We start from the raw sequence: 72,089 nt of genomic DNA, 5'->3' as shown, positions 1-72,089 counted from the left end.
TGCTGTCAGAGTCCTTTCCCTCGCTGGGAGTTGCAGGCCACCTCACCTCCCTAGGATGTCTTCCAACACTATGCTGGTTTCTGGACCTGCTGTGGGGGCATCTCAGATTCTAATCTGGTCCTACTCCTGTGTGTTCTTCTTGCCTGCAATGTCCACAGCTATCAGAACTAGTGTGTTTTCTTTTGTGGGAGCTCTCAATGTCTTTTCACATATTCCATAGACACAGAGTTTACCCAGTTGATCATGTAGTTTGTACAGCTGATGGGAAGGTTTTGGGTCTTCTTCCTTAGCCACACTGCCCCTGGGTTTCAATGGTGGTTTTATTTCCACCTCTGCATGTGGGCTGTCCACTGAGGTTTGCTCCTGATGCTGTCTTGGCAGACTTGGGTTTGCCTCAGTGAGGGCCAGATGCAGAGGTGGTGCAGCTGTGAGGTCACAGGGGTTCTGGCAGCACCAGGTACTCAGGGAAGTTGGTGGCTAGGGCAGCAGGAAATATAGTGCTCTAGAAGGGTATGGCAACCAGTATTGGTCAATACTCTCCTTTATTCTTGCCTGGAGAACCCCCTGACTGAGAAGTCTGGCAGGCCACATTCCACAAGGTTGCAAATATTTGGATATGACTGAAGCGACCCTGAGTGCATAGATGTAAGTTTTTTTTTTTTTTTTTTTTTTTTGCCTGAGGCAGCTCTGCCCCAGTGAGGGCTGAGTATGAAGGTGGTGCAGCTGCTTGGTTTGCGGGGACCCTGGTGGCACCAAGTGTGCAGGGACATGGACTGCCTCTGCAACAGGGAGTTATGGTCCTATCAGTTTCTTTTTTTAAGACTCTTATAGCTGTCGATCAGAAGCCTCCTTTGGCCAGTGTTTCTCCATAGCTCTGCCTATTCAGGCACTTAGAGGGCTCCCTTGCCTGGGGTCCTTCTCTGTTGTTTGGTGCATCAGGCACATAGAGGGGACCCCCTGGATGGGGTGTTACACTGTAGTTCAGTGTGTCAGGCATTTGATGGGCCAGCCTCTCTACTGTTCAGCCGCTGATGCTGGCCTGTGAGGAGAGAGAGGCTATGGTGACGGCTCCACCCCCTACAGTTTTGCCTTGCTTCCTTGGTTGCCTGGTTTTTCTCCACAGGCATTTCCCACCACAATCTACTCCCTAACCCCCCTTTGGTCCATCTCTCCACAGTCAAAAGCAGTCCTCACCCTGGGATTGCTCCACAGTCCCTCAACTCCAGCTCCCAGCTGCTGCACATTCTAGGGGACCTGCATCCCTGTCCAGGGTATGTATGGCTATGACAAGGACTGTCTGATTCTCATTCCATTTAGGCTGCTACAGATCAGTTGTTTCACTCTCAGCCTTCAATGTCTCTCCTCTGATTTAGACAGTTGGCCCAATGTGGGGATTAGACCCCTGCTTCAGTTCCCCCACCCACTGAGGGTAGGTCCATTCCTACTAACACTTCTGTTAGAAGGAACTAACATACCTCGTTCCTTCATCTTACTGAGTTTTCTATGGTTCTATATATTATTTTCCATTGGCCAGGTAATTGTGTCCTCTCTCAACTGATATTGTGCAGGCACTTCTGTGTCTGATGGTGTATTCCTAATGTATCCATGGAGAGATATATACTCCATGTCCACCTACTCCTCCATCATCTTGTTCTCTGAAATCAATTTTTTTTAAATCCACTAAATTTAATTTGTTTACTTTTAACTTCAAGCCTCAACAACTAGAAGATATAAAGAACCAGATTTTAAGATTACCTATACAATTTAACAACACAAGAGAAGACTCTACAAATGAACATCACCAGATGGTCAACACTGAAATCAGATTGATCAGATTGAGTATATCCTTTGCAGCCAAAGATGGAGAAGCTCTATACAGTCAGGAAAAAAAAAAAAAAAAAAAGATCGGGAGCTGACTGTGGCTCAGATCATGAACTCCTTATTGCCAAATTCAGACTTAAATTGAAGAAAATAGGGAAAACCACTAGACCATTCAAGTATGACCTAAATCAAATCCCTATGACTATACAGTGGAAGTGAGAAATAGATTTAAGGTACTATATCTGATAGACAGAATGCCTGATGAACAATGGACGGAGGTTCCTGACATTGTACAAGAGACAGGGATCAAGACCATCTCCATGGAAAAGAAATAAAAAAAAAGTTGTCTGAGGAGGCCTTACAAATAGCTGTGAAAAGAAGAAAAACAAAAATCAAAGGAGAAAAGGAAACATATTCCATTTGAATGCAGAGTTCCAAAGAATAGCAAGGAAAGATAAGAAAGCCTTCCTCAGGGATCAATACAAAGAAATAGAGGAAAACAACAGAATGGGAAAGACTAGAGATCTTTTCAAGAAAATTAGAGATACCAAGGGAACATTCCATGCAAAGATGTGTTCAATAAAGAACATAAATGATATGGACCTAACAGAAGCAGAAGATATTAAGAAGAGGTGGCAAGAATACACAGAAGGAATGTACAAAAAAGATCTTCACGATCCAGATAATCACGATGGTGTGAACACTCACCTAGAGCCAGACATCCAGGAATGTGAAGTCAAGTGGGCCTTAGGAAGCCCTACTACGAACAAAGCTAGTGGATGTGATGGAATTCCAGTTGAGCTATTTCAAATTCTAAAAGATAATGCTGTGAAAGTGCTGCACTCAATATGCCAGCAAATTTGGAAAACTCAGCAGTGGCCACAGGTCTGGAAAAGGTCAGTTTTCATTCCAATCCCAAAGAAAGGCAAACCCAAAGAATGCTCAAACTACCGCATGATTGCACTCATCTCACACGCTAGTAAAGTAATGCTCAAAATTCTGCAAAGCAGGCTTCAGCAATATGTGAACCGTGAGCTTCCAGATGTTCAAGCTGGTTTTAGAAAAGGCAGAGGAACCAGAGATCAAATTGCCAACATCTGCTGGATCATCCAAAAAGCAAAAGAGTTCCATAAAAACATCTATTTTTGCTTTATTGACTATGCCAAAGCCTTCAACTGTGTGGATCACAATAAACTGGAGATTTCTGAAAGAGTTGGGGATATCAGACCATCTGATCTGCCTCTTGAGAAACCTGTATGCAGGTTAGGAAGCAACAGTTAGAACTGGACATGGATAATTAGCCTCCAACTAATAAAAAATAAATGAAAAAAAATTAAAAAAAAGAACTGGACATGGAACAACAGACTTTTTCCAAATAGGAAAAGGAGTATGTCAAGGTTCTATATTGTCACCCTGCATATTTAACTTATATGCAGAGTACATCATGAGAAACGCTGGGCTGGAAGAAGCACAAGCTGGAATCAAGATTGCCCGGAGAAATATCAATAACCTCAGATATGCAGATGACACCACCCTTATGGCAGAAAATGAAGAGGAACTAAAAAGCCTCTTGATGAAAGTGAAAGAGGAGAGTGAAAAAATTGGTGTAAAGCTCAACATTCAAAAAACAAAGATCATGGCATCTGGTCCCATCACTTCATGGGAAATAGATGGTGAGACAGTGGAAACAGTGTCAGACTTTATTTTTTGGGGGGGGCTCCAAAATCACTGCAGATGGTGATTGCAGCCATGAAATTAAAAGATGTTTACTCCTTGGAAGGAAAGTTATGACCAACCTAGATAGCATATTAAAAGCAGAGACATTACATTGCCAACAAAATTCCGTCTGGTCAAGGCTATCGTTTTTCCAGTGATCATGTATGGATGTGAGAGTTAGACTGTGAAGAAAGCTGAGTGCCGAAAAGTTGATGCTTTTGAACTGTAGTGTTGGAGAAGACTCTTGAGAGTCCCTTGGATTGCAAGGAAATCCAACCAGTCCATCCTAAAGGAGATCAGTCCTGGGTGTTCATTGGAAAGACTGATGCTAAAGCTGAAACTCCAATACTTTGGCCACCTCATGCGAAGAGTTGACTCATTGGAAAAGACCCTGATGCTGGGAGGGATTGGGGCAGGAGGAGTAGGGGATGACAGAGGATGAGATGGCTGGATGGCATCACTGATTCGATGGACATGGGTTTGAGTAAACTCCAGGAGTTGGTGATGGACAGGGAGGCCTGGCATGCTGAGATTCATGGGGCTGCAAAAAGTCGGACACGACTGAGTGACTGAACTGAACTGAACTGATTCCATTTATATGTAATATTTGCTTATTCTAAAAAGAGAAATAATGACTAAAAAGATTAATATTGATAATTAGGAAGTTCAGAGCTGAATTTGTTGTTCATTTTAATTATTTTGTAGAACACAATAGCATGGATTTCTGCATATTAATTGTCTCTTTCCTTATGTATGCCATTATTTTTTATTCACTTTCATCTTTAAATTTTGTATCCTTTTAGACTCTATGCTATTTTGTAAAACACTAGTCTAAGTTAGTATTTGTATCATAGTTTCACAATCCATGTCAATTTTAATTTACATCCAGAGTTAGGTCTATAGTGGTATGTTTTACAATAATGTTGTGCATTTGCTTAATTTCATATTCAGAATTTGAAAAATATTGCTATAGAAAAGGATTGAATATATTCACTTGTTAAATCTTTTAAAAGCTCCTGGATATTTTCCTCTATGGCCATTAAAAAAAAAAAAAACTTTGCAACTTGAAATGTAAATCATATATATTCACCCAGAAATAAAATTCATTCCAGAAAATATTAAAAAATTATATTTCATCCTGTTGAATATTTAGAATATGTTGAATCAGTAGAATATGTTCAAATTATATTGCTTTATTTTATTAGACCACAGAAAAACACACTGGAACATCTTCAAACTCAATGTGTGTTGATATGTATCAATCTGGCTACCCACTCCAGTATTCAGTCCTAGAGAATTCCACAGACTCAATAGTGCATGGGGTTGCAAAGAGTCTGATACACTGAGCAACTTTCATTTTCACTTTCAGTTCTACAAATAGTGTTTTTTTGTTTTTGTTTTTTGTTTTTTTTTAGGTAGATGAAGCGAAAAAATTATTTTTTGTGTGGTATTCTGTAATTAAGTGTTGTATTTTCAAAATCATTTCAGAAATTATGTTGTCTGTGTCTGAATTGCTTGGATCTCACAAAATAATGACTAAATAATAGGAAAAAATAGTAAAATTTTTCTCTGTTAAATATTTCCATTGTAAATAACTGTAAACTATTTCTAAAATTTTGGTTTTATTCAATTTTAAATGATGTATACTGGAAATAACCACTCAATTGTTGGCCATTGTTACCTAATTATGCACTTTTTCCATGCTGAATTAACTCAGCTTGGCATAGAATTTCATTAAGTTATTTTCCAACATCTCCCTCTGGTATTATCAAACACTTCCTTTTGAAATTTCTTATGCTGTGGAGAGATGCATGTTGCTGACATGTGTTTTTCACAGGGGTATTCTGCAGAATTCCTTCCAGCACAGTGGAGGGGGTTTTCATCAGCTGAGGTCTCCAATCACAAGTCACAAGAATATATAACCCATGATGTATAAAGGCACTAGTAATATAGGGAAAGAAATTTTAATATCACAAGAGATGTTATTAGAGTACAGAATAAGTGGACTGCTCTTTGCACAGTGAAATCAAAGTGTTTTCTTTTATTACTAACCCCATACATCTCATTAATCACTATTATTAAGCCTCTTTCATTTCTGATACTCTTTACCCATGTCTTATTTCTATATTGCTGCTCCCAAGTACACTTTATATTTTTTATTGGTCTTATCATAATAAAAAGAGGAAAAAATGAAATTAAATACTTACACTGACCTCCTAGAAGGTTTCTGGATATATTATATTTGTCACATAACTGTACTGTTTAAAACCAGACACACTCACATCGATGTCTTGAAATTGAAAATAGTTTAAGAGGGAAAACACCACCTGAACAGTGAGTTGAAGTCAAGGAGGAGTGAGAAGATTCTAGTGAATTCTACAAGACAAGAAAACTTTCTTAACTGCTTCCACACAGCATCCCAACTGATGAAATAACATGTTTTTACAAGAGCAGCAAATCAAGTAGAAGTTTTAGTGTTATTCTCTGTAGTTCACTACTGCAGTTCTGCAAATATTTTTCACATAGTAAATGACATTGTGCCCTGAGAGCAACAATTTAGGTAATATATCTGTGAACACAGCAGTTTTCTGTAGTAGACAACTGAGCAAGGACTTCAGCAATGATCCTGAAATGAAGAGAGTATCTGATAATTCAACTAAGTGACTACTATTGATAGGTAACTATTTTTTCATTTGTAGAATTAAAGAAGTGGACTTGATTCTATCCATTTATTTAAAAAAGTAGATTCTTTAACAGTTCATGTATGCATTTATTTTCAGTAATACTTGTACTCGGAGATGTCAGCATTGTGCTGGCATGATTTATCTTCAAATATGATTATGATTATGTTAAAATTCCAAAAGTACAAAAGTGATATCAAAAAGGTAAGTCTCCTTCCTTCCCACCTCAATTCCTAGTCCCACTCTTGAGATGTATTTAAAATTAGTGTAGCATTATTTTTGAAATAGAAAGAAAATATATTTATACATATATATATTGGACATAAAATGGGGGGAAAGACTATGGTCGACTGTATTTTCCAGAAATTGTTATAGCAATCAGACTGGAGATCTGATCCCTCATGCACTACTAGAATCTTATTCTCCATCAGGGGATGAAGTCAATTTCCTTGCCCCTTTAACCAAGGCAGACCTTTGTTACTGCTTCAACAAATAGAAAGTGGTGTTAAGTCATACTTCCTGACTCCTGTGGCTATTGTAAAATGCACTGTGGCTTCTGAGTAGCTTTCTTTTTATTTGGGGATGATCAACCAAATGCAACTAATAGACATATGAGTGACAAAACTTTCAGATGATTCCAGCCCCATAACCTAGCCACTAAACTCTTCCACCTTATGCAGTTTAGAGAAAAATTAATCTCAGGGTATCACATGCTTCAGTTGTCTGAACAAAATAAATATTTTTTAAGACACTGAGTTTTGGGAGTTATTTGTTATACAGCCACAGTAATTGGAATACCTGCCAATTTTAACACGGTTAAAGTGATATTGCCTTAGTATAAAGAATTTCAAAATCAATAATTCCTCTTTTAGATAAGTGGCTGTCAGTAAATTAACTTCTCTCTTACTTGTAGGAGAATAATAAAACCATGTATCATATAGAACCGTGCTGTCCAATATAAATTTGTGCAGTGTTGGAAATGTTCTATATTTGCACTGTCCAACAATGGTAGTGAATAACAACATGTTGATTTTAAGTACTTGAAATGTATAAATGTGATTTATGAGGTATTTTTTAATATTATTTAATTTTAACTCAAATTTAAAAAGCCACATGTAGTTAATAACTAATGTACTGATGTGTGTGTGTGTGCTGTTACTCAATAGTGTCCATTTCTTTGCAATCTCATGGACTCTAGCCCACCAGGCTCCTTTGTCCATGGGGATTCTCTAGGCAAAAATACTGGAGTGAGTTACCATGCCCTCCTCCAGAGGATCTTCCCAACCCAGGGACTGAACCCACGTCTCTTATGTCTGCTTCATTGGCAGGTGGGTTCATTACCACTGAGCCACCTGAGAAGCCCAGTGTACTGATAGCACAGGTTAAAAAGTTATTTGTAATTCAGTTTTTTTTTTTTTCCTTTTGGATTTCAAAAGTTAGTCAAAAACACCACAATTAATTTTCTGGATGGACAGAAATTTATTAACTCTTCTTAGATCAAATCATATCAAGTAAATCAAATTATTTTGAATGATTTTAAATGTTTTTTGCATTTAGGTAGGGGCATCTTAACAAACCATTAAACACATTTCAATAATTCAGCTGAAATGTTGTGAAGTAATTAGCCTTCAACTAATAAAAAAAATAAAAATAATAAGTGAATATTATTAAAAAAATAATAATTCAGCTATCAGTTAAAGTAATAATCAAGAAAATAAGCATGCAGCTTTCCAGAGTTTCTAATGACTAGCTCTAAAACGATGTCTTTAAAAGTGTATATAAAGTTTGTAGAGCACTTTGTATTTTACAAATAACTTTCAAATGCATCATTACAATTAATTATCTTTTCATAGGAAAGTATGTAAAATGTTAGAGTAAAAAACATAAGAATATCAATTTATTGAATATGCATTGCTAATAAATTAAAATCAGTATATAAAGTAAAACTGAATGAAGAAATAAATAATTGACTTCTGGTTGCCACATTATATTCTGAGCTAACATGGACTCCTCACAACTACAGAACCATAAAAGTTCCAGAACAAAATATAATAAATGTTTTTAAATATTTAATTATGAAAATATGACAAACTAAAAAGTATATTTAATGCAAACCAGGATAAATATAAATTAATTTACACAAGATAGATGCTGTTAAAACTGTAACATTTTAGTAAATAGAAAACCAAATGATCAACCACATATAAAAGAGAAGTCATCTCCATTTGAAATATTCCGACTGACAGTTGATTTTCAGAAACATTAAAGGCCTGAAGGGCATGGACAAATGTCTTCAAAGGGCAAAGGTAAAATAATTACCAAACTGGAATTCTATACACAGCTTAGCTGTAGTTCAACAATGATAACTAAATAAAAATATTTTCAAACAAGTATCTGGAGAGCTTATCACTTATTGAACCTAACTGAAAGATCTAGTAGTTGGTATTGTTTACTCATATAAAGGATATAGAAAAGAGAAGTGGTTGAATGAAAGAAACGATGGTGAGCAAAGTAATTAGTAAGCAAGTTGGCTAAATTTAAATAAGCATTGATTGAGAAAAAATAAAGCTTAAACAATAAGTAATTGGGGGCTTCCCAGGTGGTGCCAGTGGTAAGGAATCTTCCTGCCAATGCAGGAGACACAAGAGATGTGGGTTTCTTCCCTGGGCCCAGAAGGTACCCTGGAGTAGGAACTGGCCAACCACTCCACTATTCTTGCCTGGAAAATCCTATGGACAGAGTCGCCTGGCAGGCTACAGTCCACGGAGTTGCAGAACTGAACATGACACACATACACAACTTGGGGTAACTTCAAAAGGGGAAACTTAAAAAACAGAATAATGACAAGAAAGTTTGTGATTGGGCTTCCCAGGTGGTCAGTGGTAAAGAATCCACCTGTGAATGCAGGAGATGCAAGAGACGTGGGTTCAATAAAATGTTTTAATATGTTTATATTGTTTTTCAGACTGAATGAAGCACAAACTGGAATCAAGATTGCTGGGAGAAATATCAATAATCTAAGATATGAAGATGACACCATCCTAATGGCAGAAAGTGAAGAGGAACTAAAGAGCCTCTTGATGAAAGTGAAAGAGGAGAGTGAAAAAGGTGACTTGAAACTCAACATTAAAAAAACAAAGATCATAGAATCTGGTCCCATGACTTCATGGCAAATAGATGGGGAAACAAAGGAAACAGTGACAGATTTTATTTTCTTGGTCTTCAAAATCACTGCAGATGGTGACTGCAGCTATGAAATTAAAAGGTGCTTGTTCCTTGGAAGAAAAGATATAATAAATATAGACAGCATATTAAAAAGCAGAGACTTTACTTTGCTGACAAAGGTCTAATCAAAGCTATGGATGACAAAAACCACTACAATATTGTAAAGCTATGGTTTTTCCAGTAGTCATGTATAGATGTGAGATTTGGACCATAAATGAAGCAGAGCAGTGAAGAATTAATGCTTTTGAACTTTGCTGTTGGAGAAGACTCTTGAGAGCCCCATGGACTGCAAGGACATCCAACCAGTCAATCCTAAAGGAAATTAATCGTGAATATTCATTGGAAGAACTGATGCTGAAGCTGAAACTCCGATACTTTGGCCATCTGATACGAAGAACTAACTCATTGGAAGAGACCCTGATTCTGGGAAAGACTGAAGGCAGGAGGAGAAGGGGATGACAGAGGATGAGATGGTTGGATGGCATCACCAACTCGATGGACATGAGTTTGAGCAAGCTCTAGGAGTTGGTGACAGACAGGGAAGCCTGGCATGCTTCAGTCCATGGGATGGCAAAGAGTCAGACAAGACTAATGACTGAACTGAACCAACTAATTAATGCCAGCCCAAATATTTACAGATTCTCTATAATAATAAACAGAGCTCCAACTTCCATTGTATACTTTATCTTCTCCTAAGATCATCTCAATTAAACTGACCTATATGATACAGAATGCAATATAGTTTCATATAGTTATAAAAGGCTCTGTTTCATGATTTTGGTCACCATTGTCCAAGCCTGTTTGAATTTCTTAGTTCCTGCAAAGGCTCTCCATGCATGTCAAGTCTGACGACACCCAGCCTAGCTACCAACCCCAGGTATAGAAGCTATCATAGTTCTTTGCTTGCATATCAAGGTCTCGTTTCCCTGTAAATATTCAATTCAGCAATACTTTTCTTGCATTCACTGCTATTGATTAATTATATTGTGTAAATTTTAGTTTGTTTTTGTGTGTGTGTGTGTGTGTGTGTGTCTGTCTGTCTGTCTTCCTGCAGCAGCAAAGATGTTTTTTGTTCCATCTACATTCTATCCATAACAGGAAGTTCTAAGAGTTCAGTTTAATAGTATGATATGTTTTTCAGTTGTAAGGATTTAATTTATTGGATTTTCTTTTTGTAAAGCACAATTAAAACCCAAGATAGGATAGAGTTCTATAACAGTTGCACAAGACCACATGTGACTTTAAGGAGTAATCTTTTGACTTGGAGCTTAATACAATGGCACTTCAAAAGATAGGTATGAGTGAAAAGTATAAATATACATCCTTCAAGGTCTTTGTGGTTCATTGTGGCTGCTAAGTCACTTCAGCTGTGTCCGACTCTGTATGACCACATAGACGGCAGCCTACCAGACTCCACCGTCCATGGAATTTTCCAGGCAAGAGTACTGGAGTGGGTTGCCATTGCCTTCTCCATTGTGTTTTGACTTAAATATAAATAACTTAATGCATATATATATTTTTTGGAGAAACATAGATGTTCTTAGAAAAAGTATAGAATCAAAATGACACATATATTTTCTCTTGTGACTGTCTATTGGTAACATCAAAGGGACTCACCAACAATCTGCTTTCTATCAGAGGTATTCTATTAATGACCAGGCAATTTTAGCATAAAAATTGACAAGCTACATGGATTTGAAATGCCTTGTAAGTAGGGAAACATTGGAAGTTCTGTCAAATAACCAGTACATAAAAGGCCAAGACATCTTACATCACAATTTCTTTTGTCCACGTGTTGCAGGAAAGTGATTATTGTGGCCTCTGTAAGTTGAAAGAAATTAAAACTTGTGAATATTGATGAAATGCAAAATTGCCAGTTAAGTGTCCAGTGTACCTGATGCTAGCATAGAAGTAATGAATATATGATCCCATATACATAAAAATATGAAATATTTTGAAGATTAGAAATCTATGATGTAAAATCTTTATGAAGTTTTTGCCTTTTCCATGGTATCAGTGATAAGTAAATAACAGAAAGCTTATGTTTTCAAGAGCAATTACTACTGAGAGTAAAATATTTATCAATATCAATTATCTTCTACTTGTCAAGGGACATACAACATGGATTTGAAGCACTTTTAAGCCACTGCTGTAATCCCCAGGTGTTTAAATATCTAAGGCATGCTACAGACCTTGGTGTGTGACAGAATTATACAAGAGGAAGAAACATAATAAATTTGTGACATAAAGTTCTCCTCTTTTATTATATGATTTGGTGGTTATTTCAAAGTAACCAAAGAGCTGGTGGTCTCCTAAAGTCCCTTATTTTTTTAAATAGATAGATACATTTACTGATTATAGTAGTGAGTATGGCGTGGTGCTTCACTGTTTTTTTTTTTTTTTGTTTTTTGTTTTTTTTTTTCATTTATTTTTATTAGTTGGAGACTAATTACTTTACAATATTGTAGTGGTTTTTGCCATATATTGACATGATTCAGCCATGGATTAACATGGGTTCCCCATCCTGAATCCCCCTCCCACCTCCCACCTCATCCTATCCCTCTGGGTCATCCCAGTGCACCAACCCTGAGCACTTGTCTCATGTATCCAACCTGGACTGGTGATCTGTTTCACACTTGATAATATACAAGTTTCGATGCTGTTCTCTCAGACCATCCCACCCTTGCCTTCTCCCACAGAATCCAAGAGTCTGTTCTGTACATCTGTGTCTCTTTTTCTGTCTCGAATATAGGGTTATCGTTACCATCTTTCTGAATTCTATATATATGTGTTAGTATACTGTATTGGTCTTTACCTTTCTGGCTTACTTCACTCTGTATAATGAGCTCCAGTTTTATCCATCTCATTAGAACTGATTCAAATGTATTGTTTTTAATGGCTGAGTAATATTCCACTGTGTATATGTACCATAGCTTTTTATCCATTCATCTGCTGATGGGCATCTAGGTTGCTTCCATGTCCTGGCTATTATAAACAGTGCTGCGATGAACTTTGGGGTACACGTGTCTCTTTCAGTTCTGGTTTCCTCAGTGTGTATGACCAGGAGTGGAATTGCTGGGTCATATGGCAGTTCTATTTCCAGTTTTTTAAGGAATCTCCACACTGTTTTCCATAGTGGCTGTACTATTTTGCATTCCCACCAACAGTGTAAGAGGGTTCCCTTTTCTCCACACCCTCTCCAGCATTTATTGCTTGTAGACTTTTGGATAGCAGCCATTCTGACTGGCATGTAATGGTACCTCATTATGGTTTTGATTTGCTTTTCTCTGATAATGAGTGATGTTGAGCGTATTTTCATGTGTTTGTTAGCCATCTGTACGTCTTATTTGGAGAAATGCCTGTTTAGATCTTTGGCCCATTTATTTTTCTGGAATTGAGCTGCAGGAGTTGCTTGTATATTTTTGAGATTAATTATTTGTTGAGGTATATTCCTTCTATTCCTGCTTTCTGAAGAGATATTATCATAAAAGGATGTTGAATTTTGTCAAAGTCTTTTACCATCTGAGATAATCATATGGTTTTTATCTTTCAACTTGTTAATGTGGTGTGCTAGATTAATTGATTTGTGGATATTAAAGAATCCTTGCATTCCTGGGATAAAGCTCACTTGGTCATGATGTATGATCTTTTTAATATGTTGTTGGATTCTGTTTGCTAGAATTTTGTTAAGGATTTTTGCATATATGTTCATCAATGATATTGGCCTGTAGTTTTCTTTTTTTTGTGACATTTTTGTTGGGTTTTGGAATTAGGGTGATGGTGGCCTCATAGAATGAGTTTGGAAGTTTACTTTCTGCAATTCTCTGGAAGAGTTTGAGTAAGATAGGTGTTAGCTCTTCTCTAAATTTTTGGTGGAATTCAGCTGTGAAGCCTTCTGGTCCTGGGCTTTTGTTTGCTGGAAGATTTCTGATTGCAGTTTCAATTTCCATGCTTGTGATGGGTCTGCTAAGATCTTCTATTTCTTTCTGGTTCAGTTTTGGAAAGTTATACTTTACTAAGAGTTTGTCCATCTCTTCTAAGTTGTCCATTTTGTTGGCAAAGAGCTGCTGGTCGTAGTCTCTTATGATCCTTTGTATTTCAGTGTTGTCTGTTGTGATGTCTCCATTTTCCTTTTTATTTTGTTGATTTGGTTTGTATCCCTTTGTTTCTTTATGAGTCTGGCTAACGGTTTGTCAATTTTGTTTCTCTTTTTGAAAAACCAGCTTTTAGCTTTTTTTTTTTTTTTGCTATGGTCTCTTTAGTTTCTTTTGCATTTATTTCTGTCCTAATTTTTAAGATTTCTTTCCTTCTACTAACCCTGGGGTTCTTCATTTCTTCCTTCTCTAGTTGCTTTAGGTGTAGAGTTAGGTTATTTATTTGACTTTTTTCTTGTTTCTTGAGGTAAGCCTGTAATGCTATGAACCTTCCCCTTAGCACTGCTTTTACAGTGTCCCATACGTTTTGGGTTGTTGTGTTTTCATTTTCATTCGTTTCTATGCATATTTTGATTTCTTTTTTGATTTCTTCTATGATTTGTTGGTTATTCAGAAGCGTGTTATTTAGCCTCCATATGTTTGAATTTTTAATAGTTTTTTTTTTTTTTTTCCTGTAATTGAGATCTAATCTTACTGCATTGTTGTCAGAAAAGATGACTGGAATGATTTCAATTTTTTTTGAATTTACCAAGGTTAGATTTATGGCCCAGGATGTGATCTTTTCTGGAGAAGGTTCTGTGTGCAATTGAGAAAAAGGTGACATTGATTGTTTTGGGGTGAAATGTCCTATAGATATCAATTAGGTCTAGCTGGTGCATTGTATCATTTAAAGTTTGTGTTTCCATGTTAATTTTCTGTTTAGTTGATCTATCCAGAGGTGTGAGTGGGGTAATAAAGTCTCCCACTGTTACTGTGGAATTGTTAATTTCCCCTTTCATAGTCATTAGCATTTTCCTTACATATTTTGGTGCTCCTATGTTGGGTGCATATATATTTATAATTGTTATATCTTCTTCTTGGATTTCTCCTTTTATCATTATGTAGTGTCCTTCTTTGTTTCTTTTCACAGCCTTTTTTTTTTTTTTCCCATAGCCTTTATTTTAAAGTCTATTTTATCTGATATGAGTATTGCGACTCCTGCATTCTTTTGGTCTCTGTTTGCATGAAATATTTTTTTTTTCCAGCCCTTCACTTTCAGTCTGTATGTGTCCCTTGTTTTGAGGTGGGTCTCTTGTAGACAGCATATATAGGGGTCTTGTTTTTGTATCCATTCAGTCAGTCTTTGTCTTTTGGTTGGGGCATTCAACCCATTTACATTTAAGGTAATTATTGATAGGCATGGTCCCATTGCCATTTGCTTTGTTGTTTTGGGTTCATGTTTATACAACCTTTCTGTGTTTCCTGTCTAGAGAAGATCCTTTAGCATTTGTTGAAGAGCTGATTTGGTGGTACTGAATTCTCTCAGCTTTTGCTTGTCTGTAAAGCTGTTGAATTCTCCTTAATGTTTGAATGAGATCCTTTCTGGGTACAGTAATCTGGGCTGTAGGTTATTTTCTTTCATGAGTTTAAGAATGTCATGCCATTCCCTTCTGGCCTGAAGAGTTTCTATTGATAGATCAGCTGTTATCCTTATGGGAATCCCCTTGTATGTTATTTGTTGTTTCTCCCTTGTTGCTTTTAATGTTTGTTCTTTGTGTTTGATCTTTGCTAATTTGATTAATATGTGTTTTGGGGTGTTGGGCCTTGGGTTTATCTTGTTTGGGACTCTCTGGGTTTCTTGGAATTGTGTGACTATTTCCTTCCCCATTTTAGGGAAGTTTTCAGCTATTATCTCCTCGAGTATTTTCTTATGGCCTTTCTTTTTGTCTTCTTCTTCTGGGACTCCTATGATTTGAATGTTTTGGTGTTTCACATTGTCCCGGATGTGCCTGAGGTTGTCCTCATTTCTTTTGATTCTTTTTTCTTTTTTCCTCTCTGCTTCATTTATTTCCACCATTTTATGCAGCACTGATAATAAAACTTGGAGGTTAATGGTGAAAATATTCTCCACAGTGAGGGACACCCAGAAAGTTTCACAGAGTAACATGAAGAAGAGGAGAGGGAGGAGGGAGATAGAGATGAACAGGAGGAGAAAAGGGCGGACTCAAGAGGAGACAGACAGATCTACACAGTTTTCTGTTCCCTAAGTGTTCTCTGTAGCCCAGAACACCAACAGAGATTCACAGAATTGGATTGAGAAGAGAAGGGGGAGGGAAGAAATAGAGGTGATCTGGGGGAGAAAAAGGAGAGTCAAAAGGGGGAGAGAGTAATCATCACATTCCTTAGTAAAAATGGGTACTGAATAAGAGACTACTACCAGCAGCTCTATGCCAATAAAATGGACAACATGGAAGAAATGGACAAATTCTTAGAAGAGTATAACTTTCCAAAACTGAACCAGAAAGAAATAGAAGATCTTAACAGACACATCATAAGCAAGGAAATCAAAACTGTAATCAGAAATCTTCCAGCAAACAAAAGCCCAGGACCAGATGGCTTCACAGCTGAATTCTACCAAAAATTTAGAGAAGAGCTAACACCTATCTTACTCAAACTCTTCCAGAAAATTGCAGAAGAAGGTAAACTTCCAAACTCATTCTATGAGGCCACCATCACCCTAATTCCAAAACCAGACAAAGATGCCATAAAAAAACAAAACTACAGGTCAATATCACTAATGAACATATATGCAAAAATCCTTAACAAAATTCTAGCAAACAGAATCCAACAACATATTAAAAAGATAATACATCATGACCAAGTGGGCTTTATCCCAGGAATACAAGGATTCTTTAATATCCACAAATCAATCAATCTAATACACCTCATTAACAAATTGAAAGATAAAAAACATATGATTATCTCAATAGATGCAGAAAAAGCCTTTGACAACATTCAACATCCATTTATGATTAAAACTCTCCAGAAAGCAGGAATAGAAGGAACATACCTCAACATAATAAAAGCTATATATGACAAACCCACAGCAAGCATTACCACCAATGGGGAAAAATTGAAAGTATTTCCCCTAAAAACAGGAACAAGACTAGGGTGACCGCTCTCACCACTACTATTAAACATAGTTTTGGAAGTTTTGGCCACACCAGTCAGAGAAGAAAAAGAAGTAAAAGGAATCCAGATAGGAAAGGAAGAAGTGAAACTCTCACTGTTTGCAGATGGCATGATCCTCTACATAGAAAACCCTAAAGACTCTTCCAGAAAATTACTAGAGCTAATCAATGAATATAGTAAAGTCACAGGGTATACAATTAACACACAAAAATCCCTTGCATTCCTATACACTAACAATGAGAAAACAGAAAGAGAAATTAAGAAAACAGTATCATTCACCATTGCAATACAAAGAATAGAATACTTAGGAGTATATATACCTAAAGAAACATAAGACCTATACATAGAAAACTATAAAACACTGATGAAAGAAATCAAAGAAGACATAAACAGATGGAGAAGTATACCGTGTTCATGGATTGGAAGACTCAGTATTGTCAAAATGACTATACCACCCAAAGCAATCTATAGATTCAATGCAATCCCTATCAAGCTATCAACGGTATTTTTCACAGAACTAGAACAAATAATTTCACAATTTGTATGGAAATACAAAAAAAACTCGAATAGCCAAAGTAATCTTGAGAAAGAAGAATGGAACTGGAGGAATCAACCTGCCTGACTTCCGACTATACTACAAAGCCACAGTCATCAACACAGTATGGTCCTGGAACAAAGACAGAAATAGAGATCAATGGAACAGAATAGAAAGCCCAGAGATAAATCCACGAACCTATGGACATCTTATCTTTGACAAAGCAGACAAGAATTCACAGTGGAAGAAAGACTGTGGTGCTGGGAAAACTTGTCAACTACTTGTAAAAGAATGAAACTAGAATACTTTCTAACACCATACACAAAAATAAACTCAAAATGGATTAAAGATCTAAATGTAAGACCAGAAACTATATAACAACTAGAGGAGAACATAGGCAAAACACTCTCCAACATAAATCACAGCAAAATCCTCTATGACCCACCTCCCAGAATATTGGAAATAAAAGCAAAAATAAACAAATGGGACCTAATGAAACTTAAAAGCTTTTGCACAACAAAGGAAACTGTAAGCAAGGTGAAAAGACAGCCCTCAGATTGGGAGAAAATAAGAGCAAACGAAGCAACAGACAAAGGATTAATCTCAAAAATATACAAGCAACTCCTGAAGCTCAATTCCAGAAAAATAAATGACCCAATCAAAAAATGGGCCAAAGAACTAAACAGACATTTCTCCAAAGAAGACATACAGATGGCTAACAAACATATGAAAAGATGCTCAACATCATTCATTATCAGAGAAAAGCAAATCAAAGCCAGAATGAGGTACCATTACACAACAGTCAGGATGGCTGCTATCCAAAAGTCTACAAGCAATAAATGCTGGAGAGGGTGTGGAGAATGGGAACCCTCTTACACTGTTGGTGGGAATGCAAGCTAGTACAGCCACTATGGAGGAGAGTGTGGAGATTCCTTAAAAAACTGGAAATAGAACTGCCATATGACCCAGCAATCCCACTTCTGGGCATACACACTGAGGAAACCAGATCTGAAAGAGACACGTGCACCCCAGTGTTCATCGCAGCACTGTTTATAATAGCCAGGACATGGAAGCAACCTAGATGCCCATCAGCAGACAAATGGAAAAGGAAGCTGTGGTACATATACACCATGAAATATTACTCAGCCCCTAAAAATAATTCATTCGAATCAGTTCTAATGAGATGGATGAAACTGGAGCCCATTATACAGAGTGAAGTAAGCCAGAAAGATAAAGACCAATTCAGTATACTAACGCACATATATGTAATTTAGAAAGATGGTAATGATAACTCTATATGCAAAGCAGAAAAAGAGACACGGATGTACAGAACAGACTCTTGGATTCTGTGGGAGAAGGCGAGGGTGAGATGTTTAGAGAGAACAGCATTGAAACATGTATATTATCAGGGTGAAACAGATCATCAGCCCAGGTTGGATGCATGAAACAAATGCTCAGGCCTGGTGCACTGGAAGACCCAGAGGGATCGGGTGGAGAGGGAGGTGGGAGGGGAGATTGGGATGGGGAACACATATAAATCCATGGGTGATTCATGTCAATTAATGACAAAAGCCACTACAATATTGTAAAGTAATTAGCCTCCAACTAATAAAAATAAATGGAAAAACAATGGGTATTGAATATTGGATTCTTAAATGTCCAAAATTGATATCAAATACTGAAAGACAAAGATTAAACATCTAGAGTAGATGTTAGACTCTTGAACATACAGTATTAAAAATAAAAACACAAAAATATTAAGAAATATATATGAAGTTCACTTTAAAAATAGGGTCTTTTTTTTTGCAGGGTTATAGTGGATTATGAAAATGAAAATTAAGGCGTAATAGAGGACTTTAACAACTAAAATAAAAAAAATAAAAAATATGTTTTTTAATTTAAAAAAATAGTAAAAATATATCTAGGAATTACTCTGGAGCTGTTGCGTGCAATGTGGTTTCGGTTCAGTTTCAGATAGCTCCTTATCCCATCTTACACTTCTCAATATGTATAGGCCCCTTCCAGTGTAGTAGGTGTTAACTACAGGAATTTTAATCCATTGTGCCTGTCACTTCTAAAGCGGTTCCCTTTGTTTATTTGGCTTCTGTTTGCAGGTCCCTACAGTGTCTAATTTCTGCCCTGACACAAGTGGGCGGAGGTGGTCTATTGCTTAGGTTCTCTTGTTCAGTCGTGCTGTGTTGAAGGAGGGGCACTGCAGACAAATATCACTGGCGTGTGTTGGGAGTACTTGCAATGTTCCGGCCACACTGGGTTTGCCCCCACTCGTGGCATGTGTGCTTTCCCCTTCTACACTGCTCAGGCTCCAGGTTGCTCTCCAGGGAGCGGGCCCTGAGTTGCATGCACTTCCCAGGCCTAAGCTGCTCAGGTTCAGGTTTTTTGGGTACTCCACAAAAGTGCAGACTCGGTTGGGCCTGCGTTTTGTGCCTTCCCCGGCAGGAGCAGCTCAGGCAGCCAGGAGCTAGATGAGCGCACTCTCCCCGGGTGTGGTGCGCCTTATCCCCTCTGCGGTCCCAGCTTCAGTTTCTGAGTGTGCCGGTTTGGTGCCCCTTATGTCTCTTCTGGGGAGCCGGTCTCTAGCTGCAACCCTCCAGTCAGATGTCAACCCTCCAGAATCTCAGGAAGTCTTTGGTTAGAAACTGGAAGCCTGTTTGCAGTTTGTTAGGGGATACTGTCTCTGGGGCTGAGTTTGCCCCTTTCTCCTCCCCGCTGCCTCCTGCATCTGGTGGGGGATGGGCCGGTCCGCAGCCGGCTAGCTCTTCTCTGGAATTGCTCAGTCCTTCCTTTGTTCTGCGAACGGGCCGGCAGTGTCTTTAGTTAGGACTTTTCGCAGGTTAATTTTCTCTCTCTCTCTTGCTATCCCACAGTTTATGTTGCTATCTCACGTTAGCTCCCTCCGATTGCCCTCAGGGCATTCAGGCCCAGTCCTTAACCTAAGCAATACCACCTGCTCCTCTCCGTTCAGACCTCCATTGCTGGTGGTGGATGTGAGTGTCTGGGGTACTTTTCTGCTGGGAGTTGCTTTTAGGCATGTCATCTGTATGTTTTATTTATTTTTCCTCCTGGTTAGGTTGCCCTCTGAAATTAGAAAACTTCCCCCAGACCCACCAGTGAGAGGGTTTCCTGTTATTTGGAAACTTCCTCTATTAAGACTCCCTTGCCGGGACAGATCTCCATCCATAACTTTTTTGTCTCTCTTTTTATTTTTTATATTTTTTCCTATCTCCTTTCGAAGACAATGGGCTGCCTTTCTGGGTGCCTGATGTCCTCTGCTAGTGATCAGCTGTAGTTTTGTGGTGTTTTCTCAGCGTTCAAATGTTCTTTTGATTAATTTGTAGGGGAGAAAGTGATCTCCTCATCCTATTCCTCCACCATCTTAGCTCCCAAGACCCATTATTATTTTCTTACTATCAGAGTTCTAATTTATTCAAGATGTCAATTGAAATATCTAATTTCCTAGCCTCCCTTAAGGCCTCTGTGGATGTGTGACATAGTTCTAGCCAATGAGATATAGTCATAAATCCCTGGGTAAGGATTTAATTTTGAATAAAAGGACAATGTATCTCTTCATCATTTCACCTTTGTCCCTTCTACCTATCTAGCTGTGGTTTTGAAGCTAGCAGGCATCATGTGACTAGTGGATGCCCTTGAACATGAAAACCTCTATATTCCAAAATTGGCAGAATTGGAAGTTGGAAAAATTCTAGCTCCCATTGGCATTGGTGAGTGTGAGCATCATTAACAATCCTGAGTCTCCTGTGACTGGGCTCCTTTTCATGTCATAAAATAAATTTATCTTTGGTTAGTCAAATGTTTTGAGTTTGTTATTACTCAGAGCACATTCTGACCTGATGAGAAGTGAAATTTTATAAATCAGTTCTCATAATGCAGATATGGTTTATGTATCATCTGGCTGAAAACATCTATTAAGAAGTTGTTTGTTGTAAAGTTCTTCGAACTGATGTATATATTCTCCTGAACACTCTTAAGACTTCAGAATGGCACTAGTATATTTAATGGAATCCAGTAATATAGTCATATCTGACTCTTTGCAACCAGATGGACTGTAACCTTTCAGGCTCTTCTGTCCATGGAGTTATCCAGACAAGAATACTGGATTGGTAGTCATTCCCTTCTCCAGGGAATCTTCCCAACCCAAGGATTGAATTCAGATCTCCTGCATTGCAGGCAGAGTGTTTATCATCTAAGCCATCAGGGAAGCCCAGCTAATGTAAAGGTATCCCATTATTTTCATATATTCACAGGTGCAAGGTTTCAGAAACACAGAACACAACCTAAGTCTCTGAAATAAAATAGTATACCTCTGTCAAGTTTTAAAAGAATGCCTATACATTTTCAAAGTTTTCTTTTCAAGGCATGTGATACTTCTTTCCAACTGACACAGCTGATGCTTGAAACTTAGAATTCATATGGTGCTATATCAGGCTATAAATTCATTCTCTATAATTACCTAAAATGGAAGGACACAAAACACATTGAAAGAGGGCTCTGTAAAAATCTGACAAATTTTTACGCTGTTGCACTCTCAGAACAAACCAAATAGAAACAAAATAATGATGAGGTAAACTATAAACTACCATGAGGTAGATTAAAAAGCATAGACATTACTTTGCCAACAAAGGTCCATCTAGTCAAGGCTATGGCTTTCACGGTAGTCATGTATGGATGTGAGGGTTGGACTATAAAGAAAGCTGAGCGCTGAAGAATTGATGCTTTTGAACTGTAGTTTTGGAGAAGACTCTTGAGAGTCCCTTGGACTGCAAGGAGATCCAACCAGTCCATCCTAAAGGAAATCAATCCTGAATATTCATTGGAAGGACTGATGTTGAAGCTGAAACTCAAACACTTTGGTCACCTGATGAGAAGAGCTGACTCATTTGAAAAGATCCTGATGCTGGGAAAGATTGAAGGAAGGAGGAGAAGGGGATGAGAGAGAATGAGATGGTTGGGTGGCATCACTGACTCGATGGATATGAGTTTTGGTAAACTCCAGAAGTTAGTGATGGACAGGGAAGCCTGGAATGCTGTGGTCCATGGGGTCACAAAGAGTCGGACATGACTGAGTGACTAAATTGAACTGAGATTATAAACTGAGGTAACAATCTGTCTGTTTTTAAGTATTAAAAGAAAGCATCAGGGGTATATATATGTATTGCTAATTTGAGAGAGGCATTGGACTTTTTACACATTGGAAATTTTCTATTTAGCTGATATATTTATAAGGAATAGAAATTGCATGATGACCTAAATATCAGTCAGTTCAGTTGCTCAGTCATGTCCGACTCTTTGTGGCCCCATGGCCTGCAGCACACCAGGCTTCCCTGTTCATCACCAACTCCCAGAGCTTGCTCAAACTCATGTCCATCGAGTTGGTAATGCCATCTAATATCATCCACTGTCTTCCCCTTCTCCTCCTGACTTCAGTCTTTCCCAGAATCAAGATCTCTTTCAATGAATTAGTTCTTCACATCAGGTGGCCAAAGAATTGGAGCTTCAGCTTCAGCATCAGTCCTTCCAATGAATATTCAGGATTGATTTCCTTTATGATGGACTGGTTGGATCCCCTTGAAATCCATGGGACTTTCAAGAGTCTTCTCCAGTAACACATTTCAAAAGCATCAATTCTTCAGTGCTCTGCTTCCTTTATGGTCCAAATCTTACATCCATACATGACTACTGGAAAAACCATAGCTTTGACTGACAGACCTTTGTTGGCAAAGTAATGTCTCTGCTGTTCAGTATGCTGTCTAGGTTAGTCATAGCTTTTCTTTCAAGAAGTAAGTGTTTTAACTTCATAGTTGCAGTCACCATCTCCAGTGATTTTGAAGACCAAGAAAATAAAATCTGTCACAGTTTCCTTTGTTTCCCCATCGATTTGCCATGAAGTAATGGGACCAGATGCCATGATCTTAGTTTTTTTTAATGTTGAGTTTTAAGCCACCTTTTTCACTCTCCTCTTTCACTTTCATCAAGAGGCTTTTTGATTCCTCTTCACTTTCTGCCATAAGGGTGGTATCATCTGCGTATCTGAGGTTGTTGATATTTCTCCCAGCAATCTTGATTCCAGCTTTTGCTTCATCCAGCCTAGCATTATGCATGATGTGCTCTGCATATAAGTTAGGTAAGCAGAGTGACAACATACAGTCTTGACGTACTCTTTTCCCAATTTGAAACCAGTCTGTTGTTCCATTTCCCGTTCTAACTGTTCCTTCTTAACCTGCATACAGATTTCTCAGGAGGCAGGTACAGTGGTCTGGTATCCCATCTCTTTAAGAGTTTTCCAGTTTGTTGTGAACTAAAAATAGATATATAACAAAGAGTAATACATTTCTTATTTTTCATTCTCAATGAACCTCAGTTATTGAGTGGGATTTCTATAAAGGACAGCATACCCCAAAATGGGACAAGGGACTCTAATGTTGAAATATCAAAGAACAGGTGTAATTTAAAATATAATGAACATTTTCACAGGCTTTCATTTATGTTGTGAACATAAACACTTATGCATATTTTCTTTCAGAAATTACATGGAAGCCTTTAAAATTATTTAAAGACTGCATGATGTAGAAATATTGTTCATGTTGCTGTTGATTTGGGAAGGTACAGAGAGCTCACTCAGCTATTTGGTGTTCCTGTAGGGAGCAAGGATTCATCAGTGGTTATTGATACTACATTTTATGGGGAAGATGTGATCTAGACCCAAAAGTGCCTAAGAAATTATGGACTTTATACTTTGATGCTACAACATATATTAAGGGTCAGATATCTGTAGAATGACAGAAAACTCATTTTGAACTTGCTATGTAAGTAACTTATAAGATAATTCATCATGATGAATAATAGCTCAGGGCATACAATCAGTGATCAAGTTTGTTCATCATTACCAAGAATATGCAATATGGATCAGAAGTAGCTTTTGACTAAAGGAAGTTCTTCTTGAATTTCTTTACTCCTTTTCTTTGGTAGAGGCCTTGGTATATAGCAGATACATTTAAGGACAGAGAAATCTATCTTGATTTTGCTATGTCTAAAGCATAGACATGTAAACGTAATTAGAATGAAATCTATTCAAGGGAACTATAATTCAGTTAACAGGTACTTTTAAAGGGAATATAGGTATATGTGTGTGTGTGTGTATATAGTTCAAGAATAATTTAGTCAGTTGGTTGATATGAGGTATTCAGACCCTTCTATGAGACTTAAATTTCTGTAAGATGAGAAATCCTTTGGGATATCTTCAAATCCTTAAAATGGAAGATGCATTAAGTTTAAGGGGAAGGTTATGCCTTTAAGTGGGCTTCCCTGGTGACTCAGAATGTAAAGAAATTGCCTAAAATTCAGGAGACCTGGGTTTGATCCCTGGGTTGGGAAGATCCCCTGGAGAAAGGAATGGCCATCCACTCCCTTATTCTTGCCTGGAGAATTCCGTGGACAGAGGAGTGTGGCAGGCTACCGTCCATGGGGTTGCAAAAAGTCAGACATGACTGAGTGACTTTCATTTAACATACCTTTGAATGTTAACAAAAAATTTTTACAGCAAAGTATATCCAGAATTATGAAGATGTTCTTTGAAGACAATGGCTACATAAGTGAGTTTGTATTTACATATGTATGTGTTCAAGATTCTCCCCATTGTTGGTTAAGTGAGTCCATAATTTGTAGTCATTTTTTGTATTAACACTCTAAAAAAGGAATCAGATTTCAGAATGGGACAAAGATTTATAAGTTTGCTTAGGACTGGATTTTAGAAAAAAAAAATGATTCATTTTTTAGCAGTATGGAAGAACTGCATGACTGCTGTAATTTTTAAAGTAATAACACTCTTTAAGTAGATTAGTTCTTTTGAAAGAAAGAAATATTTTATAGAGAAACTGATTTTAGACAGTTACAACCTTTTTTCTGAGCTGTAATTTTTTAAAAAGCGTTTTAACAGAAAATTTCATGAATTGAAAATGAAACATTTAAGTGAAATTGTTCATTGAGTGTAAAATATCTTTGAAGGTGATTTTTTTTTTCATATTTTCTTTCCTAGAAAGGTAAATCCAAGTGAATTCTTGTATCTCTTTAGGCATAAGTCCCCATTTTGTTTGTATTTTTGTATCATGTTGGAGTCCTACTAAGTAAGAATTACTATCTGTAATTTATTGCAATGTAAATGAAGCAAATTTGTGAGAATTGTGATATATTAACTCATGAATATTCTAGTTGAAAGTTCTTGGACTGAGATGTCTATTTCCTTTGTTCACTTGGTGACTTTAAAAGAAACAAACATTATCTGAGACTCAGAGATACCATCTGGATTCAGCTATGTGTACATGAAAGAACACCCTCCTTATCTTAGTGGATAAGAGTGTTAGTTTTAGGGAAAATAATTAGTGAATGAGCCTCACAAAGTAAAAGAGAGCATAAGAGGGGCAAAGATCTGTAAGGATACACAGTACCACATAAAAGGAGATGATTTTTAATTTAGCAGGGTGGGATAGCATAAAAGGACTGGTGTCAATTAAAATTGTAAAGGTCTCCCTCTAGAAGCTGATGTCTTTGTGTGAACTGTAGGAAATTTATGGGGGAGGACACTAGTTTGAGAAATTTCCTAGTAGACCTTTAAGAGAGTGTGGAGTGTGCAGGATGTTAAGGATGTCCCTATGGTGTCTGTGGATCGATAATGCACAGAAGGCTCTGTCAAGAGTTTGGTGATCCTGCTGTGCAAAAGAAAAAGTCAAGGTCAGTTTCTTCAGCATATAAAAGGACATGTAATATAGATTTAAAGAGCTTCTGTTCTAGAAGAAGAAGTTGGGAAAGTTATTATTAACAAAACTGTAAAAGCACCAATCATAAAGATAAGAATGGATGAATTTGACTACATTAAATTCAAGGTCTCTACTCTATTCTGAAAAGGATCTCATAAACAGTATTAAGGGAGCGATGGCTGAGTGGGAGAAAATGTTTACAACATTTTCACTAACAAAAGATAAATGTTTAAAATAAAATAAAAAAAAAAACATAGAACAATACCACATGTATAAAATAAAAAATATTTGTTACCTCCAATAATATATTTTGGTAAGGCTTTTTACAATATTAAGTAAACATATGTAAGCTAGATTGGGAAAATATATATTATATACATGAAAGTATGTGTCTAAGTGGGTAGGGGAGTGGGATCATAGAGCAGATCGAAGAAGAAATATTAGCAAATAAAGAGCTGTAAATACAATAATGATAGTAACTCATGAAATGAAGAATATAACTTAACTTGAAATCCAAAACAAATATAACAAAGAAATAGTTCAGTGCTCATCCCAACTTTTCACACTAGATTAGACCTTATTAATTTCATGATCTTCTAAAATTTAAGAATAACATATAATAAGAAGTTTGTTTATTCTAAATGACAAGAGTTTCTTAGATGTCCCAGGAGTACTTATATTGTCATATATATCTAGGATGACACTTTGTCTGTGATCAGTTACAATTAAAGAAAATTATACTTTTGGTTTTGAACTTATGAAACATGACAGAGGTTCAATTGTGGACAAACAAAAATTACACACTTCATTTTCAGATAGGATTACTTTTGGAGGTGGAAGTGGGAGAGAATTGATTGAATTGATTGTACCCTTCAACTAGTGACCTACTATTTATCACTAGATATATTTCTTTAATATAATAAATCTAGAGAAATTGTAATAAACTGTCCATCTTAAATTCTTCTAGCTTATATGCACATATAAATATATACTTTATTTCAGTGTTTATGAGATTTTAATAATTAAAAATATAAAATAGGTCACCTACTAAAAGTAGAAATTAATTCAATCTCTGTATTTCAAAATTTAGGTTTATGGATGTTGAGCTCTTACCGAAGTATTTCTGGTAGTAATTTCTTAGAATAGGTGACTAATATTAAATGATCAGATATTTTCTGAATACCTGCTGCTGCTGCTGCTGCTGCTGTTGCTAAGTCACTTCAGTCGTGTCCGACTCTGTGCGACCCCATAGACGGCAGCCCACCAGGCTCCCCTGTCCCTTGGATTCTCCAGGTAAGAATACTGGAGTGGGTTGCCATTTCCTTCTCCAATGCATGAAAGTGAAAAGTGAAAGTGAAGTCGCTCAGGCGTGTACAACTCTTAGTGACCCCATGGACTGCAGCCTACCAGGCTCCTCCATCCATGGGATTTTCCAGGCAAGAGTACTGGAGTAGGATGCCATTGCCTTCTCCATCTGAATACCTATTTATCCTTATTTTAATTTATACAATGTGACTGTATATTGTGTAGCCTCAGAAACTCAGGGAAGGCTTTTTTTTATGGAAGTAGAGCCAAGAACGAAGGAAAATAGAACTAACAAGGGAACAATGATGATAGTATTTCAAGAGAGGAAACACTATTCCAAGAAAGAACCTATTATAAAATCTGCTGTGTCACAGGAGCTAAAAGTCTTATATTTTGCCATGATTAATCTAAATGCTACTTTAAAATTATATTTTCAAGAGGGTTAAAAGTAAACATAGGAAAAGATAGAAAAGTAAAGATAGGAAAAAAGTAAAGATAGGAAAATATTTATGGAGTTCTTGCAGTCTCCTGGGTAAGAGATTATAGTCGCTCAGGCTATAGTGTTAGCAGTGGGGAAGGTAAAAATTCATCAGATTTGTGATATATTTTGAAAATAAAGCCCATAGGCCTGGATTTGGGTGAAGATAAAAAGGAGGAGACCAAGAATTCTTCCAAATATGTTACCCTGAGGACCTGAGTAAATAATTATATCACTTATTGACGTCTGGAATACTGTGGGCATAATAAATGCAAATAAAACCCAAGGTTCAGTGTGAGATTTATTGAATTTGAAATGACTGTTAGACATAGAAGCTTTTGAGTATGCAGTTGAGCTTTATAATGTGGATTTTATGAATTTGGGATATGAATACATGGATGTTTTTTAAGCCATAAGGCTAGATTACATCACCAGGGAAGTGAACATAAACAGAGAAGTCCTAAAACTGTGTCCTGTGGCACTCAAACATTTAGAACTGAAAAAGAAAGAGTATTTAGCTAAAGAGAATGAGAAAGGATAGCCAGTGAGGTAGAAGGCAGGAAATCAACTGAAGAAAGTATTTACAAATAATTTATTTATTTATTATACTAGATTGCTAGAATGTCCTAATAGCACAAAAGGGTGTGATGGTTAGTCATTCAAATTGTGCCAATAAATATCTATCCAAGCCTATGAATTGGTACAATTCATGGCTAGATAGATAGGAAAACAGCAACAAAAAATTGTACACACATCATGGAAAATCTATAAGGTGACATGTAATTTATAAAAAATGATGAAATTTCTGATGATAACCTTTCAAAAGAGACTAAAATAAATAAGTAAATAATAAATGAAATAGATTTAGAAAATGTCAGGAAGTAAAGGAAGAGTTGATGTCAGATCTAGTCATTAATGTCACATCTTGCATATTATTTATGTACTTATAGATTTGTACATAATAAGAAAAGCTATTTCATAAAAACGTAAAAACATATAGAAAAAGAAGTAGCTTGTCAGCATATTAGCAAGCTAATTAAAATAATCCAAGAAAGGAAATTTGAGTCAGATAACATTTTCTTTGAGCAGTTAGCTATTAGAAATATATTTATAGAATTCTGTAAACAGCTATGTTACTCATAAGGTAGTGATTCTCCAGAATTGATTTCTCTTTGTAATACCATAATCAATGCCCCCTGCTTCTGTAAAGAAAATGATTGATACCAGAAAGCAATTAGTTCACAGGAAATTGTCAAATGTTTTAAAAGACAAACTTTCTTCTCAATATTGTTATTCTGAATATATACATGGTTGTAATCTGAGAAAGCTTGAAGAAGCTGATAGATTTTTTTTGAAGCTGATAGATTTAAGTCATTCTGTTGACATTACTAGCTTATTTTCACTGAAACTTATAAGAGGTTTTCAACCTACTCTGGCCTGCAAAGTATGGTACATCTTTTAAGACATTACTATTTATTATGTTACACAACATCCATATAGTGATACATAGGTTATATCAGGATGGTCTCTTGTCTGTGCCTTTATAATAATCCATAGAAAGATGTAAATCTGTGGTGTCTGAGTCTTCTGTAAGTATGAGAGGTGGGGGTTACTTTAAGAAAAACAAAAATTAAAATTAAAAATTAATAAATATAAGGATCCACTTAGATGAGAAAATAAAGAACAATAACTATAAAACTATTAAAAGCTGGATACTACAGAAAAATAAAATTTATTTCTAAACTATGTAGCATGTCCCTAAAATGCTTTCTTTTTAATTCATCTAAAGTGAGATTTACATAGTCACCTATTTTAAAATGAATTATCCAATGTCATTTAGTACATTCACAATGTTGTACAGCTACCAATTCTACCTGGTTCAAAAACATTTCCAACACTCTAAAGTATAAATTTTTAATCATTAAAAACAAATGTTCTCCATTCTTCCTTCCTCTACCCACTGGCAAATACCAGTCAACCTTATGTATCTGTAGGTTTATCCATTCTAGATATTTTGTATAAATACAATCATAGAATATGTTACCTTTTTTATCTGGTTTCTTTGACTCAGCATAATGTTTGGAGGGTCCATCCACATTGTAACATATACCAGTACTTCATTTCTTTCTATAGCTGAATAATATTTTATTGCATGAATACACATGCATGCTAAGTTGCTTCAGTTGTGTCTGACTCTGTGCAACCCTATGGAGTGTAGTACCCCAGGCTCCTTGGTCTATGGGATTCTCCAGGCAAGAATACTGGAATGGGTTGCATCTTCCTGACCCAGGGATCGAACTCACATCTCTTACATCTCATTCATTGGCAGGCTGGTTCTTTACCATTAACACCACCTGGGAAGCCCTTGCATGAATATACCAAGATTTATTTACCCATTCATCTGTTGATGGGCATTTGAACTGTTTATATTTTTGGCTATTGTGAATAGTGTTGCTATGAACATTTGTGTACCTGTTTGAGTACCTTTTCCACTTGTTTTGGGTATATAGCTAGGAGTGGGAATGTGGGATGATATGATTATTTTATGTTTAATTTTTTGAAGTATCACCGAACCACTTTCCATAGCCATTGCAACATTTCACATTCCTACTGGAAAAGTATGAAGATTCCAATTTTCCTATATCTTCTCCAACACTTGTTATTTTCTGCTATTGTTTCTTTTTAATTATGATGTGGGAATGAAGTGGTGCTTTAATGTGGTTTCAATATTCGCTGTTGTTGTTCAGTCACTAAGTCGTGTCTGACACTTTGTGACCCCATGGACTGCAGCACACCAGGCTTCCTTGTCCCTCACCATCTCCTGGAGTTTGCTCAAACTCATGTCCATTGAGGGAAGTGGGGAATTGAAGGTCACTCAGTTCTGCAACCCACAGACCTGCGAGGCACCTCTGTCCATGCAATTTTAAGGTCAGAATACAGGACTGGGTAGCCGTTCCCTTCTCCAGGGCATCTTCCCAAATCAGGGATCAAGCCCAGGTCTCCCACATTGCAGGCAGATTCTTTACCTTCTGAGCCACTAGGGAAGACCCATGTCCATTGAGTCGGTGATGCAACTCATCCAATCATCTCATCCGTTGTCATCCCCTTTTCCTCTTGCCTTCAATAGTATCAGGATCTTTTCAAATGAGTCAGTTCTTCTCATCAGGTGGGCAAAGTATTGAAGCATTAGCTTTAGCATCAGTCCTTCCAATGAATATTCAGGACTGATTTCCTTTAGGATGGACTGGTTGGATCTCCATGGAGTCCAAAGGACTCTTAAGGGTCTTCTCCAACACCACATTTCAAAAGCATCAAATCTTTGGCACTTAGCTTTCTTTATAGTCCAACTTTCACATCCATACCTGACTACTGGAAAAACCATAGCTTTGACTATATGGACATTTGTTGGCAAAGTAATGTCTCTGTTTTTTAATATGCTATCTAGTTTTGTCATTGCTTTTCTTCCAAGGAGCAAGTGTCTTTTAATTTCATGGCTACAGTTACAGAAACATATACATGTTTTGATGCTATTCTCTCAAATCATCCCACCCTCACCTTCTCCCACAGAATCCAAATTCCTGTTCTTTACATCTGTGTTTCTTTTTCTGTCTCACATATAGGGTAATTGTTGCCATATTTCTAAACTCCATATATATGCATTAATATCCTGTATTTGTGTTTTTCTTTCTGACTTACTTCACTCTGTATAATAGGCTCCAGTTTCATCCACCTCATTAGAACTGATTCAAATGTATTCTTTTACATAGCTGAGTAATATTCCATTGTGTATATGTACCACAGCTTTCTTATCCATTCATCTGCTGATGGACATCTAGGTTGCTTCCATTTCGTAGCTATTGTAAACAGTGTTGTGATAAACATTGGGGTACACGTGTCTCTTTCAATTCTGGTTTCCTTGGTGTGTATGCCCAGCAGTGGGATTGCTGGGTCATATGGCAGTTTTATTTCCAATTTTTTTAAGGAATCTCTACACTGTTCTCCATAGTGGATGGACTACTTTGCCTTCCCACCAACAGTGTAAGAGGGTTCCCTTTTCTCTGCATCCTCTCCAGCTTTTATTGTTTGTAGACTTTTTGATAGCAGCATGAGATGGTACCTCATTGTGGCTTTGATTTGCATTTCTCTGATAATGAGTGATGTTGAGCATCTTTTCATGTGTTTGTTAGCCATTTGTATGTCTTCTTTGAGAAGTGTCTGTTTAGGTCTTTGGCCCATTTTTTGACTGGGTCATTTATTTTTCTGGAATTGAGCTGCATGAGCTACTTGTATATTTTTGAGTTTAATTATTCTTCAGTTGCTTCATTTTCTATTATTTTCTCCCATTCTGAAGGCTGTCTTTTCACCTTGCTGTTAGTTTCCCATTTTGTGCAAAAGCTTTTACATTTGATTAGTTTATTTTTATTTTTTTATTTTTTGCTTTATTTGTTTATTTTTGCTTTTAGTTACATTACTCTGGGAGGTGGGTCATAGAGGATCCTGCTGTGATTTATGTCAAAGAATGTTTTGCCTATGTTTTCCTCTAAGAGTTTTATAGTTTCTGATCTTACATTTACATCTTTAATCATTTTGAGTTTATTTTTGTGTTTGGCATTGCAACAAAAAGAATAAAATACTTAGGAATAAATTTATCTAAAACAAAAAAAAAGACCTATGTATAGAAAACTGTAAAACACTGATGAAAGATATCAAAGAAGACACAAATAGATGGAGAAATATATCATGTTCTCGGATTGGAAGAATCAATATAGTGAAAACGAGTATACTACCCAATGCAATCTATAGATTCAATGCAATCCCTATCAAGCTACCAATAGTATTTTTCAGAAAACTAGAACAAATAGCTTCACAATTTGCATGGAAATACAAAAAAACTCGAATAGCAAAATCAATCTTGAGAAAGAAAAATGGAACTGGAGGAATCAACTTGCCTGACTTCAGACTATACTACAAAGCTACAGTCATCAAGACAGTATGGTGCTGGCACAAAGACAGAAATATAGATCAATGGAACAAAATCGAAAGCCCAGAGATAAATCCACACACCTATGGACACCTTATCTTTGACAAAGAAGGCAGAATATACAATGAAAAAAAGACAATCTTTATTTCAAGTCGTGCTGGGAAAACTGGTCAACCACTTGTAAAAGAATGAATCTCGAACACTGTCTACCATACACAAAAATGAACTAAAAATGGATTAAAGATATTCATTTTTTACTCTCCACTTTCACTTTCATCAAAAGGCTCTTCATTCTCTGCCATAAGGGTGGTGTCATCTATATATCTAAGGTTATTTATATTTCTCCTGGCAATCTTGGTTTCAATATGAATTTCCATAATTATTAACATTGTCGAGTGCACCATTTTTATTCCCTTTTCATTTATTTTTGTGTATATTTTTAAAGATTTTTTTATTGGTTACCACAGGATTATAATTAACAACATACATTTGGAATAATTTAGTTTGGAGTGATAGTAATTTGATCTACTTAGCATAGAAAAAAACTCTCTTATCCTTCATTATAGAATATTATTGTTATAAAAAATGAAATTTTACTATTTTCAGCAATGTGCATTGTCCTAATGAATATAATGCCTATTGAAATAAATAACTTAAAGATAAATACTTTAAGAAATCACTTCCACATTGAATCTAAAAATTAAACTAACCAATGTATATAGGAAAATTGGAACAGACTCTGACATACAAAATAAACTAGTGGTTACTAGTTGGAAGAGGGAAAGAGGAGGGGCAAGATAGGGGTAAATGATTAAATGATACAAGCTATAGTGTTTAAAATAGGTAAGCGTCATGGATAGCACAGGGAAAATGTAACAACTGTATTGTACTTTATTGTATTTTAATGGACTTTAATCTGTAAATGTACTGAATTGTGATACTATACACCTGAATCATATTTTATCGGGAATCAAATATATCTCAATAAATAAAGGGAACCTATGGAATGGGAAACATATTTACTTACCATATATCTGATAGAGGTTTAATTTCCAAGTACATAAATAACTTCTACAACTCAACAGCACAAAACCTCCAATAACTTGATTTAAATAATGGGTGTAGAACCTGAATAGACATATTTCCATAGAAGACATACAAATGGCCACCAGGTATATGAAAAGATACTCAACATCACTAATCATCATGAAAATGCAAGTTGAAAACCATAATGAAATTGTATCTCACACCTGTCAGAATGCCTATTATTAAAAAATGATGTATATTTGCAAAGATGTGGAACGTTTAAAAACTGTTGTTGTACATGAAATATGGTGCTATAAAAAACAGTATGGATGTTCCTCAGAAAACTAAAAATAGTATTACCACATGATCCAGCAATCCCTCTTCTGGACATTTAGCCTAAAGAATTGAAATCGGGATCTTGAAACATATGCACCCCTATGTGCATTGCAGCATTATTCTCAATAGCTAAGATATGGAAAATAAGCTTAATATTCACCAATAGGTAAGTGGCCAAAAATAACACAGTATGTACATAAAATGGATTGTTATTGAGCCCTATAAAACCAGAAAATTGTGTATTTGTGACAATGTGGGTGAACTTAGGGACATTAAGGTAAGTGAAATAATCCAGTCACAGTAGGAAAAACACTGCATTTTTCTATTTAGATGAAGTATCTATAGTAGTCAAACTCAAAGGGACAAACAATAAAATGCCAGGGGGTGGGTGAACAGGGCAAAAGGAAGATTCTAATCAACATTTATAAAATTTCAGTTATGAATAACTTCTAGAGATTGAGTATATAATATACCCCACATAGATAGCAATACTTATTTGTACATTTAAAAACATTTTAAGAGTAGGTCTCATGTTGTGTTCTTACCAAATTTTTTAAAATAAGTAAATTAGATAAAGCGCTTTTTAAACAATTTTCATTTGTTTATATCATTTAGAGTTATCTAAAATTGTCAAATGCTAAGCAACCAGATGAAAACATATGCTTTTCCTGCAATTTTTTTTACTTTTTTACTTAGAATTATAAGAGATATAAAAAAATCATTTAATCTGTACTATTAATTTTGAGTTAGAGAAAATTGAGGCCAATAAAGTTTACCAAACCCTCTCAGGTCATTCACCAAGTTCCTAGACCCACAAGCTTGGAATCTGAAATCCTGATCAGATATATTGAACTGTTTCTGCAATATGGGTAATGGAAATGTAAACCTCAGCCAAAGTTAAATAATACCCAATTATTAATTTCTAGAGTTTTAAATTAAAAAAAATAGAAATCTCTCAAATCATTTTAGAAATGTGGAAACTGTAAAAAATGTATTTATTTAAACTGACATTATTAAGTTTGAATCAACAAAGAATGAAATATTTTCAAACTTAGGCCTAAAACATTTTCTCTCTACTTTGTAATGTCTCTCTAGGGAGCTGGAGGAGGTACTAAATGCAACCTAATCAATTGATGGTCATTAGAATATCCTGTGGCTAACTGAACCAATTGTCTTTTTATGACTTCTACTATTTCTTTGCTTTTATACAGATACAATATATATTTGATCATGTTTCAAGCTCTATAGGTTTAATGAGTAATATTTTAAATTTATAGAATATGCAGAATTAACTTCTGATGTTATCCGATAATATTTTCTTAAAAATTTAGACTCCATCCATTAGTGGAGTCACAATGTCCACCATGGTCTTGCATTGTGGAAGCTGACATATGGCAAAGTATGTATTGATGAAGATGGATTTAAAAAATTTGATTATTTGGGAGGAGTTCAAAGGGAATAAGATGAAACAAAATTTTAAGCTACAACTTGTATAGCAATGAGATATGATCAATATGATAGCTTGAAGTCTTAAGAGAAATAAACTCTCTCTGTAAATTAGGATCTTGAGAATTCTGTGTGAGAAAGAGCAATGCATGTTTAAGTGATAATGTTTTAGAGGTTTTTTTCTCTTGGGAATTTTTTTTTTCTTTCCTTGCTGCTTACTGGTAAGAAGAAAAAGACTGCTTAAAACAGACTTGTGAAAATATCTGATGTTACAGATCTTAGGAAATACTTGCTGACAAACCCAAGGACAAGTTAGTAGGAAGCAAAAATTACCTAACGGTAACCACTTTTATTTTCCCCATCATTCTTCACTCCACATTTCTGAGCTCTGTAATTTATAAGAAAACAACATGACTGAGTAAATTAACAAGAATCATTGAAGCATAGATGTAAATGTGTAAAACAGTTTTGGGTAGAGTAGATGCTAAAGTCAGCATAAATAATGTGCTTAATGAACTTTAGTTGGAGCACAGTTTATAATTAGGATATGGAGCACAAATATTCCTGAGGTTGGCAGTAGGAGTTGACAGAGAATGAAGAGTCAGGGGCAAAGTAAAGACAATCTCCAGTTGGAAATATTTAATGAAAGCAAAGCTTATTTCTGATACAATGTGCAATTTTCCATCTTCCCACATAAAACCCACGCTATTTCTGGAAGATATTTTTGCTCACCTTTTTCTCCAATCCACTCAATACACAGATTTTTCTGTTTCTCTTTTGGAGTTTACACTGCTTTTTGAAAAGGCTTGCTTATTAATTGATCATGGGTACTTGTAACTACATTTGTTTTCTTGAGGTGTTGCTAACTATTCCCATCACTTGCTAATTAAAAAAAAAAAAAAATCTGCAATTCAACATGTCACAGAAAGAAAAGAAGCTTTATTCCTCTTAGTATCTCAGAGTTGATTAAAAGTTCGTAAAGAAAATATATATAGTCTGGACATTCAAGATTAAAACTTCCTTTTTTTTCCATTTATTTTTATTAGTTGGAGGCTAATTACTTTACAATATTGTAGTGGTTTTTGTCATACATTGACATGAATAAGCCATGGATTTACATGTATTTCCCATCCCAATCCCCCCTTCCATTAAAAGTCATGCTCAATATAATAAATTTGAATTTAATTTTTTTTATTAGTTGGAGGCTAATTACTTCACAACATTTCAGTGGGTTTTGTCATACATTGATATGAATCAGCCATAGAGTTACACGTATTCCCCATCCCGATCCCCCCTCCCACCTCCCTCTCCACACGATTCCTCTGGGTCTTCCCAGTGCACCAGGCCTGAGCACTTGTCTCAGGCATCACACCTGGGCTGGTGATCTGTTTCACCATAGATAATATACATGCTGTTCTTTCGAAACATCCCACCCTCACCTTCTCCCACAGAGTTCAAAAGTCTGTTCTGTACTTCTGTGTCTCTTTTTCTGTTTTGCATATAGGGTTATCGTTACCATCTTTCTAAATTCCATATATATGTGTTAGTATGCTGTAATGTTCTTTATCTTTCTGTTTCCAAAATTAGCATTGAGAGTAATTTTAGCTAGTGTTTTTTTCTCACATATAATGTTATCTTCAATTCCACATACACACTAATTTGCTGTTTTGGTTTTGCACTGTTTACTTTCTAATTAAAAAAATAATTTCTAAGCTTAGGTATGCATTCATGCAGATATAATAACTGTTATAAGTAACCAATCAAGGTATTTTTTATAATATCATACTTCTGAATTTTGCAACATCCTTGGTCAGCATTATGAAGGTGTGTAGTTGTTACATAGAAAAACAATACCAAAATCTCTAGTTTAGATTTTGAAACTAAACTATACCTTGTTATCTTGCACTAACCTGTGCTTTTACCCATCAATGTTACAGTGGTAAGCTGAAACTTGCTCTTTCACTGTTTGAACTTTCATTTCTGTGATAACTAGCAAATTTGAACTGTCTTTTTAAATTAGTTAATTAATGCAGTCTGTCCTCTAGAACGTTGCAAAAGTATGACTTTAAGGCATCTCATTTTCTAATTCTGTATTCGATGACCTCTTATCCACCCCTGTCTTGGTGACTTTGTTGTAGTTCCTTTGTCTGGGAAACACTAGATTCCATATTTTTTAATCAGAGAAAATGCCCTGATCCAATTAACAGTTACAACTGTCATTCTACATGAATAAATAAGCACTCTAGATTTTTCAATATATTTATATGAGCTATTAATAGCTTGATATCATTCCTCAGTTTCTAATCACCATAGCATGTACAAGAATACACATATACATATATTTTCACCTTGAGTCTGATATGTATCTAATACTTGGTATATGCTAAGTACTGTTCTAAATATATTAACATACATTGCATATGTTAATTCAGGTCGTCCTCTCAACAACCTTATGAGTAGATACTATTATTGTTGCTCTTGCTGTTTAGTTGCTAAGTCATGTACAACTTTTTTGGGACGCCAGGGACTGTAGCTAACCATGCTCCTCTGTCCATGAGATTTCCCAGGCAAGAAGACTGAGTGGGTTGCCATTTCTTTCTCTAAGGAATCTCTCTGACTGTGGGATCAAATTTTCATCTCCTGCATTGGCAGAGGGGTTCTTTACAACTGAGCTACTGGGGAAGCCCCCGAGATACTATTACTTTTTTTCTAAAACTGGGAAACTGAAACATGAAGAGGGTTAATGTAACTAGTCCAAAATAAGACATTTATTAAGCAGTGGAACTAAGATTGGATGGACACTGTCTTGTTAAAAATATAGAAATAGATCACAAGAATCAGTGACAAGATAATAAGGTAAAATTGCATGGATTTACAAACATGGGTAAAGAGACAAGACTTTGATGTATTTCTCCACTTTGGTCATTCTTGTTCTTTATTTTTTGTTTTCCTTTCCTTTGGTCTTTCCACAAAGGACAAATATACTAAATCTGAGTGAAAATAAGTTATTGATAAGCTTTTTCTTTTCCAAACTGAAATTTTACCAGAATAAACTATAGAGTCAGAGAGATGACAATATGAGTAAGAAATATCTTCACACACTACAAGTGTTGCTTCTCTGATCCTGGAATGAAGAACATGGAGAGAGAAAGAGAGAGAACAGGACAAGGTTACAGCTGTGGATTTCCTGGATTCCCTCTCAGGGTTTAGAAAGAAGGAAAATTTAACAATAATAGCAACAACAAACTAGCAGTGGAATAAAAATATACAAATAGCTTTGACAAAATTTAAGAAAATCAGGATGTTTCTTGCTTTTCTACTCATACCATGAATTTTCTATAAGCTTGTGTTTGACACAGTTTGCATCCAATATGGCACAGTTATAGTAAGTTATCTTGAGTTGAGAAGAGGCATTGGGTTCATAGACTTAAGGCAAGGCCTTACACTTAAACTTGGTGCAAAGAAAGCAGCTAAGAAACCTTTGGTCCTAAAAGGACACTAAGATAACCAAAATGGTGGGCAAAATAGCCCATATCTTGGCCCATAACAGAGTAGAAGCAAGTGGGCTCAGGTAATTCAAAGAAAATATAGTGAATACAGAGAGACACAGGTAAATTAAAGGCAATACAGTGAGTTCAGGTAGCATCAAATGTCTCTTCCCTAAAACAATAAGAATGTTTATATAAACTTTCTCCTTTTGCCAGATGCCATCCTAGGAAAGAATCACTGCAGAGCATGCCATTGATAAGGGTAAGAAACTCCTCACAACTGAATTGCATAAGGAAGTAACTGAGGTTTGATCTAGATAGAGCTGTCAAAACATTTGAATTTTACTGGAGAAAGGACTTATTCAACTTGAGTATAAGGCAATGGGCTAGAATAAGATGTCTGATCTAGGAGAAGTGAGGCTTGACAGAGACTTTGTCTTCAGTTACATCAAATAAATAAATTGTTATTAATTTATACTCATCAGAGTTTAGAATATTTTAATTTCAATATAATATCTGTATTAAATACATAACTTTGAGCATTGAAAATAAATGCCATGCATGGTCAAAAGCAATACAGCTTTCACTTTGTTAATGTATAATTTAGGGTGACTAATGTTTCTTGAAATAAGTATGCAGTACAGTTGGACGTAAATTATCCTTTTTATCTATGGTTATTATCCTTGCAGCAGGTCTTTATTGCTCCAAAGATCTGTGACCTAAGTTCAATACAGGTGGAGATGTTTCTAGGGAAGTGTTTCTTCAATGATTCCTTGTTTTTCATTTCAAAAACAATCTTTTGAATTGCTGCAAATCAAGGAAAGCTTCTAATTTTTGGCTATTCACTTAAAGAAATATTATCATGTGTTAACATTGGCCACTATTATTTTGCAGTTAGAAATATGAGTTTTGTCCATGACTATGGAGAATCCCTTGGTCTGCAAAGAGATCAAAGTAGTCAATCTTAAAGGAAATCAGTCCTGAATATTCATTGGAAGGACAGATGCTGAAGCTGAAGTTCCAATAATTTGGCCATCTGATGTGAAGAACTGACTCCTTAGAAAAGACCCTGATGCTGGGAAAGCTTGAATGCAGGAAGAGAAGGGGACAACAGAGGATGAGATGGTTGGATGTCATCACAGACTCGATGGTCATGAGTTTGAGCAAACTCCAGGAGTTGGTGATGGACAGATCGCAAAGAGTCAGACATGACTGAGCGACCAAACTGAGCTGACTGATGGAGTGACAAATCAAGCCTTCATCAGTCAGAGTTATCCTGTACAACTAATTAAGATGTGAGAAATGAGGGAGAAAGGACAGTCATAAATGTCTCTAGAATTTGAAGCCTGAAAATCTGGGGAAATAAATGTGGCATTAACAAAAATGAGAATAATGGAGAAGGAAGCACTACAGCTTCTCTATAACAAATAGGAAAGTGTCAAGATTTGTGGGACCAACAAAGCATACATGATGCTAGAGCTCATGAGGTAGTCATTTCTAGACTCTTATGTTAACATCTCTCCACTGAGTTCATATATTACTATACCTTTCCTCCCAGCAGACCTGCACTCTACAACCGATGCATGACTATCTAAAATATTGTAATAAACTGGCCTCTAGCTGTTGTTTAAGTAACACTTTCTATTTTTCTTTCCTTTGGACAGTGTAAAATTAAAGCTGTCTGAGAAACTGTAAAAATTGCCAGATGTTTATATATGTTCTTTTGCATTCTCTCAGGAAGAAATTGTTTCTTAAAGAAAATTACAATGTTTTCTGTGAAATTGTTCTTTAAAAAGTTGCCTAAATTGGTTGTGCTTCCCCATGTTTCCCTAGATGTGAGAAGTAAGACAATCTTTTGTTCGTGTGCATGCTTGCTCAGTCACTTCAGTCGTATCTGGCTGTTTGCAATCCTATGTACTTAGCCCACCATGTTCCTCTGTCCATGGGATTCTCCAGGCAGAAATACTAGAGTTGGTTGCCATGCCCTCCTCCAGCGGATCCTCTCAACCAAGGAATCACACCCACATCTCCTGGGTCTCTTGCATTGCAGGTGGATTCTTTACTGCTGAGCCACTGGGGGAACCCTAATCCTTTGGTTACATGATTTTTATGAATGTGGTACCAGTGGATTTCAGCTTTCAGCATATCTGTGAGATAGACTATACTGATGAGTAGGTAGTTGGGGTTAGTGAAGAATCATATGGTACTTGTGCTGTTGCTTCTTCTGATGTTATCTCCATGCCTAATTTCATGAAGTTATTGTCTAGCTTAGAAATGTCCTCATTTTTAGCCACTTCTCCAAGAAATGTAGAGAGTTTATCAATAGATTAAATACTTTCCATTTCCCTGTCACCATTTCTAAGTAGAAATTTAGAGGTTTGTAGCTGACTTACTGCATTTCTTAAAATATCAGGCATAGTATTATGTCTGGGCATTTGATAGGGATTTATTCAATGTAATTTGTCAAATGCAATTTATGTGCTTCCACAGGAAGAAAATCAAATGTGGAGACAGGAAAGGAAGTAATAGTAGAAGCAGGGCAATGGAAGGAATAGCAGTTGTGTCAGTTGAGTACTCTGGGAAGAAGATGCTGAAGGAGAAGTAGAAATAAGATAAGGTTGGTGAGGGAATAATATCTGTGAATATGGAAATAGGAGGGAGTAGGATTTGGCAGGAAAAAACCTTTAGACTACAATGCAGATCTGACACCTGTGAAATGAAGAAAGGAGGGCATAAGACTGAGAAGAGAGACCCTCAGATCATATCATGCAGAACTGCTAAAGTCTTGTCCAAACCAGGAGGGAGTTGCCAAGAGAAGATTTCCTGTTTGAAAGATCCCATATTGGTCATAAGAGGCCATCCTCATTAATAACAACACCATTCTTATACTGGCTGAGGTCTAATCAGAAAAAGTGCAAACTCTTGTTTACCTTGTCCTATCTGAATGATGTCATTAATGTGACAAATAAATATGATGTTCTGCAGTGCATAAGGATGTCTTCAGATTATACTATGGCAGAGGAAGAAAAAGTTACCAAAGCCATGAGAGGAAGCTGTAAATGTATTTTTTATCTGTTCTATGTGATTACGAATTGTTTCTGATCTCTCTTCTGACTGGAATAGAAAAAGAGCACATTTGCTAAATCAATAGCTCCACACCATGTACCTGTACTATGCTGTGTTGTACTCAGTCATGTCTGATTGTTTGAAACCCCATGGAATGTAGCCCACCAGGCTCCTTTGTCCGTGGAATTTTCCAGACCAGGATAATGAAGCAGGTTGCCATTTCCTATTCCTGGAGAACTTCCTGACCCAAGGATCGAACATGAGTCTCTTGCATCTCCTGCATTGGCCATTACCACTGCACCACCTAGGAAGCCTCACCATGTACCTGGGGCTCTATTAATGTACTCTAGCAAAGATACCACACATGGCATTGGCAGGTATTATTTTCAATTACTACGTACTTGAGCTTGTCCCTACAGTCATGTATGACTCTTTGCTACCCTATGGACTGTAGCTTGTCAGGATCCTCTGTCCTTGGGATTCTATAGGCAAGAATACTTGAGTAGGTTGCCCTGCCCTCCATCAGGGGACCTTCCCAACCCAGGGACTGAATCTGCGTTTTTTATGTCTCCTGCATTGGCATGCAGGTTCTTTATCACTAGCATGAGAGATGGAGAATTATCATCCCCATGGATGTTAATGAAACCCGATCTGTGACTGCCTCTATTACCCAGAGCCCTGTCTTGCAGAGAAGAGCCATCACTGAAGTATGTAATGAAGCTGGTAACCCTCTCAATAGCACATTCATGATAGTTTCAATGAGTGGTGTGTCCTCTGGTATATAATCTTCTGCAGGGTCATCTGACCTCACATTATATATATACACACACACACATTATATATACACACACACACACATATCTGTGTATATATATGTATACATATATGTAATTATAATTATAAATGATATTATATATATATATATTCCAACAGACTGACCTTCCTGAGCCTCCTTAATTCTTCCCTTATCACTAGCTAGAGCAATTCAGATACTCTCACTTCCCTAAGCATGAGTCATCATTTTCTCTAATTTAGAGACTATTTTAGCAGTGAGTTTGCCTTATGTGCTAGAGGCCTTATCAGGTATTAGATAGAGCCTTTATCTTGAGAGAGGCTCAAAGTCAAGCCATTCTCCTTTATGTAGTTTTATCATTTGAGCCATTGATCAAGCACCCCAATAATCCAAACCTACAAATATTCCATGGCTACAATGGAGTTATGTTGAGTGTTATTCTTAGTTACTAGCATGTGATATGAGTGCAATTGTGCAGTAGTTTGAGCATTCTTTGGCATTGCCTTTCTTAGGGTTTGGAATGAAAATTGACCTTTTCCAGTCCTGTGGCCACTGCTGAGTTTTCCAAATTTGCTTGCATATTGAGTGTAGCACTTTCAGAGCTTCATCTCTTAGGATTTGAATTAGCTCAACTGGAATTCCATCACCTCCACTAGCTTTGTTCATAGTCATACTTCCTAAGGCCCACTTGACTTCCCATTGCAGGATGTCTGGCTCTAGATGAGTGATCACACCATCGTGATTATCTGTGTCGTGAAGATCTTTCTTGTACAGTCCTTCTGTGTATTCTTGCCACCTCTTCTTAATATCTTCTGCTTCTGTTAGGTCCATACCATTTCTGTCCTTTATTGTGCTCATCCTTGCATGAGATGGTCCCTTCATATCCCTAATTTTCTTGAAGACATCGCTAGTCTTTCCCATTCTATTGTTTTCCTCTATTACTTTGCACTGATCCCCAAGGGAGGCTTTCTTATCTCTCCTTGCTATTCTCTGGAACTCCGCATTCAAATGGGTATATCATTCTTTTTCTCCTTTGCTTTTTGCTTCTCTTCTTTTTACAGCTTTGTAAGGCCTCCTCAGAGAGCCATTTTGCTTTTTTGCATTCGTTTTTCTTGCGGATGGTCTTGACCCCTGTCTCCTGTACAATGTCATGAACTTCCATCCATAGTTCATCAGCAACTCTATCAGATCTAGTCCCTTAAATCTATTTGTCACTTCCACTGTATAATCATAAGGGATTTGATTTAGGTCATACCTGAATGGTCTAGTGGTTTTCCACACTTTCTTCAATTTAAGTCTGAATTTGGCAATAAGGATTTCATGATTTGAACCACTGTCAGCTCCCAGTCCTGTTTTTGCTGACTGTATAGAGTTTCTCCATCTTTGGCAGCAAAGAATATAATCAATCTGATTTCGGTGTTGGTCATCTGGTGATATTCATGTGTAGAGTCTTATGTTGGTGGAAGAGGGTATTTGCTATGGCCAGTGTGACGTGAACCCTGAACTTCCAGATGTTCAAGCTGGTTTTAGAAAAGTCAGAGGAACCAGAGATCAAATTGCCAACATCCCCTGGATCATTGAAAAAGCAAGAGAGTTCCAGAAAAAACATCTATTTCTGCTTTATTGACTGTACCAAAGCCTTTGACTCTGTGGATCACAAACTGTGGAATATTCTGAAAGAGATGGGAATACCAGACCACCTGACCTGCCTCTTGAGAAACCTGTGTGAAGGTCAGGAAACAACAGTTAGAACTAGACACAGAACACAGTCTGGTTCCAAATAGGAAAAAGGATTACATCAAGGCTGTATATTGTCACCCTGCTTATTTAACTTATATGCAGACTACATCATGAGAAATGCTGGACTGGAAGAAGCAAAGCTGGAGTCAAGATTGCCTGGAGGAATATCAATAACCACAGATATGCAGATGACACCACCTTTATGACAGAAAGTGAAGAACTAAAGAGCCTCTTGATGAAGAGTGAAAAAGTTGGCTTAAAAGCTCAACATTCAGAAAACGAAGATCATGGCTTCCAGTCCCATCACTTCATGATAAATAGGTGGGGAAACAGTGGAAACAATGGCTGACTTTTTTTTTGGGGGGGGGGGCTCCAAAATTACTGCAGATGGTGATTGCAGCCATGAAATTAAAACAAGTGTTTGGGGCTGGTGCACTGGGATGACCCAGAGGGAGGGGATGGGGAGGGAGGTGGGAGGGGATTCAGGATGGGGAACACATGTAAATCCATGGCTGATTCATGTCAATGTATGGCAAAAACCACTACAATATTGTAAAATAATTAGCCTCCAACTAATAAAAATAAATGAAAAAACAAACAAACGAAAAAAAAAAAAAAAAAAAAAAAAAAAACACTCTTTGGAAGGAAAGTTGTGACCAACCTAGATAGCATATTAAAAAATAGAGACATTACTTTGTCAACAAAGGTTCATCTAGTCAAGCCTTGGTTTTTCCAGTAGTCATGTACGAATGTGAGAGCTGGACTGTAAAGAAAGCTGAGTGCAGAAGAATTGATTCTTTTCAACTGTGGCTTTGGAGAAGACTCTTGAGAGTCCCTTGGACTGTAAGGAGATCCAACCAGGCCATCCTAAAGAACATCAGTCCTAGGTGTTCATTGGAAGGACTGATGTTGAAGTTGAAACTCCAGTACTTTGGCCACCTGATGCGAAGAGCTTACTCATTGGAAAAGACCCTGATGCTGGGAAAGATTGAGGGCAGGAGGAGAAGGGGACGACAGAGGATGAGATGGTTGAATGGCACCACCGACTCAATGGACATGAGTTTGGGTAAACTCTGGGAGTTGGTGATGAACAGGGAGGCCTGCCATGCTGCAGTTCATGGGATCTTAAAAATTTGGACATGACTGAGCGACTGAACTGAACTAAAATGGTTCATAGTTACTGGCCTGGCAGCCAAGAGAAAAGGCTGTCGCAACTCCTAAAGGAGACTCTGTTTCCCTGCAGTAAGAACACTTCTGCATTGTATGGCAGAAGTGCTAATTCTTAATAGGAAGGTGTGAGTCGTCTTTTTGAGTACCAAGGGATTAAAGGTATTTGAGGAATCAACCTCATGTGGGTTACCAACCCAGATTCCCCTGTACCATAAATCATAGTCCCAGGGTTTCCCAACAAGGATCCAAATCTCTTTATAGTGGTCTTGCTTTAATCATGCCTTCAAATCAGCATTTTATCTTCAGGGTTTAATTTTTCTGTCTACTCCCTAGGGAGATATTATTGCTACTTTGTGGACTGCCAAAAAGGCCTTTTGGTTTTTACACTTCATTTTTAATTGTTTATTAACTGCCCTTTGTAGAGCATTAGTGTAAGTTAGTAAAAAATCAACTGATTTTGGTGTATTTGTACACATTTATTTCTCCAAATCCTCTACTTTGCAGAAACCAAAATCATTACGTAGGTGACGACAATTTTATTCATAGGAACTTTCTCCTAATTTATCATCAGTGAATATTTTAGAAATTGTGTCACAATCTTCTGGCAGGGACTCTCTGTGTCCAACATACCTCCTAGAATAAGATACTGATTACCAAATAGGATTTTGCCATCTGAATTCTTATTCCACTTATGTTATCACATTGTCTATCAAGTACCATGGGGCGCAGATGCTGAGACAGACATAGAATTGCAAGAAGCTTATTGGGAAGGGTGGTGGTGATAATGCCTAGATGTGATAAAATGGAGAGAAAGCAAGATAAATAGGACAAATCTTAAGGTTACACACAGATACAATTTTCATTGAGGGAAAGGGAAAAGGAAAGAAATTGGATATTTCTCAATTCTGACTGATTCTGGTGCAAAATCTTGGCCAAACACACCAAAATAGTTGGAGCAATTATTTCTCCTTAGTGGAGATTTTGGGCTTCTATGTCTATGTGCACATATGGTCAAAAATCCTCCTGCAATGCAGAAAACCTGGGTTGGGTCACTGGTTTGGGAAGATCCCTTGGAGAAGAGAATGGCTACCCACTCCATTATTTTGGCCTGGAGAATTCCATGGACAGAGGAGCTGGGCAGGCTACCGTCCATGGGGTCGCAAAGAGTCAGACACGACTGAGCAACTTTCACTTCATGGTGTGCTGCAGTTCACTTCACAGTGGGGCCTTTCATTGGGCAATTACTGATTAAGGGCTGCCTGGGAAGAGTGGAGTCTTGGCTCATAAATCTGAGGCACATCCTAAAGGCATTAACAGCCAGTAGCATTTAGGAAATTGCATTCTTTGTAGCTGAACTGCAGCTTCTTTCTTCAAATATTTAAACAGTACACCTCTATGGCTATAACAACGGGCTTCTCAGGTGGCGCTAGTGGTAAAGAACCCATCTGCCAGTGCAGGAGACATATGAAAAGTGGGTTTAATCCCTGGGTTGGGAAAATCCCCTGGAGCAGGGCATGGCAACCCTACTCCAGTATTCTTGCCTGTAGAGTTCCATGGACAGAGAAGCCTCATGAGCTACAGTCCATAGGGTCACAAAAAGTTGGACACGATTGAAGTGACTTAGCATATACACACAGCTTAGCATGCAACAATAAAGGGTAGAAGAGAAAAGAGATTCATAGGGTAGTTGAGTGAGGAAAAAATATTAGAAGAAAAGTATCAAAGGGTAAGTGGAAGATGGATATCAAATGAAACATACAATATTTATAATAAATAGCCATGAAAATAATGATATTGAATCATATATCAGCTATTTCTTATTGAACAACACAAGTCTAAAATATGCAGATCCACATATATGTAAATGTTTTTCAATAAATTTGTACTAAAGTATATACTATCAGATCAGTGGTTGGTTCAATCTGAGGTTGCAGAATTATGGGTAAGAAGGGCTGACTGTAAAGTTATATGGATTTTTTGACTGGGGTGGTGTTTGTTGCCCTTAATCCCTGTGTTGTTCAAGGTCAACTGTAATTTGTATTTCCTCATTTAATACAGTATTCACATGAGTTAAGTATTATTACTTTACAAATGTTGAGATACAGAGATTAAGTAACCAAGGTTACAAAATTCAGAAGTGGTTGATCTGCAGTTCAAAATGAACAGTCTAACTCTGTATCTCATATCCTAATCATTATCCAGTACTGTCAAATTATATTTAATGTATGAAAATAAAATTTTGTCCACAATCATATATGAATGTATTTTACATATAATATATATCATATATATATATATGCATATTGATTTATCAAGCTATAGATGTCAATTGTGTGCTTAGTTGCTCAGTCATGTCTGACTCTTTGTGACCCCATGGACTGTAGCACACCAGGCTCCTCTGTCTGTGGGGATTCTCCAGGCAAGAACACTGGAGTGGCTTGCCATGCCCTCCTCCAGGGGATCTTCTCAACCGGGGATTGAACCAATATATATTAATGAAATTATCATTTAATTTTCAAATTTTAGAAAACGTGAATTTTTTCTATATAAAGAATAGTCATATTGGGTCATCTGTTTTTATACAAACTGTAATAAAGTTATTAAGAACAGTCATATTTATTTAGAGAATTAGTATGCATTTAACAGATTTTCCTTTGACTTTAGAAATAATTTTCTATCTTTTTCAACTTTACTGAAATTGTACAGGAATCCTCTAGACGTTCTCTGGGAAAAGTGGTTCTTTATATAGCTTTCTATTAAAATCCTTCACAAATCCACAGATAACTACCGAATACTTTCAATTTCCTTTTGGGGATCATTATGGAATATAAAAGCTATATTTCTGAATATTTTCACTTCCCCACAATGTTTCAATCCTAAAGATGTACTGCTATGCACAATTTTTAACATATTTTCAAAATATTTTGAAATGAACCAAAAACACAAACACAGCTGCTTACATGCCATTAAAATGTATATAAACCTGAGCTATATAAATACCATTATCTAATCCAAAATTGCCACCTCCTCTCACCATCTGTGAGTTCTTTTACAGTAAGGCACTATGTAAAGGGTGTTAAGTTGGAGTATTAATTCTTACTTTGTTTATATCTAGCAAGCTCTTTTAAAATAAAGCTTAAAGAAGCAACAAAGTAGCTATAAGCATTCAAAACAGGTTTTCATCAACTGCTCTTGGAGGTTATCCCATAGCATATCAGTAACACAGATTTACTTTTAAACAAGTAGCACATAAATGTGTAAAAATATGCCTTATTTTTTAATCAAGTTTATGTCTCTTTGATGGGAAGTACATTTGAAAGCCATTTTTAAAAGATAAAATATTAATTCTGTCTTTCAACTAGTTGTGGGACAGTTACTTTAGGCCACCTCCTCACAAATCAACTTACCCTATGGAAATTGGAACAAGAATATTACACTTGAGATTTTCCAATGAATGTTGCCTCTAAAGATACAGATAGCTTCTTGATAATTAAATCTAACTGCTTATTTAGTTAAGGGGCTTAAAAATGGCCATGAAATAAATTACATATAGACCAGGAGCTTTATACTGACCTCAGGAAAAGAGGCAAGGTAATTAAGCAGGTGTTATCCTTGATCACAGTATTAAGAATTTAACACCTATTATCTTAGATCCTGTTAAAATCAAGCAATTATGTTAACTATATTTGTCCTCAGCATTTGAGTTTTAAATTCCAGTTGTAATTTAACAAGGAAAATAGAACAGAATTGAGACAACAAGAATTTATACAGTAGACAAATTATTTTTCTAGTTGTTGATTCCTTGCTGAGTCATGTCCAACTCTATGTGACCCCATGGACTGTAGCCTGCCAGAGTCTTCTGTGCATGGGATTTTCCAAGCAAGAATACTGTAGTGGGTTGCCATTCTTTTCTCCAGGGCTTCATCTCAACTGTGGGATCAAACCCACATCTCCTGAATCAGCAGACAGATTCTTTACCACTGAGCCACTGGGGAAGCCTACTTGCATGAGATAACAATGTATATCAGAAAGGAATCATGGGGAAAATGGAGAAAATGATCACTAGAAACTCTAAATTATAATTTAGAGGGCGATAGGTCATTAAGGGCAATTTTTGTGTTAAATCCTTTTTTTTTTTTTTTTCATATTTTATAGTGAATACTTTCCTATATGTGCTGCATATATTGGTAACGTCACAACAGGAAGCATCAATTATTACTAGTCTTAAATTTAGAAAAAAAATGTGCAAATAAAGAGATGAAACAAAATTATATTATGTGGTAAATGTAGATGGTCATGTTTGATTCATATACATTACTTTCTATAACAAAGTCAGTAAATATAAAATATACATTACTTCTGTACCAATGACTGGTATTACCAATCAATCATTATCCTTTTGCTCAAGGAAATCAAATGTGCTTTTAAATTCTTTTTCAATAAAGAAGTCTAGGGAGCTATTACCAGTAATTTGGTGCTTGTATGTAGGTTGAAAACTATGTGTCATCCCTATACCTAGTGTTTTGTTTTATTTTTTTAGAATGAGTTCCTATTTAATGACCTGACCAAATTGGGTGTATACAGTTAGTAAATAATGGAACCACAGGTATATTTGCTGAATAAAATATGTGTCTCCTGGACCGTGTGCATTATTTCCACTTAGAGTATTGACATGTTTGTTTGAACATAGACAACAAGTTTCATTCCACTAAACTCCACTGGGTTTCTTTCATATAAATGTTATTCAAGATTTGAAAGACAGGAGAAGGAAATGGCAATGCACTCCAGTATTCTTGCCTGGAAAATCTATGGACAGAGGAGCCTGAAAGGCTGCAGTCCAATGGGTTGTATCACTGAACATGACTGTGTGAGGGTGGAAGGAGATGGATTAGTAGCAATAAACTGGTAGAACTAAAAAAAAAAAATAATAATAAAAAGATTTGAAAGACAGTGTATTTCTGGAAACTGACTTTTAAATAGATTGTCATAAGGCAAAATATTGGCTCTCTATTATGTTCTTGTTCAGGCATGAAGAGAAATCTACCAAAATGTGAGTAAGCTGGGCAAGAAGTGTGAGTATAGAGCATAACAGGAAGCATTTAATGTCAGGCCTGCTAGGATTGATCATAGGAAGATTTGGGAATTTTGTCTTTTATTTCTTTCCATTTTCTTTTATTTCTGGTAAAGCATCATAAAGTGAAATATACAATCATCCAGTTGTGTCTGACTCCTTGCGACCCCATGGACTGTGGCCTGCCAGGCTTCCCCATCCATGGGATTTTCCAGAAAGGAATACTGGAGTGGGTTGCCATTTACTTCTCCAGGGGATCTTCCTGACCTGGGGATTAAACCTGGATCTCCAGAATGCAGGAAGACTCTTTACCATCTGAGCCACCAGGGAAGCATCATAGATCATAAAAAATGGTTCCTTTATCATTTTTTTAAATGCCTCCTTTCTATCTCTCACCCCCTCTTTTCTCTATGCAAATCCACTGAAATTGGAGACACTCTTCGGTGAAAGGAAATATCTGAAACTTGGAAAAAATATTAAAATTGAGACAATATATATTTTTTCTAACATTGGGGATAAATTAGGAGATTGAGATTAACATATATACACTACTATATATAAAATAGATAACTAGCAAAGACTTACTGTATAGCACAGAGAATTCTACTCAATGTTCTATAATAATCTATAAAAAGAAAAGAATCTGAAAAAAATGAACATATATATGTACACACATATATATATATAATTCACTTTGTTGTATACCTTAAACCAGCACAATATTGTAAATCAACTATACTTTAATAAAAAAAAAATAAAAGAGACAATATACATCAAATATTGTGCTACTGTATACAAATTCAATCTAACAAATTAGAATACTTCTTGATATCTAGGGACCATGATTCTATATTTTGAAAGATTCACCACTATGTATGATGATCTCTTGTTTTTGGCAACCTTAATTAATCAACTTCCTGCTTCTTTTCAGCAATAACCACAGCTAAGATAAGATCATGGCATCTGGTCCCATCACTATATGGCAAATAGATGGGGAAACAATGGAAAGAGTGACTGACTTTATTTTCTTGAGCTCCAAAAATCACTGCACACGGTGGCAATAGCCATGAAATTAAAAGACGTTTGCTTCTTAGAAAGAAAACTAACCAACCTAGACAGCATATTAAAAAGCAGAGACATTGGCCAGTAGTTTTCTTTTTTTGTGGCATCTTTGTCTGGTTTTGGAATTAGGGTGATGGTGGCCTCATAGAATGAGTTTGGAAGTTTACCTTCTTCTGCAATTTTCTGGAAGAGTTTGAGTAAGATAGGTGTTAGCTCTTCTCTAAATTTTTGGTAGAGTTCAGCTGTGAAGCCATCTGGTCCTGGGCTTTTGTTTGCTGGAAGATTTCTGATTACAGTTTTGATTTTTGGGGTTGCGATGTCTCTGTTAAGATTTTCTATTTCTTCCTGGTTCAGTTTTGGAGAGTTATACTTTTCTAAGAATTTGTCCATTTCTTCCAAGTTGTCCATTTTATTGGCATAGAGCTGCTGGTAGTAGTCTCTTATGATCCTTTGTATTTCAGTGTTGTCTGTTGTGATCTCTCCATTTTCATTTCTAATTTTGTTAATTTGGTTCTTCTCCCTTTGTTTCTTTTTTTTTTTCTCCCTTTGTTTCTTAATGAGTCTTGCTAATTGTTTGTCAATTTTGTATATTTTTTCAAAAAACCAGCTTTTAGCTTTGTTGATTTTTGCTATGGTCTCTTTTGTTTCTTTTTCATTTATTTCTGTCCTAATTTTTAAGATTTCTTTCCTTCTACTAACCCTGGGGTTCTTCATTTCTTCCTTCTCTAGTTGCTTTAGGTGTAGAGTTAGGTTATTTATTTGGCTTTTTTCTTGTTTCTTGAGGTAAGCCTGTATTGCTATGAACCTTCCCCTTAGCACTGCTTTTACAGTGTCCCATAGGTTTTGGGTTGTTTTGTTTTCATTTTCATTCGTTTCTATGCATATTTTGATTTCCTTTTTGATTTCTTCTATGATTTGTTGGTTATTCAGAAGCGTGTTATTTAGCCTCCATATGTTTGAATTTTCAACATTTTTTTTCCTGTAATTGAGATCTAATCTTCCTGCACTGTGGTCAGAAAAGATGACTGGAATGATTTCAATTTTTTTGAATTTACCAAGACCAGATTTATGGCCCAGGATGTGATCTATTCTGGAGAAGGTTCCGTGTGCACTTGAGAAAAAGGTGAAGTTGATTGTTTTGGGGTGAAATGTCCTATAGATATCAATTAGGTCTAGCTGGTCCATTGTGTCATTTAAAGTTTGTGTTTCCTTGTTAATTTTCTGTTTAGTTGATCTATCCATAGTTGTGAGTGGGGTATTAAAATTTCCCACTATTATTGTGTTATTATTAATTTCCTCTTTCATACTCATTAGCGTTTGCCTTACATATTGCGGTGCTCCTATGTTGGGTGCATATATATTTAAAATTGTTATATCTTCTTCTTTGATTGATCCTTTGATCATTATGTAATGTCCTTCTTTGTCTCTTTTCACATCCTTTATTTGAAAGTCTATTTTATCTGATATGAGTATTGCGACTCCTGCTTTCTTCTGTTCTCCGTTTGCATGAAATATTTTTTTCCAGCCCTTGACTTTTAGTCTGTATGTGTCTCTTGTTTTGAGGTGGGTCTCTTGCAGACAGCATGTATAGGGGTCTTGTTTTTGTATCCATTCAGCCAATCTTTGTCTTTTGGTTGGGGCATTCAACCCATTTACATTTAAGGTAATTATTGATAGGTATGGTCCCGTTGCCATTTACTTTGTTGTTTTGGGTTCACGTTTATACAGCCTTTCTGTGTTTCCTGTCTAGAGAAGATCCTTTAGCATTTGTTGAAGAGCTGGTTTGGTGGTACTGAATTCTCTCAGCTTTTGCTTGTCTGTAAAGCTTTTGAATTCTCCTTCATATCTGAATGAGATTCTTGCTGGGCACAGTAATCTAGGTTGTAGGTTAGTCTCTTTCATTACTTTCAGTATGTCCTGCCATTCCCTTCTGGCCTGAAGAGTTTCTATTTATAGATCAGCTGTTATCCTTATGGGAATCCCTTTGTGTGTTATTTGTTGTTCCTTCCTTGCTGCTTTTAATATTTGTTCTTTGTGTTTGATCTTTGTTAATTTGATTAATATTTGTCTTGGGGTGTTTCGCCTTGGGTTTATCCTGTTTGGGACTCTCTGGGTTTCTTGGACTTGGGTGGCCATTTCCTTCCCCATTTTAGGGAAGTTTTCAGGTATTATCTCCTCGAGTATCTTCTCATGGCCTTTCTTTTTGTCTTCTTCTTCTGGGACTCCTATGATTCGAATGTTGGGGTGTTTCACATTGTCCCAGAGGTCCCTGAGGTTGTCCTCATTTCGTTTCATTCTTTTTTCTTTTTTCCTCTCTACTTCATTTATTTCCACCATTTTATCTTCTACCTAACTTAAAACTACAAGCTGATATCACTGATGAACATAGATGCAAAAATCCTTAACAAAATTCTAGCAAACATAATCCAACAAGAGAGAACAACATTGAAACATATATATTATCTAGGGTGAAACAGATCACCAGCCCAGGTTGGATGCATGAGACAAGTGCTCGGGCCTGGTGCACTGGGAAGACCCAAAGGGATCAGGTAGAGAGGGAGGTGGGAGGGGGGATCGGGATGGGGAATACATGTAAATCCATGGCTGATTCATGTCAGTGTATGACAAAACACACTACAATATTGTAAAGTAATTAACCTCCAACTAATAAAAATAAATGAAAAAAAAAAAAGCAGAGACATTACTTTACTGGCAAAGGTCCGTCTAGTTAAAGCTATGGTTTTTCCAGTAGTCACGTATGGATGTGAGATTTGGACCATAAAGAAAGCTGAGCACTGAAGAATTGATGCTTTTGAACTGTGATGTTGGAGAAGACTCTTGAGAGTCCCTTGGACTGCAAGGAGATCCAACTAGTCAATCCTAAAGATAATCAGTCCTGAATATTCATTAGAAGGACTGATACTGAAGCTGAAGCTCCAAAGTTTTGGCCACCTGATGTGAAGAACTGACTCACTGGAAAAGACCCTGGTGCTGTGAAAGATTGAGGGCAGGAGGAGAAGGGGACGACAGAGGATGAGATGGTTGGATGACATCACCGACTCGATGGCCATGAGTTTGAGCAAGCTCTAGGAATTGGTGATGGGCAGGGAATCCTGGCATGCTGCAGTCCACAGGGTCGCAAAGAGTCAGACACGACTGAGCAACTGAACTGAACTGAAGATAGAGGTATAAATTATCCTTTTAAAAATCATGTCGATGTATGGCAAAAACCACCACGATATTGTAAAGTAATTTGCCTCCAATAAAATAAATAAATTAATTAAAAAATGTCAAGCCTGTGGATATCCAAATAAAACCTACACAAAAGTTTCATAAAGGATACCAAAAATAATGCAAGGGAAGAAATAAAATTATGTTGTCTCATATGACAAGATTTTCTTCTTCTTTAAAGATAAATAATATTCCATAATGTGCATACATCACATTTCCTTATCCACTCATCCAATATTGAAAATTTATGTTGTTCCCTTATCTTGGTTATTGTGAATAATGCTTCAACTAATATGGGAGTGCAGATAACTATTTGCGATACTGTTTTCAACTTTTTGTGTATCAATAACACCTCAATACATTTGCTAGAAATGTAAACTACAAGCTCACATACACAATATAAAGGCACAACAAAAAATAAAATCAGTTTTAGGCTTCTAAGCTTGAATACCAATGGGATATCTATTTCCAAACATGGCTACTCTATTTTCTCAGATATGGGATAATAATCTACAGTAGGGTCTCTTCTTGTCATTTGCCTGCTTGGTGTCTATCATTTGTTGAGTTACAAAGCACAAATGCTTATACTAAGGCATCAATTTTTCTTTTGTCCTCTCAGTTTACTGTAATTCTTAACCAATTGCTTGCTGATCCAGTCATCCGTAAAACAGTTATTGACATATTTGAGGCATCAGTTCATCTTTTTCTACATCTGCACAGAAATTCCTCAGTCTGCAATTAATGACTGTTATAGGACACTACAGAGAAAGTAAACTATCCTATTTCCTAATCTCATTTTTATTTATTTTAAAGTTTAAAACAAGGCAACAGCATTATCTCCTGGTTGGCTAACTTTTCTAAGTTACCTATGGAGAACATTGTTTCAGTTCCCTTTTCTAGCATTAGGCTCAGTTATTTCTAAATGTTCTTTTCATTTCATATACGGCAACTATTTTCTCTCCAATCTCTCTGGTCCTAAAAGACTTTATAGGCTTAACTTAAGGAAATGGCAACCCACTCCAGTATCCTTGCCTGGAAAATCCCATGGACGAAGGAGCCTGGTAGGCTACAGTTCATGGGGTCGCAAAGAGTCGTACATGACTGAGTGACTTCACTCTATGGTAGCCAGCGTCTATTTGAAATCTCTTAAAGCATAGTAAATTGCAGAAATTTTATTTTAAAGTACATGAAACACAATGTTCTTTTTTACTACAACCTTATTAGATTAGCACTATTTTTCCAGATTTCTACTTCAAGTGTTTGCTTATTCTCATCCTTTCATTTAGGACACTAAAGTTCAGTTACCATTGAACTGTTTGTAATGTAGTTTACTATTTGCATATTTATTTAATCGAATCCTTCTGTCCTATACAATTTTATCCATGTCAAAATTTATTTTATCTTAGATTAATAAGCAATTGGGGATAGATTAAATTCTTTGTAGTTTTATTTATACAGCACCTAAAAGTACATAATAATTAAATATAGAAATGGCCTTCTTAATGATAATTATGGTGAGTTAGACACCAGATTAAATATGACAAATTTCATTACTGTTTATTTTAATGGATTTTAAGAGCATGTGTGTATATGTGGACATTATATAGGAATCTGTGAAATGTTATTGCTGTTTTGGTGTCATAGAAGAATGACACTCAGTACCCTCCAAAGTTATCTTCCTAAGAGTACCTTGGGCTTCCCTAGTGGCTCAGATGGTAAATAATCTGATTATAGTGTGGGAGGCCTGGGTTCAATCCCTGGGTTGGGAAGATCCTCTGGAGGAGGAAATGGTAACCCACTCCAGTATTCTTTTTTTTTTTTTTAATTTTTTTATTAGTTGGAGGCTAATTACTTCACAACATTTCAGTGGGTTTTGTCATACATTGATAAGAATCAGCCATAGATTTACACGTATTCCCCATCCCGATCCCCCCTCCCACCTCCCTCTCCACCCGATTCCTCTGGGCCTTCCCAGTGCACCAGGCCCGAGCACTTGTCTCATGCATCCCACCTGGGCTGGTGATCTGTTTCACCATAGATAGTATACATGCTGTTCTTTTGAAATATCCCACCCTCACATTCTCCCACAGAGTTCAAAAGTCTGTTCTGTATTTCTGTGTCTCTTTTTCTGTTTTGCATATAGGGTTATCGTTACCATCTTTCTAAATTCCATATATATGTGTTAGTATGCTGTAATGTTCTTTATCTTTCTGGCTTACTTCACTCTGTATAATGGGCTCCAGTTTCATCCATCTCATTAGAACTGATTCAAATGAATTCTTTTTAATGGCTGAGTAATATTCCATGGTGTATATGTACCACAGCTTCCTTATCCATTCATCTGTTGATGGGCATCTAGGTTGCTTCCATGTCCTGGCTATTATAAACAGTGCTCACTCCAGTATTCTTGCCCGGAGAATCCCCATGGACAGAGGAGCCTGGCAAACTACAGTCCATGGGGTTGCAAAGAGCTGGACATGACTGAGCAACTAAGCCCAGCACAGTAAGAGTACCTTGTGTACATTTTAAGTGATATTATTTGATGGTTAACTGATGGTTCAATTTAACTCTCTGGAGCTCTGAAACTTGGTAGGACTATTTCTCCACTCATTCACTGCATCTTATTTAACACATAGTAGAGCTCCAAAATTATTTGTAGAATCAATGAATTCACTATGAGATTTATTACATCTCTCTTAAGATGAAAGATGTAAAATTTCTTGAGAGAATCCTTCACACATCATTTCATACCACTACTTAATATAGTTGAATTAATAATAATTATTTTAATTAACATTTGTTAAATTCCTAGTTTTCTTAAAGCTATGTGCTGATCATAGGGAGACTTGGGGGTAAAATAGACAAATGCTAAATCAAGGCCCAGGGCCAAATGCACACATAGAAAAACAATTAATTATAGTTAAGAGTAATATTTTTATATATTAATTATTATATATAGTTATACTATTTCAGCCATTATATATTCAGAATTCTAGGTATCATTTGGAAATCATCAACACTCATTAAATCAAGGTTAAAACTTTTTCTTTGTTTTTCTTCTTAAGTTTTAGTAGATTTTATGCAAAAACTCTACCAATTTTCTCAGGTGAATGGCATACTATATAAATTTAGAAAATGTAAAAAGTACAAATTGTAAAAGGATAAAAAGATAGTGAAAGCTAAATTTCAGCTTCTCTTTCTAGCCAACAACTAGTTACAGTAGCAAATCAGTGGCTCTTGAAAAAGTACAACAAAAATACATTGATACAGCTTTTTTAAGGCTATAAGAACCATAAAACAAACACTACTAAATTAACTGAAATTCTCAAGGGGAAAAAACAAAAGATTTTTGAGGGTGAGCTCATCTTGCCAAATATTTTGTTCCTTGGAGGTAATTTTCAGTTCTAGTTTTGGGCTTGCCATATTTAAGGGACTAAATCATAAAAAGAAAAAAAAAAGTTTTTTTATGGCTACAGGAGCAGAATGATAGATTATAATCAAGAGCATACCTAAATAAAATTAACAGATGAACAATATTATATATATAATGTTTAAACAGTAAGGTCTTATTGTATATAGCACAGAGAACTATAGTAAATATTACGAGATAATCAATAAGGGAAAATAATATGACAAATAATTTTGTTGCTGTTCAGTTACTAAGCTGTATCCAACTCTTTGTTACTACATGGACTACAGCATGCCAGACATAACTGTCCTTCACAATCTCCCTCTCCCTGAATTTGTTAAAACTCATGTCTACCATGTCGGTGATACCATTCAACCGTCTCAAACTCTGTCATCCCTGTCTCCTGCCCTCAATCTTTCCAAACATCAGGGTCTTTTCCAGTGAGTTGGCTCTTTGCATCAGGTGGCCAAAGTCTTAGAGCTTCAGCTTCAGCATCAGTCCTTCCAATAAATATTCAGTGTTGAATTCCTTTAGGATTGACTGGTTTGATCTCCTTGCTATTCGAAGGACTCTCAAGAGTATTCTCTAGCACTACAGTTAGAAAGCATCAATTCTTAAGTGCTCAGATTTCTTTATGATCCAATTCTCACATTTGTACATGACTACTGGGAAAGCCATAGCTTTGACTAGATGAACTGTTGTCAGCAAATTGGTGTCTCTGCTTTTTAATATCCTGTCTAGATTTGTCACAGATTTTCTTCAATGTCAAACATCTTTTAATTTTGTGACTGCAGCAACCATCTGCATGATTTTGGAGTCCATGAAAATAAAATTTGTCACTGCTGCATTTTTTCCCATCTATTTGCCATGATGTGAAGAACTGACTCATTGGAAAAGACCCTGATGCTGGGGAAGATTGAAGGCAGGAGGAGAAGGGGACGACAGAGGATGAGATGGTTGGATGTCATCACCAACTCAATGGACATGAGTTTGAGTAAGCTCTGGGAGTTGGTGATGGACAGGGAAGCCTGGCGTACTGCAATCCGTGGGGTTGCAAATAGTCAGACACAACTTGGCGACTGAACTGAACTGATTTGCCATGAAGTGATGAGACTGGATTCCATGATCTTTGTTTTTTGAATGTTGAGTTTCAAGCCAGCTTTTTCACTCTCCTCTTTCACTTCCATCAAAAGGCTCTTTAGTTCCTCTTGGCTCTCTGCCATTAAGGTGGTATCATCTGCATATCTGAAGTTGTTGATATTTCTTCCAGCAATCTTGAATTAAGTTTGAGCTGCATCCAGCCTGGCATTTTGCACGATGTACTCTGCATATGAGTTAAATAAGCAGGGTGACAATATACAGCCTTTTAAGGCTGTCCTTCACCATCTCCCAGAACTTTCTCAAACTCATGCTCTTTGAATAGTAATGCCATCCAACCATCTCGTCATCTGTCACCCCCTTCTCCTCTTGCCTTCAGCCTTTACACAGCATCAGGGTCTTTTCTAATGAGTCAGTTCTTTGCATCAGTTGGCCAAAGTACTGGAGTTTCAGTTTCTGTACCAGTCCTTTCAATGAATATTCAGGACTGAGTTCCTTTAGGATTGACTGGTTTGATCTCTTTGCAGCCCAAGGGACTCTCAGGAGTCTTCTCCAGCACCACAGATCAGAAGCATCAATTCTTTGGCTCTCAGCCTTCTTTATGGTCCAATGCTTACATATATACATGACTACAGGGAAAATCATAGCTTTGACTATAAGGACCTTTGTTGACAAAGTAATGTCTCTGCTTTTTAGTATGTTGTCTAAGTCTGTCATAGCTTTTCTTTCAATGAGCAAGTGTCTTTTAACTTCATGGCTATAGCCAACATCTGCAGTGATTTTGGAGCACCCCCAAAAATATAAAATCTCTCACTGTTTCCACTGTTTCCATGTCTATTTGCCATGAAGCAATGGGACTAGATGCCATGACCTTCATTTATTGAATGTTGAGTTTTAAGCCAGCTTTTTTAATCTCCTCGTTCACCTTCTTCAAGAGGCTCTTTAGTTCCTCTTTTCTTTCTGTCATCTTCATATCTGAGGTTATTGATATATAAAACTGAGTCACTTTGCTGTACAACAGAAATCAATACAACAATGTAAATCAACTAGACTTTAATAAAATAAACTGAAAAAAAAAAAAACTCCAAATAAAAAGTCAGGTAGGAAAAGATAATCAAAAACCAAGTAAGAAGACAAGCAACATAAATGAACTGATAAATGACCCAGGTGTTGAAGTTAGCCAAGGAAGCTTTAAACTTGTTGTTTTATATTTATATCTGTGTGTGTTTGTGCATGTGAGTGTCAAAGAAATTTAAAATAAGATAGGCAAAGTCAATTAAGGGACAGAAAGTATCAATAAAATATAATCCATGGAAAAGAATAAAATATATGTTATAGACTTTTAAAATGCAGAGCCTGATATTAAAATCCTTAATATTGGACATAATATAAGTCAGAATCAGGGAACTTCATGGTTAATCAAGTGAAAATATTCCCATTATCTCAAAAGCTAAAAAAAAAAAAAAAAAAAAAGAAAGAAGAAAAAAACAAGGCAAAGCATAAAAGACATGTGAGAAAGATTTGACTAGTAAGAACAATTAGATTTAGTAAGTGAACTTTAAACAATCATGCCTTGAGCATGTATAAAGAACTCCTTTAATCCAAAATAACAGTACACAATTATCCTTTTCTCCAATGCTATGTCCAATAGATAAGAGATCTAAAGAGCCACTTGGTTGAAAAAAAAAAAAAAAAAGATAAAAGAATGGCCAATAAGCATATATAAAGCTATTCAATACCAGTAGTTAACTATTCAAAACTATTCAATATCGTGAGTCCATTTTTCAAATAGGACATGAAACAATGGAATCATGCCAAATTGGGAAAACAGTAAGTCAAGGTTGTATATTGTCACCCTGCTTATTTAACTTATATGCAGAGCACATCATGTGAAATGCCAGGCTGGATGAAGCACAAGCTGGAATCAAGATTGCTGGAAGAAATACCAACAACCTCAGATATGCAGATGACACCACCCTTATGGCAGAAAGTTGAAGAGGAACTAAAGAACCTCTTGATGGAACTGAAAGAGGAGAGTGAAAAAAACTGGCTTGAAACTCAGCATTCAAAAAAGGAAGACCATGGCATCTATTCCCTTCACTTAATGTAATATATAGAGAAACAATGGAAACAGTGACAGACTTTATTTTGGGGGGACTCCAAAATCACTGCAGATGGTGGCTGCAGCCTTGAAATTAAATGACGCTTGCTCCTTGGAAGAAAATCTGACAAACCTAGACAGCATATTAAAAAGCAGAGACATTATTTGCCAACAAAGGTCCTTATAATAAAAACTTGGATTTTCCAGTAGTCATGTATGGATGCAAGAGTTAGACCACAAAGAAAGCTGAGAGCTGAAGAATTGATGCTGTTGAACTGTAATGTTGGATAAGCCTCTTGAGAGTCCCTTGGACTGTCAGGAGACCAATCCAGTCAATCCTAAAGGAAATCAGTCGTGAATATTCATTGGAAGGCCTGATGATGAAGCTGAAGCTCCAATACTTTGGCTACCTGATATGAAGAACTGACTCATTGGAAAAGACCCTGGTGCTGGAAAAGGTTGAAGGCAGGAGTAGAAAGGGATGACAGAGAACGAGATGGTTAGATAGTATCACCGACTTGATGGACATGAGTTTGAGCAATCTCCACGAGTTCCTGATGGATGGGGAAGACTGGCATGTTGCAAATAATCCTTGGGGTTGCAAGTAATCCGAAACCACTGAACTGAACTGAATTGTGTTATCTAAAATGCATATTAAAACTAAAATACCTACTGTAGTGTCTTAAATGAAGAAAGAAAGAGAGAAAGAAATGGGAAGGAAGGAAAGAAGGAAGGACATGAAGAAGAAAGAAAGAAAAAAAAGACAGAAGAAAAGAAAGAAAAATATTTCTTATCCCAAGCTTAGGAGAGAATTTGGAGCAATTAAAACTCATGGAAAGTGGTGCAATTGGCTTGGAGACCTATTTGGCAATTTCTTTAAAAGTTATTACCAAGTTTTCCCACTTAGGATTTTATCTGAGGGAAATAAAGGTAAAGGGTCACAAAATACCTTGTATAATTTTTTTCAAAGCATGTTATTCAAAATAGATAAAAGGTAGCAATTTCTACTCCAGGTGCCCATGAAAAGAAGAATGAAAAGACAAAATGATACATCTGTATAGTAGAATGGTTCAGTTCAGTTCAGTTGCTCAGTCATGTCCGACTCTGTGACCGCATGAATTGTAGCATGCCAGGCCTCCCTGTCGATCACCGACTCCCGGAGTTTACTCAAACTCATGTCCATCGAGTCAGTGATGCCATCCAGCCATCTCATCCTCTGTCGTCCCCTTCTCCTGCTGCCACCAATCCCTCCCAACATCAGGGTCTTTTCCAATGAATCAACTCTTCACATGAGGTGGCCAAGGTACTGGAGTTTCAGCATCAGTCCTTCCAGTGGACACCCAGGACTGATCTCCTTTAGGATGGACTGGCTGGATCTCCTTGCAGTCCAAGGGACTCTCAAGAGTCTTCTCAAACACCACAGTTCAAAAGCATCAATTTTTCAGCCCTCAGCTTTCTTCACAGTCCAACTCTCACATCCATACATGACCACTGGAAAAACCATAGCCTTGACCAGACGGACCTTTGTTGGCAAAGTAATGTCTCTGCTTTTTAATATGCTACCCAGGTTGGTCATAACTTTTCTTTCAAGGAATAAGCGTCTTTTAATTTAATGACTGCAGTCACCATCTGCAGTGATTTTGGAGCCCCAAAATATAAAGTCTGATACTGTTTCTAATGTCTCCCCATCTATTTCCCATGAGGTGATGGGACCAGATGCCATGATCTTAGTTTTCTGAATGTTAAGCTTTAACCCAACTTTTTCAGTCTCCTCTTTCACTTTCAAGAGGCTTTTTAGTTCCTCTTCACTTTCTGCCATAAGGGTGCTGCCATCTGCATCTCTGAGGTTATTTTTATTTCTCCCAGCAATCTTGATTCCAGCTTGTTCTTCTTCCAGCCCAGCGTTCCTCATGATGTACTCTGCACATAAGTTAAATAAGCAGGGTGACAATATACAGCCTTGACGTACTCTTTTTCCTATTTGGAACCACTCTGTTGTTCCATGTTCAGTTCTAACTGTTGCTTCCTGACCTGCATACAGGTTTCTCAAGAGGCAGATCAGGTGGTCTGGTATTCCCATCTCTTTCAAGTAGAACGGTACTTAGCCACAAATGTAAATAAATGTAAATATAAATATAAGCCACAATATATATGATCCTCAGAAACTTTCTGTTGAGTAAAAGAAGCTTGACACAAAGCAAATATACTGTATGATTTCTTTTTTATGAAGTTCAACAGTAAACATAACTCTGTAGTGATAGAAATCACATATGTGGTAGCTTAGGTTGGGGGAGTTTCCTGGGAAGAAATTCAAAGGATTTTTCTTGGAGTATGTAAAGTTTCTATCTCTTGATAAGATTATGGGTTATACATACATATTCATTTATCAAAATTAAGTTAACTTTATATTGAATATATTTCAATATCTTTGAGTTATACCATGATAAACTTAAAAATATAGAAAGTTAAAAAATAAATTCCCAGACATATTTTTGAGGATTAAAAAAACTAAATCTAAAATTTAGGAAAATTTAGGAAAAAGTAGGATTAAAACTCAATATTCAGAAAACTAAGATCATGGCATCTGGTCCCATCACTTCATGGCAAATAGATGGGGAAACAATGGAAACAGTGGCAGACTTTATTTGTTGCGGGGGGCGGGGGGCTCCAAAATCACTGTAGATGGTGATTGCAGCCATGAAATTAAAAGACACTTGCTTCTTGGAAGAAAAGTTATGACCAACCTAGACAGTATAATAAAAAGCAGAGACATTACTTTGTCAACAAAGGTCCATCTAGTCAAGGCTATGGCTTTTCCAATAGTCATGTATGGATGTGAGATTTGGACTATAAAAAAAGCTGAGTGCTGAAGAATTGATGCTTTTGAACTGTGGTGTTGAAGAAGACTCTTGGGAGTCCTTTGGACAACCAGGAGATCCAATCAGTCCATCCTAAAGGAAATCAGTCCTGAATATTGATTGCAAAGACTGATGCTTAAACTCCAAAACTTTGGCCACTTGATGCGAAGAACTGACTCATTGGAAAAGACCTTAATGCTGTGAAAAATTGAAGGTGGGAAGAGAAGGGTTCGATAGAGGATGAGGTGGTTGGATGGCATCACCAATTCAATGGACATTAATTTGAGTAAGCTCCGGGTGTTGGTGGACAGGGAGGCCTGGCGTGCTGCAGTCCATGGGGTTCCAAAGAGTTGGACATGACTGAGCATCTGAACTGTACTTAAGTGACTTCCCAAATTCACGGACTGAAAACAACTTAAATTCTCATATCCATCTCAGAGAAACCTTTCCAAATACACAACGTCTCTCAATAGAGATCCCACAAGTGCTATACCTTAGGAGTAAAGCCAAACTGAGGCTCGGTTAAATCCAGCAGGAGCAAATGTGTGCTAAAAAAAGAAAAAATAAATAAATAAAACTGTTAAAGTAAGTTCTTCTGGAAGAAGAAAACTGACACCAGATGCAATGTGTATCTATGCTAAAGAAGGAAGAGCACTTAACAGCATAAATATGTAGGTAAATATAAAAGATAGTGCTTATTTATTAGCAAATATTTTAAAGTAACTTATTAAAGCAAAAATAATAATAATGCATTGTGGAGTTTATAACATATATAGAAGAAAATTGTATGACAATAATAGCACAGTGTTCAGAAGAAAACAAATGGAAATAAACTTGAAAAATCAGACATTATACATAAAATGTAAAATATATTATTAATTGAAGATTGACTGTGACTAGTTAAAGAGGCATGTTATAAATGTGTGAATGGCCACTAAAATAAAACAAATAGCAGGTAAATAATGGAGATAAAATGAAACAGAAAGAAATAATCAATTAATGCAAAAGAAAGCAGTATAAAAAAAAGAAAAATAATAACAAAGGACTGAATGAATACAAAACAAACTTAAAACTGGAAAACTGAAACCTGACCATATTAAATGTACATGGTATTAATACACCAATAAAAAGCCAGGAATGACACATTGTTCTAAAAAGTAAGATGACTATAATTCGTTTGTCTATATCTGGAGGAGATTGGACCTAGGACCCACCCCCCCTAATTGATAGCAAAATCCATGATTGCTCAAGTCCCATATATAAAATGGCATAGACTTTGTATGTAACCTACACACTTTCTCCTGCATACTTTAAATGATCTCTAAATTACTTATGATACCCAGTAAAATGTAAATGCTATGTAAATACTTGTAAATACAATGTAAATGCTATGCAGATGGTTGCCAGGTAAATTCAAGATTTGCTTTTTGGAAACTTCTGGAATTTTTATAAATATTTTAAATCTTCAGTTAGTTCAATTCATGGATGCAGAATGGACTCTGTTGCTTACAAGAAAATCACTTTAAACACAAAGGTATAGATAGTTAAAATTTTTTAAAAAAGAAAGATGAAAAAGACACACAAGGCAAATACTAAGGATAATAAAGCTCTGGTGATGATACAAACATCAGAAAAAGTAAACTTCAGAATAAGGAATAGAATCACAGCAATAAACAGGAACATTTCATAATAACAAATGGGTCAATTTACCAAGAATTCATTACAATCTCAATTTATCTGCACAATACACAGCTTTAAAATACCTGATTAAAGCCTGATTTAACTGAAGGATAAAAAGACAAATCCACTACTATAGTTGGAAATTGTAACTGTAGTTTCTCGACAAGGCATAGGAACAATTATATGGAAAAATCAGTATGAACATATACCTAAGTAACATTAATAACCAAGACAAACTGACATTTATAGGCCACACCATCCAAAAACAAACACTATATATTCCTTTAAAGCATATGTGGAGTATTCACTAAGTCAGACCATAAGCTGAACCATAAAATCTAGTCAGATATATGTGAAAAAATGAAAATCAGAGTATGGTCTCTTACCTCAAGAGTCAAATTAGACACACAAAAAAGCAAAGGAATGGAGGAGGAGCCAAGATGGTGGAGGAGTAGGAAGGGGAGACCTCTTTCTCTCCTACAAATTCATCAAAAGAATATCTGAACGCAGAGCAAACTTCACAAAACAACTTCTGGTCGCTAGCTGAGGTCATCAGGCGCCCAGGAAAGCAGCCCATTGTCTTCGAAAGGAGGTAGGAAAAAATATAAAAGATAAAAAGTGAGACAAAAGAGCTAAGGACGGAGATCCGTCCCGGGAAGAAAGTCTTTAGAGGACGTTTCCAGACACCGGGAAACCCTCGCACTGGCGGGCCTGGGGGAAGCGTTTGAATCTAGGAGGGCAACCTGACTGGGAGGGAAACAATAAATAAAACCCACAGATTATGTGCCTAAAAGCAACTCTCAGCAGAAAAGTGCCCCAGACACCCGCATCCGCCACCAGCAAGTGGGGGCGGCACGGAGAGGAGCAGGCGGCATTGTTTGGGGGAGGGTCCGGGCCTGAGTGCCCTGAGGACAATCGGAGGGAGCTTTTGTGAGTTGCCGGCTTGAACTGTGGGAGAGCAGGGAAGAGAGAGAAAATTGACCGGCCCGAACTCGCTGCCGGCCGTTCGCGGAACGGGGGGACCGAGAGAGTCCGGAGAGGGGCTCGCAGACTGTGGGCCGGCCCGGACCCGCCGGAGCCGGGAGCAGGTCGCGGCAAGACACAGCGCGCAGGCACCCGACCGACGCGGGCGGGCATGGGCTGGGGGCAGAGGGCAGAAGGCGCACACACCCGGCGCAGGCAGAAACCGAGATTGGGACCGTGGGAGAGGGTGCGCCGCACCCGGAGAGAGTGCGCCGGTCAAGCTTCTGGCTGCCTGGAACGCTCTGACGGGGAAGGCACAAGAGCGGACTCAGCCTTTTGTTCCGCGCGTTTGTGGATCACCCGAGGGCTGAAGCTGCGCGCGGCGCCCTCCATGAGGAGCGGCCGGGACTCTGAGCAGCGCAGCCCGAGAAACCAGCGCCAGCCTCTCCCGGCAGCGCCAGCCCATCCCCGCAGCGTCAGCCCATCCTGGCAGCGTCAGCACCCCCCCTAACAGCGCGACAGAACTAGCTACTTGAATAAGAGTCCACCCCCGCCCGCCTGTGTCAGGGCGGAAATGAGGCTCTGAAGAAACCGGCAAACAGAAGCCAAATAAACAAAGGGAACCGCTTCAGGAGAGAGCGGTGCAACAGATTAAAATTCCTGTAGAAAACACCGATTATACCTGAAGAGGCCTGTAGATATCGAGATCTGTAAGCTGGAACGAGGAGATATCTGAAACTGAGCCGAACCGACACTGACCACAACAGCTCCAGAGAAATTCCTAGATATATTTTTACTTTTTTTTTTTTAATAAGAAAAAAATATATATATATTTTTTAATTTTTTCTTTTTTATTTTTTCTCTTTCATTTTCCTTTAAAATTCCCTATTACTCCCCCATCATTCCTTAACTTTCATTTTCATAGATTTTTACGATTTTTTTAATTAGGGAAAATTCTTTTTTTTTCTTTCTTGCTTTTTTTTCTCCTTTTTCTCTTCTATTTTCTATTTTTCTTTTTCTCTTATCTCTTTTAAAGTCCTCTAGTACTCCTCTACTACTCCTTAATTTTCATTTTCAATACACTATAACCTTACCAAAAAAAAAAAAAAGAAGAGAAGCCCTATTTTTTAAACTGAACTTCATATATATTTTTAAATTTGTGTGTGTGTGTGTTTTGGTTTTTGTTTTTAATATAGTATTTTTAAGAGTCTAATCTCTACTCTAGATTTTTAATTTTTGTTTTTCAATATATGATATAAATTGTGAACATTTAAGAATCCAATATTCAGTTCCCATTTTTATTCAGGAGTGTGTTGATTTTTCTCTCTCAATCTTGACTCTCTGTTTTCTACCTCAAAACACCTCTATTTCCTCCTTTCTCCTTTTCTTCCCAATCCAATTCTGTGAATCCTGGTGGGTGTCTGGGCTACGGAGAACATTCTGGGAACAGACAACTGCGTAGATCTGTCTCTCTTCTCTTGAGTCCCCCCTTTTCTCCTCATGCTCAACACTATCTCCCTCCTCCCTCTCCTCTTCTTCATGTAACTCTGTGAACCTCTCTGGGTGTCCCTAATGGGGGAGAATCTTTTCGCCATTAACCTAGAAGTTTTATTATCAGTGCTGTGTAGTTGGAGAAGTCCTGAGACTACAGGAAGAATAAAACTGAAATCCAGAGGCAGGAGACTTAAGCCCAAGACCTGAGAACACCAGAAAACTCCTGACTACATGGAACTTTAAGTAATAAGTGACCGTCCAAAAACCTCCATACCTACACTGAAACCAACCACCACCCAAGAGCCAATAAGTTTTAGAGCAAGACATACCAAGCAAATTCTCCAGCAACGCAGGAACATAGCCCAACATCAACATACAGGCTGCCCAAGGTGACACCTAACACATAGACCCATCTCAAAACTCATTACTGAGCACTCCATTGCTCTCCAGAGAGAAGAAATCAAGTTCCACGCACCAGAACACCGACGCAAACTTTCCTAACCAGGAAACCTTGACAAGCCAATCGTCTAAACCCACCCACTGGGTAAATCCTCCACAATAAAAAGGAACCACAGACCTCCAGAATACAGAAAGCCCACTCCAGACACAGCAATATAAACAAGATGAAAAGGCAAAGAAATACCCAACAGGTAAAGGAACATGAAAAATGCCCACCAAAAGAGGAGGAGATAGGGAATCTACCTGAAAAAGAATTTAGAATAATGATAATAAAAATGATCCAAAATCTTGAAAACAAAATGGAGTTATAGATAAATAGCCTGGAGACAAAGATTGAAAAGATGCAAGAAATGTTTAATAAAGACCTAGAAGAAATAAAAAAGAGTCAATTAAAAATGAATAATGCAATGAATGAGATCAAAACACTTTGGAGGGAACCAAGAGTAGAATAACGGAGGCAGAAGATAGGATAAGTGAGGTAGAAGATAAAATGGTGGAAATAAATGAAGCAGAGAGGAAAAAAGAAAAAAGGATCAAAAGAAATGAGGACAACCTCAGGAACCTATGGGACAATGTGAAACGCCCAAACATTCGAATCATAGGAATCCCAGAAGAAGAAGACAAAAAGAAAGGCCATGAGAAAATACTTGAGGAGATAATAGCTGAAAACTTCCCTAAAATGGGGAAGGAAATAGCCACCCAAGTCCAAGAAACCCAAAGAGTCCCAAACAGGATAAACCAAGGCGAAACACCCCAAGACACATATTAATCAAATTAACAAAGATCAAACACAAAGAACAAATATTAAAAGCAGCAAGGGAGAAACAACAAATAACACACAAAGGGATTCCCATAAGGATAACAGCTGATCTATCAATAGAAACCCTCCAGGCCAGAAGGGAATGGCAAGACATACTGAAAGTAATGAAAGAGAATAACCTACAACCTAGATTACTGTATCCAGCAAGGATCTCATTCAGATATGAAGGAGAATTCAAAAGCTTTACAGACAAGCAAAGGCTGAGAGAATTCAGCACCACCAAACCAGCTCTTCAAAACAAATCTAAAGGATTTCCCTCTAGATAGGAATGCAGAAAGGTGTATAAAACGGAACACGAAAACAACAAGTAAGCGAACGGGACCACTACCTATCATATATTACCTTAAATGTAAATGGGTTGAATGCCCCAAACCAAAAGAACAAAGATTGGTCTGAATGGATACAAAACAAGACCCCTATATATGCTGTCTACAAGAGACCCACCTCAAAACAAGAGACACATACAGACTAAAAGTGAAGGGCTGGAAAAAAATATTTCATGCAAACGGAGACCAAAAGAAAGCAGGAGTCGCAATACTCATATCAGATAAAATAGACTTTCAAATAAAGGATGTGAAAAGAGACAAAGAAGGACACTACATAATGATCAAAGGATTAATGCAAGAAGAAGATATAACAATTATAAACATATATGCACCCAACATAGGAGCACCACAATATGTGTGGCAAACGCTAACAAGTATGAAAGAGGAAATTAATACTAACACAATAATAGTGGGAGACTTTAATACCCACTCACAACTATGGATAGATCAACTAAACAGAAAATTAACAAGGCAACACAAACCTTGAATGACACAATGGACCAGCTAGACCTGATTGATATCTATAGGACATTTCACCCCAAAACAATCAACTTCAACTTTTTCTCAAGTGCACACAGAACCTTCTCCAGAACAGACCACATCCTGGGCCATAAATCTGGTCTTGGAAAATTCAAAAAAATTAAAATCATTCCAGTCATCTTTTCTGACCACAGTGCAGTAAGATTACATCTCAATTACAGGAAAAAAAATTGTTAACAATTCAAACATATGGAGGCTAAATAACACGCTTCTGAATAACCAACAAATCATAGAAGAAATCAAAAATGAAATCAAAATATGCATAGAAATGAATGAAAATGAAAACACAACAACCCAAAACCTATGGGATAACTGTAAAAGCAGGCTTAAAGGGGAGGTCATTAGCATTACAGCTCACAATCAAGAAACAAGAAAAAAGTAAAATAATAATAACCTAACTCTACACCAAAAGCAACTAGAGAAGGAAGAAATGAAGAACCCCAGGGTTAGTAGAAGGAAAGAAATCTTAAAAATCAGGGCAGAAATAAATGCAAAAGAAACTAAAGAGACCATAGCAAAAATCAACAAAGCTAAAAGCTGTTTTTTTGAAAAAATAAACAAAATTGACAAACCATTAGCAAGACTCATTAAGAAACAAAGAAAGAAGAACCAAATTAACAAAATTAGAAATGAAAATGGAGAGATCACAACAGACAACACTGAAATACAAAGGATCATAAGAGACTACTACCAGCAGCTCTATGCCAATAAAATGGACAACTTGGATGAAATGGACAAATTCTTAGAAAAGTATAACCTTCCAAAACTGAACCAGGAAGAAATAGAAGATCTTAACAGACCCATCACAGGCAAGGAAATCGAAACTGTAATAAAAAAATCTACCAGCAAACAAAAGCCCAGGACCAGATGGCTTCACAGCTGAATTCTACCCAAAATTTAGAGAAGAGCTAACACCTAATCTTACCAAACTCTTCCAAAAAATTGCAGAGGAAGGTAACTTCCAAACTCATTTCTATGAGGCCACCATCACCCTAATCCAAATGCCAGACAAAAGAATGCCGCAAAAAAAGAAAACTACAGGCCATTACACTGATGAACATAGATGCAAAAATCCCTTAACAAAATTCTAGCAAACAGAATCCAACAACATATTAAAAAAATCATACACCACGACTAAGTGGGCTTTATCCCAGGAATGCAAGGATTCTTTAATATCTGCAAATCAATCAATGTAATACACCACATTAACAAATTGAATGATAAAAACCATATGATTATCTCAATAGATGCAGAGAAAGCCTTTGACAAAATTCA

This window comes from Cervus canadensis, chromosome X (assembly GCF_019320065.1).
Source record: "Cervus canadensis isolate Bull #8, Minnesota chromosome X, ASM1932006v1, whole genome shotgun sequence".
NCBI classification, from domain to species: domain Eukaryota; kingdom Metazoa; phylum Chordata; class Mammalia; order Artiodactyla; family Cervidae; genus Cervus; species Cervus canadensis.
The sequence above is the reverse complement of the archived record's forward strand: the minus strand, read 5'-3'. Positions refer to the sequence as shown.